Consider the following 72,089-nt stretch of genomic DNA (forward strand, 5'->3'; position numbering starts at 1 on the left):
GAATAAATAAATAGTTAAAGAGATTAGGTGCATTTCCCCAAGCACTTTTATTTTCCCTTAAAAACCTATTCTTTTTTAAAATTTATTTTATTTTATTATTAAACATAAAAACCTATTCTTTATCTACCATCCCATTATCAATAATTCAAAATTTAATTTCATTCCATTTAAATCCCACAGTATTTGTTGAACCTTTGCTATATTTTAGGCTTTTAATCAGATCTTTGGATACTGATCAATTCATTTATTCATTTAACAAATATTTACTAAGTAATATATCTGTGCTATGCACTGAGAATACAGCAGTAAACAAAATCAACAGAAGCCCTATTTTTATGAAGTTTACAGGCTGATGGGAGATAGGAATATTAATCAAATAATCACAAAAATATATAGTTATAAATACATAGTATAAGAAATTATAATAAGCCCTGGCTGGGTTGCTCAGTTGGTGGGAGCATTGTCCCATACACCAAAAGGCTGAGGGCTCAATCCTGAGTCAGGGCACATACCTAGGTTGCAGGTTCCATCCCCAGTCAGGGCACATACAGGAGGCAACTGATTAATGTTTCTCACATCTCTCTCTCTCTCTCTCTCTCCCCCTCCCACCTTCCCTCCCTTCCTTCTCTAAAATCAATAAACATATCCTCGGGTGAGAATTAGGGAAAAAAAGAAATTATGAGAAAAGTTCTTTAGATTGGTGAAGAGAAAAATCAATGGAAAATTTCCCTGAAGAAATTGCATTTACCCGGAGGTGAGTGAAACCCAATTTCCAATATATATAAACCCTTTAAGAAACTATCCTTCACTCTATACCAGCGATTTTCAACCTTTTTCATCTAGTGGCACACATAAACTAATTACTAAAATTCTGCAGCACACCAAAAAATATATATTTTTGCTGATCTGACAAAACCTAAGTATAATTTTGATTCATTCATACCGCACAGCTATTGTTGTGTTGATTGTTGTAATTTCTTTATTTGACAATCTAGGGAAAAGAGGTCAGTGCCCCTAACTAAATAGTCAGGTATTAATGTTTTTTTTAAATGAACATCCACTTTTTATTAGTAAGTATATATTTTAAACCTAAAATGCACATATATTTTCTTAAAATTTTTTGTTGTTCAAGTACAGTTGTCTACATTTTCATCCCACCATGGCCCCCACCCCACCCACTCCCACCTCCTACCCTTGAACCCACCCCACTTTGACTTTGTCCATGTGTCCTTCATACATGTTTCTTGATGCCCCCCCATTATCCCCTATTATGCCTCTCCCTCCTCCTCTCTTTGTCAGATTGTTGTGCATGTTTTAGAAATTCTTGTGGCACACTAGTATGACTGTTACAGCACACCAGTACACACTGGTTGAAAATTGCTGGCTTATACCATTGCAAAGACATGACTTCCTTTTTATTCATTTATTTGGGAATGAGCTGGGCATCTGACTGGTGTGGTAGTCTTTGTTTTATTTTTAATTACAGTTTACATTCAATATTATTTGTCCGGTATAGTAGTCTTCAAATAAATATAAACAATGAAACATAAGAGTGGCCAAAATCCCAAACACTGACAATTCCAAAAATTAGCAAGGATGTAGAGAAACAGAAACTCTCATTCATTGCTGGTGAGAATGCAAAATGGTATGGCCACTTTGGAAGACATTTTGGAACTTTCTTATAAAACTAAGTTTATTCTTACCATACGATCCAGCAATTGTACTCTCTGGTATTTATCCAAATGAGCTGAAAACTTGTGTTCACCCACACACAGAAAAACTGCACATGAATATTTAGAGCAGCTTTACTCAGAACTGTCAAAACTTTGAAACAACCAAGACGTCCTTCAGGAGGTGAATGAATACACTGTGATATATCCAAAAGCAAAAAGGAAAAAAGAAAAAAAAAAGAAAAGAAAATGAGATATAAAGCCACAAACAGCTATGGAGGAACCTTAACTGCATACTACTAAGTGAAAGGAGCCAATCTGAAAAGATTTCATACTGAGTGATTCTGACTATAGGACACTCTGGAAAAGGCAAAACCTAGTGACAGTAAAAGGATCAATAGATTCCAGTGATTAGGGGAGAGAGAAGTAGTAGGCAGAGCACAGAGGATTATCAGGACAGTGAAACTTCTGTACGATGCTATGATGGTAAATAACATGTCACTACACATTTCGCAAAACCCATGGAATGTGGAACACCAAGAGGGAACCCTAATGTAAATGATGGATTTGGGGTGAAAATGATGTGCCAATGTAGGTTGTAACAAAGGAATCATTCTGGTGATGAATATTGATGGGGGGAAGCTGGGCACATGTGTGAGGAGGGAGTATATGGTAACTCTCTGTACCTTCTGCACAATTTTGTTGTGAACCTAAAACATCTCTTAAAAAGGTCTATTAAAATTAATTTTCAAAAGGCAGTACTTTAGACTGACAGTTCAGAAGCCACCGTGGGGTGGCAGAATGAGACAAAGAAATCCGATAACTATGTTCTAGTCTCAAACCTGCCACAATGTGGCTATGTGACTTAGAACAAATTTTCTTAGTTTATCTGGACCCTATTTTGTCTACCTCTACATAAAGGGGAATAGATTTCAGTGTGCCCTAACCTTTTTAGGGTTGTTCTGTTCCAGATTACCCTCCACACTAGGGTTATCTTCCTAAAAAATGAAAGCTGGTTATATTATTTCCCTATTTTAAACTTCCTTTGTCCGCCCCATCTCTCAGGATAAAAGTCAAACTTTCTTCGGGCATACAGAGACTCTTCATAATTTGACCCTTTGGCCGCACTATTCTTATTCTTTCATTCTAGCTCATATTTCTTTACAAGTGCTTCTCAAAGTATAATCTAAGGTTCACCCGCATTGACTGCTTATAACAAAAGCAAAATGCCTTTGACCCGAGAAAGGTTAGGTTCTCAGATGATGGGACACAAGAACCTACATTTGCACAAGATTGCCAGGTGATTCTGCCCCACGTGGTATTTGAAAACCACTGCCCTACGTCTTCACCACTCAACTTTCCCCCATTCTCCGGTCTGGAATGTCATTTCCTGCATCACCCACATGGTAACTAACATCTGCTTTTTAGCACAAATGTCACCTCCCCTATGAAGCTTTTGCCCAAGCCCCTAGGTAACTGGCTGCTCCTTCCTCTGTGCTTCTGCAGAACTTTGCTTATCTTTCACATAGTACTTAGTATTTACTGTAATTATTGACTTAAATTGTTCCTCCTACTATGATGTGAGTTTGGAAACAGAGACTGTCTTAACTTATTTTTATATTCCCAGCATCTAGTACATAATACACACATAATTTTTTTGAACAAATAATGAATAGATAAAGATGAAGAAACTAAACTACTCATTCCACAAATATTTTGAGTGCCTACAATGTGCTATGCACTCTTCTTAGAAGCCTAGACACGGGATTCTGTTTTAAGCCTTTTTAAAGCATTTTATCTGAAGAAACTTCCAAATGAGCTACTTGGGGTTTTTTTTTAATTATTATTTATGCTTAGGAAAATACCATTTGCCTGATGTTTACACGTGAGTGGCATTATGACAATGAATGACAGTGGGAAAGAACAATACACTTAGTCACACTTAGTCTGTTCCCATAAATGTGCTCAGGTGTCCAGACTCAATTTCATAGTCACCTTCTCTTTACCGCTTTCTGGAAAATGTAACCTTCAAAGAGTTGGCAAATGAGAAAATACTAAATGAAGACAAAGCCAAAGTGATTCTTGCAATAAATACTTTAATGAGAACCGAGGTCTATAACATACATAGCAGGAACTGCCCTGGCCTACGCCTTCTGCTCTAGTCTGGGGCTAACCAACTACATATAACCCACATTTGAAAAGAAGGCCATTTTCAATGTCACCCATCAGTATCCATCTTCACAGAAGATACCAATCAGGGGCCAGAATCTTTATGTTAACACCTCCTCTCGGGGAAGTTAACATGGTAACACAAACAAATGAACAATTTTGAACCATCCTATTGTTCTTCCATCAGGAGGCTCTTGGGAGACCAACGGTTCAGTAAACACTTACAAGTTTGTCAAAATACATTTGAACAAGGAAACAGAGAAAAGAGTAGAAACGTTGGCAGGGCTTGGTTCACATATAATTCAGTCCTTAGATCTGAAGCCTCTTAAGCTGCTCGTATGTGATAAAAAACTGAAGATTAAGTCATGGAAGATCACTGAGATAACACTGAAAGCCAAATCAGTTCTAAAATTGTGCACTGTATTCTTAAATTAAGGTACTTAGACTGTGCTATTCTAAGTTGCACTTGCTTAAGTCTTTTTAAAAAACAATTCCTGACAAATCAAGCATGCACTGAGTGCCCACCATGTGCCCATTATCATCATTGGTATTTAGCAATATAAACAGCTTAAAATTCTAACATACTCATAGTCTTCAGGGGCACATAACACATAACCGAGAACATCAATGACAACATATAGTTCAGTGCTAGAATAATTGTTAGAAACATTAGGTGATCAGAGGAATCCCAAGGAGGGAGAAAGATATTATCTCTCTCAACCTATAGACTCCACAAGGGCAGGAAATTACTGTTCAACCCTGCAATGCTCACCACTACACACACGACACCACACACAGGGTCCCATTCATGGCTCTGCATCTAGAAGGTACTCAAATGCAGCTAAAGGAAGGAGATTCACCCCTGAGGAAATAGCCCTATTTGGCCCTGGATTCCTTCACCCTATCAATGTTTTCTGTCTTGCAATTTCCCTAGCTGCTTGGCTCCTATAGTTAGGGGATAGGAAATATGGACCTCCTCAGCATGGAGTTTTCTGTGGGCATCTCCCAGCAGGGTTTCCACAAACTTCATAGCACCTTCCAGATTTTGCTGTTATAGTTAGTGCTTTGTTGTTTTTTTAAAAGAGGAAACTTTGCCATCTCTTGTCTAGTCCTTTCAGCTTGCTTTAGAGTCCAACTGAGAGTCATTTCTCAATTCCATCCTCAATGGTCACCATTAGAATGCTTGAGTTTCTCATTTACCTACAGGCTTCAAGAATCAAATTTTCCTTCCTATAGCCTAGAATTACCTGGGAGCTTGAAGCATTTGCTTTCATTCTCATGCTCTAAAAGGATACAATGATGTTCCAGGGTCCAAGTCGAAGCCAGTTTGGCCAAAATCCTTTATAGAGTGCAAAGAAGCCCTCGTGTTTCCACATCTGAGAGAAAGATAATAAAAAAATAGAGTGAATTCCCTTTACTCTTTACATCTGACAATCACTTGTATTTCAGTGCTCATCTTCCGAGCCCCTCCCCAACAACTCATGGCTCCATGAACGGTCTCTTTTGTTTCTAAAGACACGCATTTGAATTCATTTGTAGTCTAACTCCACCCACCCATTCATTCAACAAATATTTATTAAGCACCTAGTATATGCAAGGTATTCTTGATCCTAAGATAACAGTAATACTAGTAAACAAGAGACAAAAAGTATCTGTGGTAGAGAGCTGCTTCCAAGATGGTCCTCAAAGAAAGCCACCTCCAGTTATTCATACCCTTGTGTAGGCCCTTCCACACATATCAGGATTGGTCTGTATCACCAATAGAATAAGGCAGTAGGGAACACATATCACTTCCAATGCTTTTTTATAAAAGATGTTTTATTTATATATATATATGGCTTCTGCCTCGTTCTCTCTTGGATCATTTACTCAGGGGGAAGCCAGCTTCCGTGTCATGAAGAGAGGCCCACATAGTGAGAAACTAAGGCCTCTTGCCAACAGCCAGAGAGGAAGAGAGGTGTCCTGCTAACAGCCACATGAATCATCTTTGAAGCAGATAACCCAGCCCCAATTAAGCCACCAGATGACTGAAGCCCTAGCTGACATTTGGACAACACCCTCATGAGAATCTAAGTTACAAATCCCTCAGCTAAACTGCTTCTGAATCCTTGACCCATAGAAAATGGGAGATAACAAATGTTTATTTGTTTAAGGCACTGAGTTTTCGAGTAATTTGTTACACAGCAAAAGATAACTTATACAGTCCCTGCCCTCATGAAGTGCATACTCCAGGGGAGCTGACAAATACATAAACTATGTATATTCAGAAATAAGCACTAATAAGAAAAGTAAAGCAACGTAGGTGAATAGGGAGTTGGGCAAGTCACTATCCTTGGAGTGTGGTTCATCATTGTAAGTTCTGCATAACGTCATGGCCTACCTCATATCAATGCTTTCAGGATCTGAGTTTGCATTTCCTGTTTTATACAAAGGGGTCTACACACACCAAGTGAATGGTTATTATGAATTAAATGACAAATCATGTATATCAAAGGTAACAAACAGGTGGTGCATGTTGAATTCAACTTACAGAAACAGTTCCTATTGCATTGACAAATATCTATTAAGCGATTCCTGTGATTTAGGCATTGTATTCGACATTGAAAAAATGTGATTTTGCCTTTCCACTGATGAAGTGAATCCCACTCTTATACTAAAAATGGATATACCTGGATTAGACAATATTATCAGAATCCAGATTTATAAATATCCCTTATTCCATCCTATCGATTAAGAACACTCAATTTCTTTGGACAAATATCCAAAAGCAGAATTGCTGCATTGTATAGTGGTGATCATATTGTAAGGTATAAAAATATTGAATCACTATATTGTACACCTGAAATTAATATATTATATACCAACTGTACTTAAATTTTAAAAAATGAACAGTCGAGATACTTATCCTTACCATTTTTTAGAGCACATAGCAATTTAATAAGGGCATTATTTATGAGAACATGATGGTTAATGTAGTTCTCCCAATGGATCACCAGCAAATGCCCTGGGTCTTAGATGAAAACAGACGTCAAAAAATTGTGAAAATCAGCAAAAATAAAGCCCAGATGCAGATAACCTACAATCTCAGATTGCTAAAATTACAAGGGATCTTAGAAATACAATCCAACCACATGACCTCTCACCTGAACTACCACAATAAGCCCCCTAACTACTCTACAATCTCCACCTAAACAATCTTTTAACAATCTTTTGAAATTTTAAACCAGATAGTATCACTTTCCTGTTTGAAGCTCTCCAATGACTTCCCAGTGGAATTCATTCTAATTGCAAGTTTTCTATGATGTCCTATAGGATCCTACATGATTTAGCCCCTGCCTCTCTCTCTGGTTTCATTTCCTACTACTGAGTTGGCAAAAAAATTCATTTATTTTTTCTCCACAAAAGACACACTTCTTCATTTTCACCAATAACTATATTGATTTGGATATTTTGAGTATGTCAGCTATTTCCCACATGGTATAATGTCGATTGTTCTCACTTAATGTCTTGATTTGATCACTATCAAGTTCAACTGATCTGCCTGACCACGGAGCATCATCCAGTGAGAAACCTCCAGCACAAAATTTCACAAACCACTTTTGACATGTTTGATCAGTCACAGTACTTTCTCCATACACTGCATAATTTTTTTTTTGCATTTCAATTGTGCTTTTTCTTTCTTGCAATAATAAAGCATAATGTGCCAAAAATGTTGCTTATTTTCTTCCATCTTCATTAAAATGGCTACACAAAAATTCACCAATTTTGATAAGTTTTTTTAAAATGAACACTGATATGAGCCCTGGCTGGTGTGGCTCAGTGGATTGAGTGTCGGCCTGCAAACCGAAGGGTTGCCAGTTTGATTCCCAGTCAGGGCACATGCCTGGGTTGCGGGCCTGATCCCCAGTAGGGAGCACAAGAGGTAACCACACATTGATGCTTCTCTCCTCTCTTTCTCCCTCCCTTCCCCTGTCTCTAAAAATAAATAAATAAAATCTTTTAAAAAATAAAAAATAAATAAATGCACACTGATATGACAGCTGTCACAACACACTCTAACACAATTATTTCAAATGAAATTAAAGACAACTAACCATTACTAGAGCCATCTTATGGGAAAAAAACAAACTTTTTGGCCAACCCAATACTTTCTCCTTCATTTATCACACTCAGCCACTTCAGCCTTCTTTTTAATGCTTGAACATGTCCAGCTCATTCCCAACTCAGGACCTTTGTGCCTGTTCCTTCTTTATGAAATACCTTTCTCTCAGATCTTCATGTGGCCATCTTCTTCTCATCATTCAGATTTCTGCTCCAATGTCGCCTCCTCACAGCCTTTTCCTGGCTCCCCTAGCTGAAGTAGTTTTCCACCATCATCATGGAGCCACTATCTCATTACGTTCTGTTTGTTTCTTCACAGAATTTACTTCTATTTGAAATTATACTGCTTATTATTTATCTGTTTATCATCTGTCTGCCTCAACTACAACATAATCTCCAGGAAAGTAGGGACTATATTTGTCTCATTCAACATTATATCCCTACCACCTAACATTGTCTGGCGTATAAAGTTTCCAATAAATATCTAAATAAATATTTATTGAGTAAATGAGCACACAAACACAGTAAGGGTCTCTAACACTCCCATGAGCCATCTGAATCCTTACAAAGCTCCAAAACATTGACTCATTTCTTTAGAACATTAGAACTAGGAAGCACACTTTTTGGCTTAGGCAGTTGTGTGGAAACAAACAAGAATTTATGTAAATAAACAGAGACAACAGGCTATTTCATGAACTTATACATTCATTCAACCAATAATTTGCTGTGAATAAAGTGATAAACAAGATGCACACTGCCTTGCCTTCAAGGAACTTACAATCCACTGGGTCAGGTAGATAGACATTAAAAGTAATTACAGAGAGGAGGGGTGTTGGGGGACTAGGTGGAAAAAAGTGAATGGATTAAGCAAAAATAAATATATATCTATGAATACACATTCATATATATACATATATATACATATTCATATATATATGTATATATATATATATGTAATACATAGACATGGACAACAGCATTGTGTTAACCAGAGGGAAAGGTGGTGGGGGGAGGTAGAAGAAGGCAAAGAGGGCATAAATGGGAAAGGAAAGGAATTTTACTTTGGGTGATGAGGACACAATGCAGTGTGCAGATGATGTTTTGTTGAGTTGTACACTTGAAGCCTATATGGTTTTGTTAACCAAATATCAGCCCAATAAATTCAATAAAAAAGAATAAAATAAAATAAAACATAAAAGCTATTACAATAAAATGAAAAAAATGTGAATGTGATTTGGTCATACGATGGAGTATTATCCAGTTATAAAAAGGAACAAAGTAGTGATACATGCTACAACATGAATAAACCTTGAAACATTACAGTAAATGAAAGAAGCCCGTCAAGCCCTGGCAAGGTTAGGCATCGTCCCGATATGCCAATGTTGCAGGTTTGATCCACAGTCAGGGTACATACAAGAAATCAACAGGTGAATGCATAGGTAACTAACAACAAACTGATGTTTCTCTGTCTCTCTCCCTCCCTCTGTTTCTCTAAAATCAGTATTTTTTTTTAAAGAAAGGTAGAGGGTTCCAGCCGAGATGGAGGCATAGGCAGAAATGCTTCACTTCCTAGCACAACCAAAAGAAGGATAACAACCACTTTAAAAATAATGAACAAGCAGAACTGCCAGAAAAAAATTTGCATGGAAGTCCAACAACCAAGGAGTTAAAGAAACATTCACGCAGACTGGTAGGAGGGGCAGAGACAGGCAGCCAGGATGGAGAGGACACGGAGCAAGGCAGCAGCTGGCAGACCGGGTGGGTGATCCCACATTCACATGTAAATAAGTCAGGAGGAACAATGGGGGAACGAGACAGACCCCAAAACCCAGGATTTCAGTGCAGGGAAACTAAAGACTCAAAACCCCTGGCTATAAAAAAATCTATGGGAGTTGCAGGAGAGGGGGAAACCCCCAGTCTCACATGAGAGTTTGTTGGAGAGATCCACAGGGTCCTAAAACAAATACAAACACACACACCTATGAATCAGTACCTGAAAGGGCACAATCCACTTATGGGAAGTGAGGGAAGGGATGGAAAGTCGGACAAGAGCTGAGCAAGTGGCATTGTTCCCTCTCGGATCCCTGCCCCACAGACAGCGTCCCAACACAGCAAAGAGGGTTGCCTCACCCTGGCAAATACCTAAGGCTCCACCCCTTACTACGTAACAGGTGCACTGAGACAAAGAAATATGAAAGAACAGATTAAAACTCCAGAAAAAGAACTAAGCGATGAGGAAATAGACAACCTATCTGATGCAGAGTACAAAACACTGGTAATCAGGATGCTCACAGAAATGAGCTCAGTCGCAAAATGAAGGAAGAAATGAAGACTACACAAAGTGAAATAAAAGAAAAAATACAAGGAACCAACAGTGAAGGGAAGGAAACTGGGACTGAAAATCAACGTTTTGGAACAAAAGCAAGAAATAAACATCCAACTGGAATAGAATGAAGAAACAAGAATTCAAAAAATAAGGAGAGGCTTATTAACCTCTGGGACAACTTCAAACACTCCAATATCCTAATCATAGGGGTGCCAGAAGAAGAGGAAAAGCAAGAGATTGAAAACTTATTTGAACAAATAATGAAGGAAAACTTCCCCAGTCTAGAGAAGGAAATAGACATGCAAATCCAGGAAGCTCAGAGAGTCCCAAAGAAGTTGGACCCAAGGAGGAGCACACCAAGACACATCATAATTAAGTTACCCAAGATTAAAGATAAGGAGAGAATCTTAAAAGCAGAAAGAGAAAAGGAGACAGTTACCTACAAAGGAGTTCCCATAAGACAGACTATCAGCTGATTTCTTAAAAGAAACCTTACAGGCAAGAAGGAGCTGGAAAAAAAAATATTTGAAGTCATGAAAGGCAAGGACTTACATCCAAGATTACTCTATCCAGCAGTGCTATCATTTAGAATGGAAGGGTAGGTAAGTGCTCCCCAGATACAGTCAAGTTGAAGGAGTTCATCATCACCCAGCCCTTATTAGATGAAACGTTAAATGGACTTATCTAAGAAAAAGAAGATCAAAACTATGAACAGTAAAATGACAACAAACTGACAACTATCAACAACTGAACCTAAATAACAAAAACTAAGCAAACAACTAGAACAAGAACAGAATCACAGAAATGAAGATCACATGCAGGGTTATCAGTGGGGGCAGGAAGGGGGAGAATGGGGGTCAAAAGTACAGGGAGTAAGAAGCATAATAGGTAGGAACAAAATAGACAGGGGAAGGTTAAGAATAGCATAGGAAATGGAGAAGCCAAAGAACTTATATGCACGATCCCTGGACATGAACTAAGGGGGTGAAAATGCTGTAGGGTGGAGGAGGATAAAGGGGAGAAGAAAACTCGGACAACTGTAACAGCATAATCAATAAAATATACTTAAAAAAGAGGAAGGTAATGAAAATGTTATAAAATTGTGGTGATGACGGTTGTACATATCTGTGAATATACCAAAAGCTACTTTGAATAGATTAATTTTATAATGTGCGAACTAGTCCTCAAGAAAGATGTTTTAAAATGCAGTGAAACCTCGGTTCTCGAACATCCCCCATCTCAAACAATTCAGTTCTTGACCAAGTTGTTCATGGAAGAAATTTCTTGGTTGTCAAACAAATCTTCAGTTCTTGGGTTCTCGGCCCAGCAACCCTTACATACTGATACCTGTATGGTCAAGCACGCATGTCTCAGGTGACAGACAAAGGAGATTCAGTTCTCAAAAAATGCTTCTCAAATAGCCTTGTGAAACGAATTACGTTCGAGAGCGGAGGTTCCACTGTATAATAAATGCTATGATAGAGCAAGTGCACAAAACTATGTACCCATAACCTAGTTCAATACTCTGAGAAGGCCTTTATGAATAAGTAATGAGATCTAAATAATGAGTAGAAGCTAGCCGAGTGACAGGAGTTAGGATGGAGTGGGGGGCATCTAACAAAGTACATGGCATGGGAGAAAACTTGGGAATGAGAAAAAGTCTAGTACTAGAAATTGTTCAGTGCAAATGCAGAATAAAGGTAGCAAAGATAAGGCTGTGGGAGGAAAAAGGGGTCAAGTCACATAGATCATTGGGCGTATGACAAGCCATTCAACGGTTTTAAGATGGAGGTAATAAAATGAGATTTGCAGTTGCTCATTTCTATGTCAGAGATGAATGCATAATTCCATTCACCAAAGTGTTTTGGGACTCTTAAGAGATGAAATAATAAAGTATGATGCTATTATATATCATGACAATGTAGAGTGAAATTGTTTTAAAGAACTTTAATAGCAAGTAAGTAAATAAGTGAGTAAAAGTTACTGCCAACGTGAAAATATGTTTTTGCCAATACAACACAGAATAGTGATTACAATACAAACTTTGGAATCAGACAGACCCTGGTTTAAATCCCAGAGCTGACATTTATTCGGTGTGTAATCTTGGATAAATACTTAGCTACTCTGAACCTAAAATCCATCATTTATAAAATGGGAAAGGTAATGCCTACCCCACAGGGTTGTTGTGAGTTAAAGGACACATTATAGTGTGTGGCACATAATAAGCGTTCAATAAGTGCTAGCTATAACTATATTATTTTCCCTTTAGCTCCTTTTAGCCAACCTTCCTGAAGTAATATTTTATACTTACCTACTTATCCTCACTTCCTAGGTATTTATCTGTCTCGTCCTATTAGAATCACAATGTCATGAAAGGCAGGACTTTTTTTGTTCACCAACCTAGAAAAGTGCCTGGCAATAAGACACTTAAACATTTTTATATTGAATGAATGAATGATTGAACGGAACCACTTCTCAATGCACAGCAGCTGGCTTTTGCAAACGCCAATCTGGCAAATCTCTTCTAGAAAATATTATATATCCAAGAGATACTTTGCAGTCCTTATACTGGATCTCTCTATTCCATTTCACAAATAATTACTCATCCCTTCTTGAAACTCTTTACACCCTTGGCTTCCATGACACTATTCTCTTCTAAGTTTCCTCATACCTTCTGACTATTATCTTTTGGTGTCTTTCCTGGGTTTCTCATCTGCCAAATCCTTAACAATCGGCATTTCCTCAGTTATTTCCTTGGCCCTACTCTTCTCTCTACATTAGTGATCGTCAAGTGGAAGGGTGAGCATGTGAAAAACAGTAAGGGGGGCTTTTGCCAAACTCTAATCTCCAGAGTCCAAGAATCACTGCCTCTGTGAATCACTATTAATACAACAAATCTTACAACACTCCAGTGATCTAGGAAGGCAAAAAAGCTGTGAATTCCTCTACCTGCTCTCCTTGGTCTCCCCCTCCACAGTTATGTAACATCTGTACACTACTGATTCCCAAGGCTCTCAGCTACACCCCTGAACCCTCCTCTGAGTGAAGACTAATATATACAAATATGTCCACTGTGTGTTCCTCGTGAGCCTCAAACTAAGTGTCCATAACTATAATGTCTCCCACAAAACCTGTTCCTCTTCCTGTGATGCCTCTGTCAATGAATGTCACCACATGGTCACCACTAAAATAATATGTAAGGTCTCATTAGGATAGTTCCCGGTACATAGTAAAGCACTCAACATATATGACTTATTATTATTCCAGATGCCACCATCTACAGGGAGCCTATCCCAAACTTCCAAATTGGACTAAGGCTTCCTCCCATAGATCCCTGAGGTTATCAGTTACCAACTGTGTTAATTATCTGTTTGTACACTGTAGTATGCTATAATTTCTCTGTGCCCACTAAAATGTGCCTGATATATAATAAACAGTTGTTACACTGAACTGAACCACAGAGAAACCATATGGCAATGTCATATTTTACCCTCAGATTTGTTTTTTGTAGATGTATTACCACTGGTGACTATGTAATACATAATTCATTTACAATATTCAGCTCTCTACAAGAATAACATCGCAGAAACTTTCAAAGCAAAAGTGGGAACAATAGCCCAATGCTGAACTCAAATTGAGTACCTGATTTTCTATCACAGGGACTCTGCCTGTTTTGAAGTGGGCAAATCTGGGATATGTTAAGTGCTTTATATCAATTCCACATGATGCTATTAATAAAAGTACCCTGCAGTCACAAGCGTTCAAATCAGAATAACAAGATTAAGGACCACTGTGCATCAGCAGATTGCCAAGAGCACAGCTTTTTTACCTGGGAATTACTCTGAGAGCCTATAAAAATGTATATGACGACTCTTCCATCTTCAGAATTATAAGTAGCAATTAAGAATAAGGTGTGAAACAAGGTCTGAGATGTCAAAGAAGATTGAGAATGTAACCTAACCATAGTGTGCATACCTTTAAAATACCATCCAAAGTACCCTTGTAGAGGTCCACGTGGCCCACGATTGCCCTCTGGTTCATCATACGAGTTCGAACCACATCAACTGGATTAGAAGCCAGAGCCCCAGCCAAGCCGCATGTAAAGCTGGAACTAAAAAGGAAAACTTTAAGAAGATAGATTGCCCCACTTCCATCCCTGCCCACTAAAGAGAAATGAGGCCAAACTTAAATGTACAATGAGTCAGATGCATCAGATAAAACCTGGCACTTGCCCTTTCATTATAATCTAAAGAAAAAGAAAATATCTTCTTTTTCTAAAGAGACATCATTTAAAAGTTGTCCCCTTCACTTTTCAATCTGAAACTTAGACAGCTTTTTTTTTTTTTCTTAAAAGGGGTAAGTTTATAAATCTAGCAAGATCCCTAAACAGGAAGTGTCACACATCATATATTAGTTATGTAAATTTTTCAAAACGGGATTACATGCCAAATGCATTTAAGGAGTAAAATATCAAACAAGTTGCAAGATGAAAATGTAGGATGACACTGGCAACAGTCTTCAGCCCAAAACTATGGTTTTGTTTCAGGGGCCCTATTAAATTATACTTTTTTCCTCAATCTCACTGACAAAAGTTTGCTTTCTGTTCCAAAATAAACCAAAGCAAATAATAGATATTTAGGCTGTGTATGAACAAATGCAAACCCTACAGATATCTGATAAGCTGCTATATTAGACACTGCCTCTAAGGACCTAAGTGGCCATAGTATCTGGGATATAAAATAAAGGTATCAGCCCTGGCTGGTGTAGCTCAGTGAATTGAGCGCAGGCCTGCGAACCAAAGGGTCACTGGTTCGATTCTCAGTCAGGGCACATGCCTGCGTTGCAGGCCAGGTCCCCAGTAGAGGACATGTAAGAGGCAACCACACACTGATTTTTTTTTCCCCTCTCTTTCTCCTTCCCTTCCCCTCTCTCTAAAAATAAATAAATAAAATCTTTAAAAAATAAAATAAAGGTATGTATTCTATAAGAGGATCTCACTGAAAGTTGCTTTTTGTCCTTAAAGTACTGGAAATATGGCATGAACACGATCTATCATACTTACACAAAGTGAGTTAAAATTGTGTCTCCCATCACCCCTGACAATATTAAGTGCTTCTTTGTAATATCATAGACGGGTAGCTCGACTCCCACAACGATAGCAGCCCGCTGAGCAGTTGGAACAACACCCTACAAAATACAAGTGATGTTAGACACCAAGAAAATACACAGGTAGCATGACGTAAGTCTAAAAGTGAGGAAAATGGGTTGTGAAGTAAAAAGTGACCAAAAAATCCAAGTCTGAAGTACAGAGGTCACTCTTTCAAATCAATACTGGAACAAGTCTGCGAATTACTAAAACCATTATGTACGCCTTAAGGTGGTGAATGTAATGGTATGTGAGTCATCTCAATAAAGCTGTTAGAAAAAGTAAATGAAGCACAAGTCAGGAGAAAAGAGCTTCCAAATTTAACTCACAGAATTTTAGCATACGCATAAAGAGCACACTAGGGTAATAGCAAAGGCATGACGCAGCTAGGGAAAAGCCCAAGGCAAACAGGGGTGTTAACTCACAAGTCCACATGGGGTAACACTATCAGCATTTCACTCACTCGCATAATACTCCTATTACAGCTCACATGAAAATTCAGGGCTTCTAGAGCATTAAAAGAAATGTTTTTGAAGAATACTGACACCAGAAAATACTTACGATATAACCTTAAAGAAGGCAAGACATAAAGTTATATATAGTATTCTAACTTAGGGAAAAAGGTGTACACACGCGCCAAATCTTTGTAAAGGGCTAGAGAGTACACCAAAATATTTTTCTTCATCTGGAATTAGTATAACAGACCAGTTAATTTCCATTTTTATGTCTTTGTATATTTAAAAATATCACAATGAATGTTTTCCTTTATAAATTTTGTTTAAATGTTTACAATTGAAAATAACATACTGTGGGGACAACTGCTTGCTGGGAGATTGATAATATTAAAGTATTCGATCACCTCTAATATGCCTAACTCAATGTATATAGTGGAAGTAATGTAGCTGTGCTGTCACCAGAAGTTTTATGCTGCTGATCGGGCTCACTAGCCCAACCGTGCCTTCCTCTCTGACCCCTCCATCTGCTCTAGTCTGTTAGAAGATAACATTTACAGAAGGCTACTTTGGTGAACAGAAAGGCCCCAAACTGGAGCTCACAGGCTGAATTCAGACCACAGACATGTTATTTATTTATATACACACAACATATGCATATACATACATATACACACATATATATACACATACACACATATACACATATATATGTGTGTGGGTATATGTGTGTGTGTGACATATACTCTGTCCAGAAGGTATCCAGCCATATAATATGAAAAAACAAAGACATTTATTGAAGAGGATACAAGATACAAGAAACAGTATACATACAACAATTAGGACAACGACACCTCAGTCCCCTTCAAAGTAGGCACCTTGGGACCTCACACAGTTCTCCCAATTGCCATCAGCTGCCCTATCATATGTTCCTAAATCTCATCTACTATATGAAGTCTCTGCCCTTTCAAAGGTGATTTTAGTTTTGGGAAAGGCCAGAAGTTGCAGGGCGCCAAATCTGGGCTGTGAAGGGACTGAGTCACCTGGGTGATTTGATGTTTTGTCAACAAACTGCATGAGACATGATGCATGAGTGGGTGCATGGTTGTGATGAAGCTGTCAGTCACCAGTCGCCCATAGCTGCAGCCTTCTGAATCATCTGAATAGTTTCCACAGAGCAATGCTCAAGCTTAATGCAAAATCTGATGCAGTTTCTTTGATGTACTTGCTCAGTCATTTTGAATGCAATGGCCACACAGTACACATGCTCACTCAATGGCAACTACCACCCCCACTGATTATTACAGTGAAGTCATCATTGTTCACACATGCTCATTCCAGTCCACTCTCCTTGTCTCCCAGGTTACATGGATGTCTCACAAAGCATTTTCATTATATTAACAATGGCTGGACTTTTTCCAGACAGACCTCATATATACACACAATAGAATATTATTCAGCCTTAAAAAGGAAAGAAATTCTGACACATGTGACAACATGAATGAACCTGGAGGGCATTATGCTAAGGAAAATAAGCCAGTCACAAAATGACAAATTATGATTCCACTTATATAAGCTACTCAGTATAGTCAAATTCATAGAAACAGAAAGCATAAGGTTGGGGGAATGGGGGAAATGGAGAGTTGTTTAATGCATACAGAATCCCAGGTTTGCAAGATGAAGAGAATTCTGGAGACTGGTTGTAGAGCAGTGTAAATGTACTTAACAAAACTGAACTTGAAATGGTTAAGATGGTAAATATTATATTATGCGTATTTTACCACAAATATCCATAATACCCAAAGCAATCTATAGATTCAATGCAATCCCTATCAAAATATCAATGATATATTTTACACGTGTAGAACAAATATTTCAAAAATGTATATGGAACCATAAGTGACCCTGAATAGCCTCAGCAATTTTGAGAAAGAAGAACAAAGTAGGAAGAATCACAATACCTGATATCAAACTATATTATAAGGCCACTGTATGCAAAACAGTCTGGTACTGGCATAAGAACAGACACATACATCAACGGAGCAGAATAGAGAGCCCAAAAATGAACTCATGTCAATACAGTCAGTTAATATTTTAAAAAGGGGGCAGGAACATAAAACGGAGTAAAAAGAGCCTTTTCAATATATGGTGTGGCAGATCTGGACAAGTACATGCAAAAAAAAAAAAAAAAAGAAAAGAAACTAGACCACCAACTTGCACCACACACCAAAATAAACTGAAAATGGATACAAAACTTAAATATAAGTTGTGACACCATAAAAGTCCTAGAGGAGAACATAGGCAGGAAAATCTCAGATATCCCATGCAGCAATATTTTCACCGATATGTCCCCTAGAGCAAGGGACATAAAGGAAAAAAAATAAACAAATGGCAATACATCAAATTAAAAAGCTTCTGCACAACCAAAGAAAACATCAACAAAATGGAAAGGGAACCAACCATATGGGAAAATTACTAGAGTAGTGTACATACCATTTGCCAATGATACCCTGGACATGGGTTTGATCTCCAAAATATATGAAAAAACTCACATGACTCCACTCCAGGAAGAATTACTTAATTCAATTAAAAAATGGGCAAATGACCTGAACAGACACTTCTACAAGGAGGACACACAGAGGGCCCAAAGTCACATGAAAAAATACTCAACGTCACTAGCCATCAGAGAGATGAAAATTAAAACCACAATGAGATACCACTTTACACTGGTGAGAATGGCCAACATAACCAAATCGACAAACAATAAGTTCTGGCAAGGTTGGTGAGAAAAGAGAACCCTAGTACACTGTTGGTGGGAATGCAGAAAGGTGCAGCTTCTATAGAAAACAGTATGGAATTTCCTCAGAAAACTAAAGATGGAACTGCCTTTCGATCCAGCGATCCCACTTCTGGGACTCTGCACTAAGAATCCTGAAACACCAATTCAAAAGATCCTATGTACCCCAATGTTCATACCAGTGTTATTTACAATAACCAAGTGCTGAAAACAGCCTAAGTGCCCACCAGTAAATGAGTGGATCAAAAAACTGTAGTACACTAAAACAATGGAATACTACACAGCAGAAAGAAAGGAAGAGCTCCTACCTTTCACAACAGCATGGATGGAACTGGAGAGCATTATGCTAAATAAGCCAGGTGGTGAAAGATAAATACCATATGATCTCACCTATTAGTGGAACCTAATCAACAAAACAAACAAGCAAGCAAAATACAACCAGAGACTTGGAAATAAAGAACAAACTGACAATCACTAGAGGGGCAGGGGCATGGGGGAGGGGTAATGGGGAAAGAAGAGGAAGGGGTAAGAAAAGGAACACAAATAGAGGACTCATGGGCACGGACAATGGAGGGATTGACTGTGGGAGTGGGTGGGGATGGGATAGGGGTGAGCAATGGGAAAAAGGCAGGACAACACTAACTGAACATCAACAAAAAATAAAAATAGAAAAGAATATATGCAAAAATAAAAATAAAGTACCTATGTTTCCCTGACAATATCTCCAATTCTGTTTATTGCTGTCTTTCCTTTAGACTTAGTTTGTAGAAAAAATTCTAGCGAGTTCCATTCTATGATTTTAGATTAAACTCATCAAGAAACTGCACCCTGCTATTACCAAAACACAAAACTCAAGGATCATTCATGGATGCCAAGACCTCTAGGTGAAAGGTTATTAGGTAATAGGATACACGCATGATGCTAGAATATAACCCTATGAACTACTTGCTAACTGGAAAGGGAGAAACCAACTTGTCTTTTACAATGGTGAGATGTACTGGATATCATCTCACCATGTAATCAAACTTGGCATCATTAACTGTGGGATAACCTACCATTATCTGCCTACTGGTGTGATGCAACATGAAGTTCTCTTACTAAAAATATTTACCATGAATATAATCAAGCCAATGGATATAATTTCTAGTTTACAGGAAATATAGGTGAAACATGATGAAACATTCTATAGGAAAGCTGGTCTGGTCTCATCAATAAAGGAAATTTGAATATGGGCTGGATGTTAGGTGTTAGGAACTGACTGTTAATTTCCTTATGTGTGATAATAGTATTGTTATTATGTAGGGGAATGTCCTCATTCATGGGAGATTCATAATGAAGTATTTAGGGGAATATCATGATGTCTGCAACTTCCTTTCAAATAGTTCAGCAAAAAAATGTGTGCGTGTGTATACACACATAAGTAGATAAAGCAAATATGGCCAAAATTTAATAGGCAGTTAATCCAAGTAGGTAGGTGTTCACTGTTCTATTCTTTCAACTTTTTTGCCGGTATGTTTGAAATTATTATAAGAAGTTGGGGAAAATTATAAAGGAAGATAAAAGCAAAGTTCTCTTTTTAAAGAGCCTATTAACAGACTGCCCATTCTACTCTCTCTGAATATTCTACTAGTAGTCTTATTTAATATCACAATCTTAAGTAATTAAAATAGGATAAAGCATTATAGGAAGAATAACAAAACAACGAAGTACAGATAGAAGACTGAAAGGTAATATGACAAAATGTTAAGTGATTATCTCTAGCTAGGGAGACTTAACGGATTTTTTCTCACTTATATATTTTCTCAGCATTTTATAGTGTATCTTTTACATTTAAAAAAAGCTTTAAAAAGTTATTTTAGGCAGCATCTTTAGAACATAAGCACTACAGAGACTATCATAAATAGACATTGCTGTGTTAGTACAAAACTGGCAAAAATACATATTGAAGAAATAAATTCACTGTGAATTTGAACAAACCAAAATGGTTATCTCAAATAATGTAATATCTTCTCTCATACATATAACCCCCAAACAGTAAGCAGAAATAAAGTCGACTGATAAGTTCTGGGCCTTTCATAGGTGACGAGGAGCTTCTTACCTTATTTTGTGGGTTACCAAGAATCTCACACAGTATAAGATGACAATTCACAATTTTATGGCTTTAAATAAAAAGTATTCTTTGCAAATTCTAGGAACTGAGTATAGAACAATAGGAAAGGAGTACTCACCCTCCACAGACCCTTGGTACCTTCTTGTTGGTATATATCAATGAAGCTGCCAATCATGCTGCCTTGGAACAAGCTTCCCTGAGCCTGCATTCGAATCTAAAATAAGAAGAGGTGAACAATCTGTTTTGACAGAGAAACCAAAATGACAAAGAAAAATCAGCCTGCTATTATTATGAACTTAATATCTTAAACTATATGCAGAAAGAATGTAATTTGTGTCAAAGTGTCTTGTAAAGATGATTTCTATCATGCTCCTCATACCTAAGTCTATCTTTTCTGGAGTTGAAAGAAAACTTGGGAAAAAGGAAGAATAAGTACTCAGTGAAGGTAGTAAACAATTCATCTAAAATATAATTAGTTTAGTGAAAAATTCAAACAGCCTACATATCCAAAAACCACAAGGGACTAGATGCATACATTTATGACATATCCAGTTAACGGAATACTATGCAGCCATAAAATTTTGCTGTAGAATAATATTTGACATTGAAAAATGCCAACAAGTAATTGCTGTATAGAAAAAAAAGCAGGCTGCAGGGCAGTAAGTATGGTATGTAATTTTTGTTAAAAACATGTAAACTTAAACCACATACACAACAAAGAGACTGGATGAATATATATACCCAAATGCTGACCGTGGTTTAAGTCTGAGCGATGAGGCTATCCATGAGCATTTTTCCCGTTTTTGTCTTTTTTCCTGCCTTCCACTTTTTTCCACATTGATCACGCATTGCTTATGTAATTATAAAAAGCAAAAATGCTTTAAAATATAATTTTATAGTGTAAGACATTAAACTGAGTTTTGTTTGGAAAAAAGCATAATACTGTGTTCTGCAAAGTGGCCTTTGAGAAGCACAAGAAAGGAGATATAGCACTTAAAAGCCATGTGAAATATTTGATACAATTTCCCACTGACTCTGCACATAGGGAATCACATTAGTCAATCACTAAATACTAGTGGCCCAAATGTAGCCCTGATTTTCATGAAGCAAAATTCTATGTTTCAATAAATGTCATGTAACAGCAACATGTTTTTATGTAGAATGTCAAATGCTACTACTAAGAGTTGAAATAAAAACCTAAACCAAATTAAATCAGAATAGAAACTATCACACAGACATACTGAGAACACAAATATCCTATGGTAAGTAGATTTCCTTTTTTTATTTAAATTATATTTTATTGTTTATACTATTATAGTTGTCCCAAGTTTTCCCTTTTGCCCCCTCTACCCTGGAACCGAATCATAGATTTCTTTAAGGAGATGATTCCTGAGCAGGGCTGGGACTCAGGTGAAGCAACAAGTGTGGCACTTCCCTCAGGCACAAAATGTAGGAGGAACATGCAAAATACCTCAGTAATCCAGATAAATAATACCTTAATGAAATATTTTTAAAAATCAAAATTAATGTACAAGAATACACAAAGAACCAAATATCAAATGATTGTAACTAAATACAGGATCCAACATGGTGGGATTAGGATGAGGCAAGTGAGATGAACTGTACAAAATACTGATATTTTGTTCATCAATTTTTTGCATTCATTTTAATTTTTGAAAACGATTACACAAAAATGTTATTTCTCTTGATTCCTGAGTTTTTTGGCATCTCCTTCCATTTTGTACCCAAGGAGAATACCTCGTCCTAGGCCTGGCCCCATTCCTGAGCAGTCTTGAAGGATGAATTCATGAGGAAAGGTGGGGAGGCACTGAGGCAGGAGGAGAACTACATGCACAAAGGCAAGGAAGCAACACGTAGTAAACCAGGCAAAGAGCTGTCCAAGGATAAGTAAAAGGACCAAAGAGCCCAACTGTGATTATAAATCCTATACTGGTATTGTCACAGTCTGATTGTGACTTGGGATCCTCTCACACATTTTATCATATATTTAGCGCCTATAATTAATCATATGTTTAAATAAGTTAATAAATAGAAAATGTTTGCCATTTAATAAGATAAAATAAGATGAAGATTGGTATTAAAATAAATGTTTCATTCTGTTTTGATAAAACCTGAAAGAAATCCAATTATATTTTAAAACCTCAGCACCACTAACCTATACTGTTCTGGTTCTGAATTCACAATATCCCAACAAAAGCCAAAATATAGCATTTTAAAGCGAAACCTCGCCCTTAATAGAAATATGGATAAGACAGGAAAAGACAAGAACAGTACAGATTTAAGGTACCTCAATTAGTTATTAAAAGAGGCTACTCCAAAAACTGCTTTTCGATTTATCCCTTTATTTGGTACCCCAGCTTACACCACAGGCCAACATACCATACTAAGCTGTGGAAGGCGTGGGGCATGTGCCTTGCTTTTGTAAAGTGGGGAAAGGACTATTATATATACAAGTTTACTCTCGGATCACTTTCAGAAAAGAATACAAATGGAAGTAGGGGATCTTGAAAATAATTTCCTTAAAATTGCATAGCCCTTGGAAAGGACTTATAAAGGCTTGCATATTCTAGTTGGAAGACCAATGGATTAGTGCAAATCTTAACAAATTGACTACTATTTACTGAGCACCTGCTACCTACCAAGTACAGCGATAGGCAATTTACATATATTATCTATAATCCTTGACAACCTTATGTGATAAATACTGAATTAATTTCATTTTACAAATGAGAAAACAGGCTTAAAGCAACTAAGCAATTTGCCCAAAGTTTTACAGCTGTCAAATGACAGGGTAGGGAATCTAAACCCAAATCCGACTCAAAACTCATGATCTTGTCACATCACACTGCATACATCCGACGCTACCAGACCTCCTTACCTTTAGTACATCGGTGGGATTGGCTATAGTGGAAGATATCACTCCTGACACTACCCCACAGATCATATTAATTAGAAGAGTTTCATCTGTAAAAAGGAGCGAAGAAAGAAAGAAAGAAATGTCTGCACATCTTAGGTACCAGTTTCTGAGAACAGAGCACTGACGTATCAGAGGAAGGGAACCCTAGTCAGAGACGTGACTGTAAAATGAAGCACAAAGCTTATGAAAAAACACAAATATTTCTAGACTCCAAATCAGTACGGCAACATATAAAAATTGTAATATATAAATCATTATTGTTTAAAAAAACTATTTCTAAAGGACACTGAAGCGTGTCCTCTTATTATCTGCTACCTGCTATTACTACACAAATTCAAACATGCTATTTACCCCTCAATCATTTCAAGTATCTAAAGAAAATTACTTTTTAAAGTCTTTTTCTGGAGAATCATCAAAAAAATCTCAGGACAGAATGTTAAAACATAAAATCTTTGTCTAATAGAAAAATTTCTAAGTATTAATTTTGACTGGCCTTAATATCTACTGGCCTCTAGTTATTTACAGGTTTCTGTAGTCAAATGTGAAAAACTAGTCATTTGGGACTACATCCCCTTGGCTGCCAAAAACAAAACAAAACAAAAAAAACCCAGAGCATATTGTTCTCAAGTTAAAATTCAATCTTTATTATGCCTCTTCACCGTGATGAGCCCACAAATAGAAACTACATAAATGCAAGCGAAGGATCTGTGAAAGGAAATTACTTCAGGATGCAAATCCTTCAGGATCCTCAAAAATGAAGCTCCAGAAAAAATTGATTTTGTAAAGTGATACAGAGAATACTGCTAACCAAAAGGTTCTCCAGCTGTTCCCAACCATGTTAACAGCCACAGGCCTGCGATAAAATAACCATTTAATACAGCATCAGGCTAGCACTGTTGCGGCAGCAAATAGAGGGACATATAGTACTAAATGTGGATGACGTGGCCCCAGGTACATCGGAATCTACAATATAATAGCATAAAATTACTCCACCTAACAAAAGCTTGTCAAAATCAGCAGCTAGAGCCCTGACTGGTGTGGCTCAGCGGGTTGGGCATTGTCCCGTAAATCAAAAGGTCACCAGTTTGATGCTGGGTCAGGGCACAGGTCAGGGCATGTGCCTTGGCTGCAGGCCAGGTCCCCAGTTGGGGGGGTGAGAGAGGCCACTGATCGATGATTCACACATCGATGTTTCTCTCCCTCCCTTCCCCTTTCTCTAAAAATAAATAAAACCTTTTTAAAAATATCAGCAGCTAGAAAAGTCCTTATCGTTAAAGTCCTCTTGTTGTTGAGGACACCATTAATTTTTTTGACAAGCTTATTCCATGTTCCCTCTCTCATGACCAGTAGCCATTTTTCTTGTTTGATAGGAAAAGGGGCAAACTTGAAGAGCAGATCCCTCTAACATATTATCACCTCTGCAAGGATTAAGCCCAAGTCAGTATAAGCTCACCTCACTTTATCATTGCAAAGACTGTCACCCATTCTCAGGCATCCCATAACGAGCACTGTTCACTAAGCATGATTTCAATAATTTCTTTGAATATTACCCCAAAAGAGAATAAGGAGTCCATACTGACCTTCTAAACGTTCTACAAATAATCTCTTCAAGCTTTGGTAAATGCCAATCTTAATGGTGCCATATGACGCCTGCCTTAGTAAAGCAGGAGCAATTCTGGGGAAAAAAAATTTAAAAAGAAAAAAAATCAATTATTCTCAACATGCACTTGTAAATTATATAGCTCTAGACAGCCTGCTCATTTCCATTACCTACCTCATTCCACCCGACAACACCGAAATACACATTTTTTTCAAGCACCCATGAAACATTCACCAGAAGAGCGTATCTGGGTCATGAAACAAACCAAATTTTTAACAACAAATTTTTAAAAACTGAAATCATATAGAGTATGTTCTCTAACCATAATGTAATTAAACTAAAAATCAAGAAGGAAAATCCTTAAACATTTTGAAATTAAACAACACACGTCTAAACAATCCATGGATCATAGGAAGTCTCAAAAGAAATGTCAAAAATACATAGAACTGAATGAAAATGAAACATTCAACCTATTAAAATATGTGGGATGCAGCCAAAGCAGTGCTGTGAGAGAAATTTATAACACAAAATGCTTACATTAGAAAAGAGGAAAAGTCTCAAATCAATAATCTAATTTCCTACCTCAAGAAATTATAAAAAGAGCAAAATAAACACAAACCAAGCAGAAGGGAAGAAATAATAAAAAGTACAAATTAATAAGATTAAAACAGGAAAATAGAGGGAAAAATAAATGAATCAAAATGTCAGCTCTTTTTGGAAAAAAGTCAATAAACTTGGTAAACCTCTAATGAAGAGAAGACATAAGTCATCGATATCAGGAGTGAGACGGGGAATAAACAGCACTACCAACCCTGCAGCCATTAAAAGGGTAGCAAGGGAACGCTAGAAAAAAGCGCATGCTCTTAAATTCAACAACTTAGACAAAATGGGCTGAATCCTTAAAAACCACAAACTACCAAAACTGAATCAAGATGAAACAGACAGTCTGAATAGTCTCATAATCATTAAACATGTTTCATTCATAATTTAAGGTTCCAAAAAGGAAATCTCCAGGCCCAGATAATTTCACTGAGGAATTCTACCTGACATGTAAAGAACTAACACCAATTTTATACAATCTCTTCCAGAAAACAGAAGACGGAATGCTTCCCAACTCATTTCGTGAGGCTAGTATGACTCTGATACCAAAACCAGATCCAAACAGTACTAAAAAAGGAGAAGTATAGGCCAGTATCTCTCATAAACTTAGATGCAAAATTCCTTGACAAAATAGTAGCAAATTGAATCCGGCAATATAAAAAAAGAAGTATACACCCATTACGCACCTCATTCATAGGTGTTTTTTTTTTTTAAATCAACCTTACTTCCTATCACTTGCAGATACATCTTCCATCCTTTCAAGAAAGTACCAGAGCCAAGATTTTACACTATTTAGTTCTGCTTATAAACTGGAGACATTCTCACTCGTACATACTTTGAGATTCTTCAGTTACAGGACTATAGTTACAGGACTATATTTTGGTAGTTATGGGAATTATAAACATAACCTTGTGATTATCCATGCTGATAAAAGAATATGGATGTATTATTTGATTTTTTTCCCCAAGAAAATTGTCTTTGAAATTCAGCCTAACATAGATTAGTAATAAAATTGACGTCCACTCTCTGAGGGACAAACTGGTACCATAGATGCAGGAGTGGCCTGGGAAACTGGCAGCAGATAAACAACAAACTAGACAACAAACCACAAACTTATGGCTAATCAAAAGTTGACCAAAAACACAAAAGATGAGTCTCCCTCTCTCTCATTCTGTATTTTTGTTTAAACTGCCAGAGTATTATTTCTTTAAAAATGAAAAATTTTAAAGAAGTCAGTATCTGGCAACTCAAGAAAAATACCACAGAAAAATACACAGTTAAATGTTGTTGCTATTCAGTGTCTATCAGTGACTCTTGAGAAAACAGGAGAAAGCCAATACTGCAATGGACTATCCATTTTATTTATTTTTTTAAAGATTTTATTTATTTATTTTTGGAGAGAGGTGAAGGAAAGGAGAAAGAGAGGGAGAGAAACGTCAGTGTGTGGTTGCCTCTTGCATGCCCTCTCCTGGGGACCAGGCCTGCAACCCAGGCATGTGCTCTGACTGGGAATACAACCAGCAACCCTTTGGTTTGTAGGCCTGTGCTCTATCCACTGAGCCACACCAGCCAGGGCTGGGCTATCCATTTTAAAATGCATCACTAATGGCCTTGGCTGGTGTGGCTCAGTGGATTGAGTGCTGGCCTGTGAACCAAAGGATCGCCAGTTCGATTCCCAGTCTATAGCACATGCCTAAGGTTGCAAGCCAGGTCCCCAGTAGGGGGCATGCAAGAGGCAACCACACATTGATGTTTCTCTCCCTCTTTCTCCCTTCCTTCCCCTGTGTCTAAAAAATAAATAAATATTTTTTTATTAATGCCCACAAACCAGGCATATGCCCTGGACTGGGAATTGAACCAGCAATCCTTTGGTTCACAGGCTGGCGTTCAGTCCACTGAGCCACACCAGCCGGGGCTAAAATCTTTTTTAAAAAATAAAGTAAAATAAAATGCATCACTAGTGGCTGCACACACTTATAAATGGACTCAAAATCTAAAAGCTCAAGGCTTTAAAATAAGCAAGTGAAATACAAACTGGCACATCAATATTAAATTACAAGTTGAAATGGTGAATATGAATGGCACAAACTATCAGACAGCTGAAATACATGGCTTCTTTTAGAAATATTTCTATTCATGACGTAAGGAAAGAATTCAATCTTACCCTGAATACAGAGCCAATACACCTTCTTCTTTATAGATGCGGAACAAGGCATGAAACATTCCTCGGTATTTTATCTCTTTGAAGCGGGCATCGATGCTTTGGCCTTGAACTTGTAGTCGTGTTTTAGTTAGGTCCACAGGAAAAGTTCCTATGAAGGAACACACTCATTTATAAGTTTTTCCAAGGAGCCACAGTTAAAAGTTGGTCAAATGTATGTCAAGGACAATTTTTGAAACATAAGACAAAGTCCTTTTTATAACACATAGAAGAACACTAGAATACCACTGTCAGAAGACAAAGAGCTGTATACAGTAAAGCAAAATATACTACTGTATTCTATCTGGTCAGCAGGATTTGACCCACAGTATAATTGAAACTATGATATAATAAAGTACTTTAAGATGGTCCTTATATACTGTAAATGAAAAATAATTTAAATGTTGTTTTAAAGTAAAAAAAAAAAAAAGATTAGTGGACTGGAATCACTTATTTAGTTTAGGAAGAAAAAATTTGGAAGATGAAAAAACACAATCTAAAAATATTCCAAAATTCCAATCAAATAAAGAAAAATCTGTTTTGATTGTGATAGTCAATTTGCTTGTAATATGAGCAGAAGTTTGAGAAGAAGTTTGGATACTTATACTAAAAATGTTACAAACAATTTATCATAAAGGAAAGGCCATTAGTACAGGGATAGAGCAGAAACCCCTATCGTAATTAACTCCCTCTGTATTTCCATGTACATTACTTAAGCCTAGCAAATTAACAAATCATTAAACTATCAAAAATCTTCCTAAGTTTGACTTTTCTTAACTTCACTTTGCATACCATTAGTGTACTTTCTCAAAAAATGTCCTTTGATGGCTTTGAGACAATAGTTTTTAAAACAAATAAGGCCTTTCTTTGTACTTTTTCTCTAGCGGTCACCAAAAATAACTGTCACCATCAGCTTCCACCTACACCATAAGAAGCAGATTTGTCAGTTTTCCCATTCTTACCAAACTCAGCAACAATAGAGGCAAGGCCGCCATATACAAAGGGTTTCCAATTCAGACCAGACATCTCATGGCTTACAGTGGCACTTTTCTGGGGCTAAAAACAAACACCAATCAGAACAAGGCGCAAGAATGAGGAGCATTTGTTAGTGTCTGATCACAACACATATCAACAAATTTGGCAAATAAAACAGACATACCAAGTGGAATGACACAAAATGGGGGGTCCTGTATTATGTGATAGATGATCACGAATGTGTTTTCTACTGCCACTCAGTAGGGGCATACATGTGAATCACTCAAAGATCAACCTGTACCCTTCATTCTCGTCAGTTTCTTTAATGTGATCCCCGTCCCCACCCAAAGAAGAGGTTTCAGGCCATCCAGCCACCCAACTTAGACATTCAACAAGACAATTCCTAGTGAAGGAACCTGGAGTTCAAATTATAGAGGCTGAGGCATCTCATAAAAGCAGTTCATGGTATTCAGTCACATTGATTCAGGTGCAGAGCACAAGCTGACACCACTACCCTCTCATATACTCAGCCCTCTCATCTCCCCACTAAACTTTAGGGTTTTAGTTCATCTAGCTAGTTCTAACTATCCACAACTCCCCCTGACAAGGCCCAGGCTGAGTTAAGCACCTTCTCACATTCCTTCTGGTTCCCAGAGGAATGACAGCAATATGGTATCTCTATTCTGTGTGACATTTAACATCCACAATCCAGTTAATCTCCTTTTCCCTGGCCTTTTAAAGCACATACAAATGTTTTTCTTTGAAGTTCAGGTTCTTTAACAACGTATTCTACTCTTCATCTCCCTTTCCTCTCTCATCCCACACCAAGTAGACCCGTTACCATCAGTCTTTTGAGCTTTTTTCCCTGCTTCTCTCAGCTATCTCTCTTAGATTTTTTTCCCACAGCTCTGCCCTCCAGATCAGTGGTGTCCACATTTTAATGTGCACCAGAATCACCTAGAACATGGATTAAAACATAGATTGGTGGACCTTGCCCTCAGACTTTCTGATTTGGGGTCTGGATCTGGCCTAAGAATTTGCAAGTTTCCAAATACTGCTGATGCTTCCACATGTTGAGAAGTACTGCTCCAGGCGCCACCTCCTAAATCCTGGTCAAGCTCTAAGTAATCTCTTTGCTTCAGTTGGACTCTCAGATTTCTTTTAAATATCCCATTTTCAGAACTTCACAGAATTTATTATTGAATTTCAAAAGCAACTTCAAGTAGCTTATGGTCAGGAATGAAGACTCCGAAGTCAGACTGCCTAAGTTCAAACCCTGACAACACCACTTACTAGTCCTGTGATCTTGGGCAAGTTACTTAATCCTTCTATCCCTCGGTTTTCTGAACTATAAAATGGGGATAACAATAAAAACTGTATTATAGGCTTGTTGTAAAAATTAAATATAATATAAAACACCTAGAAAAGTACTTCGCACCGACTTGAACACCTATTGGCTATTATACATGTTGAAAAGTTAAGTACTCCAACATACCTTCTCACAAATATTACTTGCTGTCCACTTCCCCCATTGCCCAATCTGGGGTTAGCACCACTGAGTCACAGTCTCTTTTTTGGGGGGACATGTTTTTGCTTTGTTTCATGTTATGCTATCAATATTACAATTGGTAGCATGTTATGATAGCATGTATATGATAGCATGTATATGATAGCATGTTATGCAATCAATTGATAGCATGTTATGATAGCATGTATATGATAGCATGTTATGCAATCAATTGATAGCATGTTATGATAGCAAATATGAATAGCATGTTATGCTATCAATACAACATGCTATCAATATAACAACTGATAGCATAACATGACACACATAGTGAGAGGGCAGCATCAAAAAGCAAGGACCATGGCACATTCCCTCTCTGAGTTTGTGGGGGATATGCCCTCTCCATTGACCAACTGATAGATTCCCTACAATAGTCAAGCTTTCAAACAACTGCTATGCCTCTCTCCAAAGCCTTCTCTTTACAACTACTGTAACTCTTCTCATTACAAGAGAAAGCCTCCATCAGAATTTTACTACCTACTATCCAGCCTTTTATTAAGGAAGATATGTTCAGGGTTCAGGAAGCAATAATAGATCAGTTAAAGGAAAGGGAGCAGAAAGACCAGCCACTGAATCTTAGGTCAGCTGCCTAGTAATTCCTTAATGAAGTTTTCAGAATTCTGAGGTGAAATGAACAAAATAAGCATACCTGATACCTTTTTTCAGCCAAATATTGGGTTGGCCAAAAAGTTTGTTTAGTTTTTTTCTATACCATGGTTCTAGTAGTGCTTAGTTATCTTTAACTTCATTTGAAACAATTGCTAGATTGTATTGTGATAGCTGTCATATCAGCATGCATTTAAAAAAACTTATCAAAATTGGTGAATTTTTGTGCAGCCATTTTAATATTGAACATGGAAGAAGATATACAACATTTTTGGCATATTATGCTTTATTATTTCAAGAAAGGTGAAAACGCACCCTGGCTGGTGTAACTCAGTGAATTGGGCATGGGTCTGTGAACCAAAGGGTCGCTGGTTCAATTCCCAGTCAGGGCGCATGCCTGGGTTGCAGGCTGGGTCCCCAGTGAGGGGCGTGCAGGAGGCAGCTGCACATTGATGTTTCTCTCCCTCTCTTTCTCCTTCCCTTTCCCCTTTCTCTAAAAATAAATGAATAAAATCTTTAAAATGAAATAAAATATTTAAAAAAGAAAGGTGAGAACATAACTGAAATGCAAAAAAAAAGATTTGTGCAGTATATGGAGAAGGTGCTGTGACTGATCAAACGTGTCAAAAGTAGTTTGCAAAGTTTCTCAGTATTATTAATATTTTGGCCAAATAATTCTTTGCTGTGGGGCTGTGTTATGCAGTGGATGATGTCTAGTGGGCCTCTACCCACTAGAAGCCAATAGCAGCAGACAGCTGGAATACTCAAAATATCCAAATTAATAAAGTAATTGGTGACAATGAAAAATGTGTCTTTTATTTTACAGAAAAAACTAAACAGACTTTTTGGCCAACCCAATATATTTAATTTAAAGGATTATTAGGAAATCATGTTCTTCCAACTCCTGGAACATTTTTTTTAAATCACCTTTCTTATATAAAATGACAATAGTAGTTGGTAGTTGATTTTTGCTTAGTGTCTTAACAAAATAACACTGGCAACCCTAATTTGTACCTCCTCCCAAAACTTTCATTTAAATTTTATTGGTCCATGAAACCCAAAAGTCTGGGGACCACTGGCCAAATTAACACTGCTACCACTGCTACCACTGCTACCTCCCCACTCCTATCTGAGAGCAAAATCCCTTTCCTTTCAATGTTAGGAAAGAATCTTGCTATGAGGAAGTCCTGTATTATCTTTCATCAGGTCTTATTTTAGACATTCCTTCCTCCTACTGAGCCAAAAGTCTGCCTTCCTATAGTTTTCACCCATTTTTTGGAGGTAATATTGAATAAATGTACTCTTTTTCCCTAGGAAAGTCCTCCTAATATTTAAATACAGATATCATGTTCTTATCTCTCTCTCTTATCTAACCACAATCATTTTCATCATTATTATACTTCAATTACTACAGCTGAAAATTGCAGTTGCTTTTGTGAGGGCCACATCACACCACTGTGTCATTAAAATGTCAGCTAAAACCTCCAAAGCTTTTACTTAAGGCTATTCACAAGCATGCATGTTATGTCATACCTATTCTACAGCTATGCAATGTTTTCTGAACCTTCACTTATCCCTTCTACATCTTAATCTCAAGCATATAAATAATGACTAGGATGCAGTTTATCTTCTAGTTGCCCATGTTATTTTCTCTCTTAACTAGGTACGATCCCTGAAGGCAGAAACCACATCTCACAGCAGGTTTTATAACCCCTACAATAGCTTGCACAGAATTTGGAACACATCCATTAAATACATGGCTGGTTCCAGTGTGATGTCCTTTATCTGTGAATGCAGCCTATATGTAAAATATTACAGAGAAATCACAAAAACTAAGTTGCTGGGCCTGACCAATACTACACATTCAGTACACAACACTTGGCTGATCTCAGAGATTCTCTGCCTATTAATTCTGTTCCCTTGCTTCTTTTGCAAAGAATTATTTGTGTAAAATACCCGAAGCATTTAACAATGATTTTGACTTGTGGGGGCTATCCCCAGATATGGGTAATAGGAGAGAAGTCATACCTAAGTTAAAATAGAGTATCTTAAATATTTTTAGTGTATAAAGAAGCCAATGAAAAACGTCTCCAAAATGCAGATATGTATTCTGAAGTCTAAGAAAAATTTGATAGCCTAAAGAGTGAGAAGAATGCCCTAAAATACAAGTTACCTAGCCCTACACTACTACAAAGATCTGATCGGAAAAATATGGGTGCCTTTCTTGCTTTCCTCTTTAAGAAAGAGTAGGTATTAGAGATTCTCAGATTCAGGAGGTAATAATGGAGTCAAGCAAATATTTATAAAAGGAATATTATATGCCCAAACCTGCAATGTACTATGGTCTAAATATCATGTTAAAAAAAAAGAAGAAGAAATGTTCTAACACCATGACAATATTCATCATTCAATCTATATTTCCTGGATAATCAAGGAGACCGAGGTGGGGATACAAGTTCTATAAAATATCGTGCTTGCCTTTCAAGAATTTATACTCTGGTAGAAGAAATCATAGTATGTCATCAGAGAAAAATTAAGGGCTAAACTATATAATTTACAAACTATAAGAGCAAGATAAGTATGGCAAAGGCGACAATCAGCATGGGCTTGAATAATTTGGAAAGGTTCGTGGAAGTGAGAGAACTTAAAAATGGGCTTTGACACAGGGCAGGTAGAAATCTGGATAGGTGTGGATAAGGGAGAAGACAGGGGGAGAAGAACAGGATGAACAAAGGCACAAATGTGGGGGGAAGCACAGCACGTGGAGACAGGCATCAGTATGGTTTGTTCTGAGAAGGAAGAGTGCAACCTAACTGGAACAAAACATTCCCTTCTCTCATTGAAACAATACCAGTCAGGAAGTGTAAGGAACAGATCATGTTGAAAGGCCTGAAACCAAAGTGTGTGTGGTGGGGTGTGATGTATACTGTAAGATTTTGAACTGGGAAGTGATTTGAAGAAATCCATATTTTAGTTTGCCTATCAGGGCTTCAGCAAGCAATGATTACAAATGGGAGAGGAAGGGAGACTAGCTTAGGATGGTGTGAAGTAAAGCAGACAAGGTGTTTGTTGGCAGTGAGATTAGAGATAAACTCCAAAAATAGAGACACAGAGAAACTTGATGATATAGGAAATGAAGGCGAGGGAGGGAGGGAGTTCATGATGACTCTAAGCATACCTAGCCTGAAAAAAACAAGGAAACACTGACAGAAAACTACAAATATCCCTGCTGTTACCTTGTCTGAGAAACTAATTTGTGTTGAGAAAGGCTGTCATCACAATTAGTTATCTGAACTGCATTTTAATAGATGCCTTCAATGCCTTTACCTCGGGGAGTGAAAGGGGGTAGAAACTGAACGGGAGCATCTTTCAACAGCACCCTTCACACTAATACAATGGAGGTGTTTGCTTACTCCGCTTACAATCACGGCCGCCGTTGCAAACTTCACCCTTAGAAAAATTAGGATTATTCCAGGAAAGATACCCATTCACCCTCTGGGTAGCAGGATCTTGCCAGTTCCTCAGCTGTCAGAGCGAGTTCGTGAAGAGAAGGGAGGCGCCTGAAGCAGGCGGCCTCCCAGGGGGGTCGAGGAAGCAGGGTTCAATCGAAGAAGTAAAACCAACGATGCCAGAAGAGTGAAAGACAGGGAAGGGACTCAGCTGAGGGGAGAGAGAGACCAAAGGACCGTTAAGCCCCTCCCAGGCCGGAACCGGGCGAACCGGGCCAGCCCGGCCCCGCGCGGCCTGGCGCGGCCCAGCCCCGCTCCCCAGCCTAGTAATCCAGGAGCTCCCCCTCACCTGCTCCGGCTCATCAGACGACTGGGAAGCCGAGGCTCCCACAGTCGGAAACGCCACTGCAACGCCAACCCGGAAGTATTGAAACCAACGGAAGTAACCAAGCTGTTGCCGTGGCAACGGTGGTGCAGGCATTCCAACTTCGCCTCCTCCGATCCTTAAAAAGAAGGCGCGAAATGAGAAGCGAAAACAACAGGGGTCTTAACGGGAAAATCGGGCAGGCTGCCCAAAGGGGCACCCTGATTTTCGGGAGGTGTAGGGAGAGGAAGGTAAGGCGTCTTCTGCAGTTAACATGCTTGTCAGTGAGAGCAGAGCTATCACTGTGTTACTACCCACCCAGCACCAGTTAGGCCCCGGAGAGAAGGGGCGGAGTAAAAGCCTGGGGTCTGCGAGGGGTGGGACAAATGGAGAGGCCAGGGCGGAGGAGTGAAAGGGTGGGGCAGCCCCCCCCCCCCCACAGAACACTAAAAAGGAGGGAAAGTGAAGGGGCAGGGCAAAAGGCTTAAAACAAAAATGGAAAAATGGGGGAAAGGGGATGAGTGGTATTTAGTAAAGTGCCTAAGCTCGGAAACAAAGGTTAAATAAACAAAATAAATCTCACCACCTACTAGGATCCAGGCATTAGGGACTCAAGAGTAAGGTTTGGGCCATGTACTCAAAGCACATGGTTGACAAAGAGCAAGTTGTAAACAAAAGAGAGGACCACAAAAAAATTAAAGAATCTGAAGAATAGAAATGAAAACGGAGAGTTTCAGTTAACCTGTAACTCACAATCAGCCAGAAAACAATGAGGGCTAGCTGACCGGCTTTCAGCTCTAGACTACCTTGGTGGCAGGAATAGATGCAAAGCACCCTGGGTGATTCCGTTTACCCAATGGGCTTCATTCGACTTTTAAACCTCTCCTGTGAAAGTTCTGTGATCCTGCGAGATTACGCAATAATAGGGTTTATGTGTTGTATACAATATAACAGTTTAGCCAGTGCGAGGCATGTGCCTAAATGATTATTTGTTGAATGAATGCATGTTCAGAATACCTTTGTTCCCCCATTAAATAAGTTCTTAAGGCAGCACACATGTTAGCCGACATTAGGGAATACTTACTAAGTATGATGCCAAGAGCTTCATGTGTACACAACGACCTTATGAGACAGGTTCTATTATTTTCCCTTTTTGACAGATGAGAAAACTGATATAGTAAGAAGTCGAGAAAGTAACTTGGTAAGTGGTAGAGCTGAGATTCAAATTCCAGTCTGACTTCAGAGCCCAGGCTCTTAACCACTCTACTATTCTGTTCTCAATTTTAATACCTTTGTTACCTTCAGAAATTTACTTGTTAAAAATAGAGATAATTGCCCTGGTTGGTGTGGCTCAGTGGTTGAGTGCTAGCCTGGGAACCAAAGGGTCACTGGTTCCATTCCCAGTCTAGATCACATGCCTGGGTCATGGGCCAGGTCCCCAGTAGGGGGCACACCAGAAGCAACCACACATTGATGTTGCTCTCCCTCTCTTCTCCCTCCCTCCCCCTGGCTAAAAAATAAATAAATAAAATCTTTTTTAAAACTAGAGATAATATAAGAAACATGTGCATACATTCCGAAATATGAGTCCCCTTCAATTTACATCTCAGCAAAGCACTCCCTTCCAGCCAGCAAAAGAATGTTATAGCTGAGAGTCAGTCCTCATTCAGAAGGACTACACTCTCTCCAGTGACATGAACTGTATGTCCAGCTGTGGCCTGGGCTGTCCCTCACATCCAGGTCTCTGAGCCTTTTAGAATTACTCATATAGCCCTCTCTGTGAGCAAATCACTACCCGCTTTTCTACAAAATTGCATTTTTGCCTCTTCAGCCACTGCCACCACCAATTACTCTCACCGACCACCTAAATAAACTTTGTTAAAAGGAGCTTTGTTTTCAAATTGCTTATTTTAAAACTTCTAGAATAGATAAATTTTAAAATAGCATTTGTACAAACATAAACATATACACCCTTATTTAATGCATTTTCAGTTTGGTTTGTTCTCAACATTTTTCTAAAACTACAACATTAAAAATCTAGTCCTCATTATCAAAGTTGGCCATTTTCCTTTTAAATCACCTTCTTTTTGTCGTCTTTGCCATTTAGACCAGTATTTGATTATATTCTGTCTTGTGTTATGCTTGAATTCTGATCTCTCCAAGAGATAAGCTATTGAAGAGGATAGAATCCTGGAATCTTCAAGTTGGAAAGATATTTAGAGATCCCTTCTAAATATTTATTATAGACAATTGTCCGGTCTCTGCTAGAATACTTCCAGTGTAATTATATATCACAAGTCAGCTCATTTCACTATTGGGTAACTTTGTTAGAAAGTTCTCATTTATGGCGATCCAAAATGTACCTTCCTTTTTCTACTCTCCCAAGAGAAATACCTGGTCTCTCTTTTTTTTAATTCTTCTTAAAGACTTTATTTATCTATTTTTAGAGAGAAGGGAAGGAGAAAGAGAGGGAAAGAAACATCATGTGTGGTTGCCTCTCACGCACCCCTACTGGGGACCTGGCCTGTAACCCAGGCATGTGCCATAGCCTGGGAATTGAACTGGCGACCCTTAGGTTCACAGGCCAGCACTCAATCCACTGAGCCACACCAGCCAGGGCACCTGGTCTTATAATGTGAAAAGAGCCCTGTATTTTGAGCCAGATGATCTTTTTTATTAATTGAGGTGAAGCTCACCTCACTAATTCAATATTACATGTCAATTATATCTCAATAAAACTGGAGGGGGGACAACAAACAAAAAATAATATAAAATTGAGAACATTTTTATTTTCATTAAAAGACACTGGTAAAAGAATAAAAAAAGCAAGATCCCGACAGGGAGAAGAGATTTTTAATCCTTGTATCCTACAAAATCACATATCCAGTATAAACTTCTAAACTCAGCAATAAAAAGACAGACAACTTAATTTTTAATGGGAAAAATACTTGAAAGGTGTTTCATAAAAGAGTAAATCAAAATTATCAATAAGTATATGAAAAATGCATAGTATTATTAATCATCTAGAAAATTCAAGTTCAAACACACCCACAAGCTAGGCCAAAGTTAAAAGGACTGACAATACAAGGGGTTTGGTAGAAAGCACCTCAAATTCTTATCCACTGCTAGTAGGAGGATGTATTAGTTTTCTATTGCTATGTAAAAAAACATTCCCACAAATTTATCAGCTTAAAACACCACACATTTACTGCCTTCCAGCTTCTGCTGGTCAGGAGTCCAGACATGATTTATTGGGCCCTTGGTGTCAGAAGTCTGCAATCAAGGATCAGCCAGCATTTATTTTTATCTTGAAACTTGACTGGGGAAGAATTCACTTCCAAACCCACTCAGGTTGTTGCAGAATTCACTTCCTTACAGCTGTAGCATCAAGGACTTCAATTTCTTGCTGGCTGTTAGACAAAAGCCACTCTCAGCTCCTAGGACTGTCCCCAGTTTCTTGTGACATGGCGCTCTCTATTGGAAGTTCATACTATAGCCACTTGATGCTTCCAGGCCAGCAGGAGAGAGAGAGCCTCAGATGTGGTTTTATCAGCACAGAATATGTGGGACTATTATTTTCTCTGATAAAGACTATATCTATATTTTAAAACTACAAATAGCTTCTTTTTTCTGATTATAATAAAGTACATAGTCATTATAAAATATTTTAAACTATACACAAAAAACTATACACAAAAATTTTTAAGTAAAAATTAACGGAAATCCAAATATTCAAAGAGGACTATTCTTAACAGTGTTGAGGGGCTCCTTCTAGTCCTCTCTCAATGCATACACACATACTTACACCATCGCTCTTGTGATGTGCGTGTTGCAGTCACATGCTCCTGCTGGGTGGCCTCATGTGCTGAAGTCAGCATCCTCAGTATATCTAACTTACATTTCTCCTGAAATTCCGGGGGGGGGGGGGGTTGTTGTTGTTGTTAAACTGTATTTTATTGATTATGCTATCAGAGTTGTCCCATTTTTTTCTCTCCTTTATTCCCCTCCACCCTGCACCCCCCTCCCACCAGCATCCCCCCCCCCCCTCCTTAGTTCATGTCCTTGGGTTGTACATAAAAGTTATTTGGCTTCTCCATTTCCTATGCTATTCTTAACCACCCCCTGTCTATTTTCTACCTACCGTTTATGCTTTGTATTCCCTGTAACTTTCCCTCCATTCTCCCCTCCCTTCCCAACTGATAACCCTCCATGTGATCTCCATTTCTGTGATTCTGTTCCAGTTCTAGTTGTTTGCTTGGTTTGTTTTTGTTTTTGGTTCAGTTGTTGATAGTTCTCAGTTTGTTGTCATTTTACTGTTCATAGTTTTGATCTTCTTTTTCTCAGATAAGTCCCTTTAACATTTCATATAAGAAGGACTGGGTGATGATGAACTCCTTTAACTTGACTTTATCTGGGAAGCACTTTATTTGCCCTTCCATTCTAAATGGTAGCTTTGCTTGGATGTAGGTCCTTGCCTTTCATGACTTTGAGTACTTCTTTCCAGCCCCTTCTTGCCTGCAAGGTTTCTTTGGAGAAATCAGCTGATAGACTTATGGGAACTCCTTTGTAGGTGACTGTTTCTTTTTCTCTTTCTGCTTTTAAGATTCTCTCCTTATCATCTTAGGTAATATAATTACAATGTTTCTTGGTGAGTGCTTCCTTGGGTCCAACTTCTTTGGGACTCACTGAGCTTCCTAGACTTTCTGGAAACCTATTTCCTTTGCCAGATTGGGGAGGTTCTCCTTCATTATTTTTTCAAATAAGTTTTCATTTCTTGCTCTTCCTCTTCTCCTTCTGGCAAGCCTATGATTCAGATGTTGGAACATTTAAAATTGTCCCAGAGGTTCTGAAGCCTCTCCTCATTTTTTTTTGAATTCTTGTTTTTTCATGCTGTTATGGTTGAATGTTTATTTCTTCCTTCTGCTCCAAATTGTTGATTTGAGTCCCAGTTTCCTTCCCTTCACTTTTGGTTCCCTGAATGTTTTTCTTTATTTCACTTTGCATAGCCTCCACTTTCTCCTCTATTTTGCAACCATACTCCACCATTTCTGTGAGCATCCTGACTACCAGTGTTTTGAACTGTGCATCTCATAGGTTGGCTATCTCTTTATCACTTAGTTTCTATTTTTGGAGTTTTGATCTGTTCTTTCATTTGAGACATATTTCTTTGTCTCAGTGTACCTGTTTCATTGTAAGGGGCAGAGCCTTAGGTATTTGCCAGGGTGGGGCAACCAACTTCACTGCCTTGTGGCACTCCATGTGGGAGAGGGGATCAGAGAGGGAACAATGCTGCTTGCTTGGCTTTCAGCTGGATTTCATTCAGTTTTCCCACTACCTACAAGCAAATTAGGCCCTTCTGGTGCTGAATCCCGGGTGAGTGGGCCTGTGTACCTTCTAGGACTCTGTGTGTCTCTGCAATGAACTCTCCTGTGAGGCTGGGAGTTTCTCCCACTGCTGCAACCCCCACAGGTTTTTATAGCCAGAGGTTTTGAAGCTTTCTTCTCCTATGCTGGAAACCTGGGATGCACAGTCTGTCTTGCTCCCCAGTTGTTCCTCCCCATTTATCCACACAGAAATGTGGAGCTTCCAGCCACTGCCTTACCTGCCTGGTCCTCCAGCCACCACCTTGCCTCCCTGGCCCTGGCTGCCAGTCTCCACCCCTCCTACCAGCCTAAATAAATCTTTCTTCTTTAACTCCTTGGTTGTCAGCTTTCCATACAGTTCAATTTTCTGGCAATTCTGGTTTTTTTTGTTTTTAAATTTGTTGTTGTCCTTCTTTTGGTTGTGCAAGGTATATCTACTTACACCTCCATCTTAGCCAAAAGTCCTGAATTTCCACATTTTAAAAGTTATGCATCTTGATGAAAGTAAAAGGAAAACAGAAAAACATACACAAGAAGATAAAAATACAAAAGAAGTAAAAATGTAACCATCATTCCCATTAGCTAGTACCATCATTCATATATCTATGTGTGTCCTTCCAGTCTTTCTGTCTCTTTGATAAATATAAATAGTTTTGTCAATTTTGGCTTCCAAAAGGTTTGTCAATATTGTTTATCTTTGCAAAGAACCAGCACTTGGATTCATTGATCTGTTGTATCATTTTTTAGATTCTTGTTTATATCTGCTCTGATCTTTATTATTTCCTACCTTCTACTCATTTTGGGCTTTGTTGTTCATTTTCAAGTTCCTCTAAGTATGAAGTTAGATTGTCTATTTAAACTTTTTTTTTAAGGTTTTATTTCTTTCTTGTTAGACAGAGGGAAAGGGTGGGAGAAAGAGAGGGACAGAAACATTAATGTGTAGTTGCCTCTCACATGCCGCCCCCACTGGGGACCTGGCCTACAACCCAGGCATGTGCCCTAAGAATTGAACCAGTGATCCTATGGTTCGCAGGCTGGCACTCAATCCACTGAGCCACACCAACCAGGGCTTTTTTGTTGTTGTTGTTGTTTGAGATAGGCCTGTAATGCTATGAATTTCTCTCATAGGATTGCTTTCCCAGCGTCCCACAGATTTTGGATTGTTGTGTCCTCATTTTCATCTTTCAAGGTATCTTTTGATTTCTTCCTTGATCTCATTCTTAACCCATTTGTTGTTTAATAACATGTTATTTAGCATCCATGTATTTGTGTTTTTTTCCATGTGATGTATTTCTAGTTTCATAGCATTGCAGTAGTCAGAGAAATAGTTTATGTGATTTCAGTCTTCTTAAATTTATTGAGACTTGTTTTGTGTCCTAGCATATGGTCTATCCTAGAAAATGTTCCATGTGCTCTTGAAAAATTAGTATAATCTGCTGCTTTGGGGTGAAATGCTCTGAAGTTATCACTTAAATCCATTTGATCTACTGTGTTATTTAAAGCCACTGTCTCCTTGTTGATTTTTTTTGCCTGGAAGATCTATTCATTGAAGTCAATAGGCTGTTAAAATCCCCAACTATGACTGTATTTTATGTCCATCAAGATTTGCTTCTCATATTTAGGTGCTCCTATGTTGGATGTGTAAATGTTTATTAGGGTTATATCCTCTTGTTGAATTGTTCCCTTCATCACTATTTAGTGTCCTTCTTTGTCTCTTACTATAGCCTTGGTGTTAAAGTCTATTTTGTCCAATATAAGTACTACTATCCCAGCTTTTTTTCTTTTCCATTTGCGTGAAATATCTTTCTCCATCCCTTTATTTTTAGTCTGTGTGTATCTTTCAATCTGAGATGGGTCTCTTGGAGGCAGCATATTTATGGGTCTTGTTTTCTTATCCATTCAGCTACCCTCGTCTTTTGGTTGGAGCATTTAAGCCATTTACATTTAAGGTGATTGGTTTTTTTTTTTTTTTATATAGTTTACCTTTCTTTTTCTTTTTTTTAAATTTTTATTGTTATTCAATTACAGTTGTATGCCTTTTCTCCCCATCCCTCCACCCCACCCCAGCTGAACCCACCTCCCTCCCCCACCTCTGCCCTCCCCCTTGATTTTGTCCATGTTTCCTTTATAGTCGTTGCTGTAATCCCCTCTTCCCACTGTCCCCCCCCCCACTATTGTTAGATTGTTCTTAACTTCAATGTCTCTGGTTATATTTTGTTTGCTTTTTTCTTCTATTGAAGTGTAGACTTCTTTAGGTCCAATTTGTTTGGGACTCTCTGAGCTTCCTGGGTTTGTGTGACTTTTTCCTTCACCAGATTAGGGAAGTTTTGGTCATTATTCATCCAAATAGATCTCAATCCCTTGTTCACTCTTTTCTCTTTTTGTTATTCCCATGATGTGGATATTGTTACACCTCATGTTGTCCAAAATGTTTCTTAAGCCCTCCTCATTTTTTAAAATTCTTTTTTTTTCCTTTTGCTGCTCTGCCTGCATGTTTTTTCTACCTTGTCTTCCAAATCACTTATGTGACCCTCTGTTTCAGCTAACCTACTGTTTATTCCTTCCAGTGTATTATTTATCTCAGATATTGCACTCCTTATTTCTGACTGGCCCTTTATTATGTTTTCTATGTCTTTTTTCATGCTGTTGAATATCCTTCTAACCATTACTCTAAACCTTCTCTTTGATAAATTGCTTGCCTCTATTTCATCTAGTTCTTCTGGAAAATTCATTTGTTCTTTCCTTTGGGGTCTGTTTTTGTCTTCCCATTTTGGCTGCTTCTATGTATTTTCAGCCTTATTTGTTAAGCTAATCAGTCATTAAATTGATGAGCTCTTAATCTAATCAAGCTGTAATCAGCAGCCTAGTTTAAGCACCACAGGGTGGGGCATAGTAATTCCTGCAGATGGGGCTCTTGCTTCCCCTCAGGCTGATGCCACTCAGAGGGGACTGCTCTGCCTGTGCAAGATTGCTCCTGCAAATGGGGAATGACTCAGCACAGGGATCCTGGCAGCTGTTCCTTCAGTTTTCTCCCAGAGTCACCAACCCCAGACTCTCCTCAAACATCTCTAGTCCACTCTGCCCTCCCTTTGCCACCACCTAGGGTAAGTGACTGCAAATGAAATTGTGTGCATTGCTCTTGTAAGAGGCTCTCTGTGTCTCCAGCTGCCTTTCCCTGGCAGACAGAAGCACTGCTGCTTTTCACAGCTGGATGTTATCTGGGTTCCTTTCTGGCTCTGGTGCTGTAGGCTGGGGAGACCAGCTTGGGGTTTAGACCCCACACTTCTCAGGAGGAACCCCTCAACTGCTGAAATACCCCTCTGGCACTTCAGCTTCCACCCTTGGGAGCCCAGCCAGCCCTCTCACATCTCCTCTGCACTCCGTCTGTACCAGTCAAGTTGTGGTAAAGTGGTTTCTTCTGTTTGTCCAAGTTTCTAAGGCACAGGTGGCAAACACAAGGCCCACAGGCTGAATCTGACCCTCCACTTTGTTCTATCCAGCCTGGCACCTTGTTTCCACCCAGCAACAGAGCCAAGCTCTTGCTTAACTGTTAAGGAGTAGTTACATTTATGCAGTCCTAAAATTACACTCGGCCCTTTGAAAACAACCACAAGGCTGATAATGGCCCCTGGTGAAAATGAGTTTGACACCCCTGCTCTAAGTCTTCTCTCCAGCTAGTGTTCAATAGGTTATTCTGGATGGTTTCATTACAATTTAGTTGTAATTCTGGCCTGCTCCTGGGAGGAAGTTAATGTAGCTTCCACTTACTCCTCTGCCATCTTGGATCCCCCTACATTTTATTTTTATACTAAGCTTTTAAGTGTTTTTTTACACTCACAGCCCATCTCAATTCAGAGTAGCCACATTTCAAGTGCTCAATAGCCACATTGGCAAGTTGGACACCATACTGGATAACAGAGATCTAACTCACTGTGCCATCTGATGGTTTATCACATACCTTCTCCAGCATACCCCCCACCCCCCAAGTATCATCTAGCTCCCTGCTTCTCAAATGTGGTCAGTGATAACGTCAGAATCACTTGGGGTTTGTTAGAAATGCAGATTCTCAGGCCCCACACAGAACTTATTGAAGTTGAAATCTGCATTTTTAGCACTATCCCCAGGTGATTCATTTACATATGTAATTTAAGAAGTCTGTTTTGCCTCCTATTAAACACTTCCAGTAGCAAGAATCTCACTATCCTCTCCCCAAGGAAGCCCATTCCATCTTTAAATGGTCCTAATTATAAGAAAAAACATTTATCCTTTATTGAGGATTCCCCATAATCCCCTATAATATTGTGCTAATCACTTCACATGAATTATCTCATTTAAGCCCAGCAGTGTATAAGATAAAGGCTAATTTTTCCTCCTTTTGTTGCTGTTTTTGTTTATTGTGTCAAAATATAAAGAACATAAAAATTTACCATTTTAAGTATGTAATTCAGTGGCATCAAGTACATTTATAGTGTTGTATAATCATCACCACTATTTCCAGAAGTTTTCACTATCCCAAACAAAAAACTATTAAACAACCACTTCCTCTTCCCTCATCTCTTCAGCCCTGATAACCACTATTTTTTCTGTCTCAATAAATTTGAATATTCTAGATACCTCATACAAGTGAAATCATACTATATTTGTCTTTTTGTGTCTGGTTTATTTCACCTAGTACAATGTTTTCAAAGTTCATCCACATCGTAGCCTGGATCAGAATTTCCTTCCTTTTTACAGTAGTGTGTGTATACACAATTTGTGTTTATCCATTCTTCTGCTGATGGACATTTGGGTTGTTTCCACCTTTTGGCTATTGTGGATAATGCTGCTATGAACATTGGTGTGCAAAAATATGAGCCCTTGCTTTTAATTCTTTTGGCTATACACCTCAGAGTGGAATTGTTAAATCATATGGTAATTCTATATTTAACTTTTTAAGGAACCACCAAACTGTTTTCCACAGCAGCTGCACCATTTTATCTTGGCCTTTTAAAAGAATATGTCCGTTATTTTTCTAATCAGAAAACTTTAAAACCATGCTCTTTTAAGAAAACTGGAACATAGAGACAAAGAAAACTGTAGTCTGCCCTGGCTGGTGTGGCTCAGTGGATTGAGTGCCGGCCTGTGAACCAAAGGGTCACTGGTTTAATTCCCAGTTGTGGTCCAGGTTCCAAGTAGGGGGCACTTTTCTAGATTTTATTTATTTATTTTTAGAGAGAGGGGAAGGGAGGAAGAAAGAGAGGGACAGAACCATCAATGTGTGGTTGCCTCTCATGTGCCCCCTACTGGGGACCTGACCCGCAACACAGGCATGTGCCCTGACTGGGAATTGAACCAGCGACCCTTTGACTTGCAGGCCATCACTCAATCCACTGAGCCACACCAGCTAGGGCAATTCTAAATATTTATACACCTAATAACAGAGCTTCAAAATACATGAAACAAAAACTAATAGAATTGAAAAATTAACAAATACACACTTAAAGATTTCAACACACTTCCCAATAATTAATAGTAAAAGAATATAGAAAATCAATAAGGATATAGAAGACAACACTATCAACTTGACCTAAGTGGCAAGTATAAAATACTCCAAAAAAACAACAGAATATACGTTCCTTTTGCATGGCCATTGAACAATGAACAAATTAGACCATATTCTCAGCCATAAGACAATTCGTAACAAAACTCCTTTTCCTGGTGGGGGTTGGGCATGTGGTCCTGGTCCCTGTAATGTACAGAAGCAGAAGGAAAGGGCTCTGGACCTCTCAGTGTCATGTCTTCGGTGCCCGATAGTTTCCAGTCCAGAGGTTCTATCCTCAAGCACTGGGATACAGTTAAAGCCAACAAACAAATAAACAATTCACAACACATTTAAAAGTATTGAAATTATACAAAGGATGTTCTCACCCTGGCCAGTGTGGCCCACTTGGTTGGAGTGTTATCAGTTAGACCAAAGGTCGAGGGTTTGATTCCCTTTCAGGGCATGTACTGGGGCTTTGGGTTCTATTCCCAGTTGGGATATGTGAGAGAAGGCAGCCTTACGATGATGTTTCTCTCTCACATTGACATTTCTCCCTCTCTCGTCAATGTTTCTCTCTCTCCCTCCCTCTCTCACACACTCCCTCTTTCTCTAAAAGTAATGAAAAATGGTGTCTTTGAGTGAGGATAAAAAAAGCTATGCTCTCTGCACAAAATAAAATTAAATTGATTTTATTATATTAAATTAGATCAAAAGAAGAAAGTTTCCTAGAAAATTCACAAATATTTGGAATCTGTTAACACACTGCTAAATAATTCATGGGTCAAGGAAGAAATCAAACGGAAAATTATAAAGTGTTTTGAACTAAATTAAAGTGAAAACATAGAAAAATTATGGGATACAGCTAAAGATATGGTTAGAAGATTTATAGCACTAAATGTCTATATTAGAAAACATTAAAAATCTCAAAATACTGACCTTATGAAACTAGAAGACAAATTGCAAATTAAACCTAAAGTAAGCAAACTTAAACCTAAAGTATAGATGGCACAAATCAAATACGCTGAAAACAGAAAAACAAAGAAATGCTCGTTCTTTGAGAATGTCAATAAAATAGACAAACCTCTAGCCAGACTGATCAGGACAAAAAGGATATAATTAAATAATATTAGGATTAAGAGAGGGAATATAAATTATAGATCCTACATATATTGTGGCAGGTAGACTCTAAAATGGTCCCCATTGAGTCTTGCTTCCAGGTATTCTTGCCTCTATGTAATTCTCCCCTTGAGAGTGAACTGACCTAGTAACTTGTTTCTAACCAACAACAATGGCAAAGGTAATGGGATTTCACTTTCTGACTATGCTATGACTACCAACTTGCTACATCCTGTTTATTGATGGCTTTACTAAAGCAAACTTCCATGTTGGAGAGGCAACATGGTGAGAAACTGAGGGCAGCCTCTCGCCAACAATCAACAGGAAACTTAGGCCCTCAGTCCAACAACCCACAGGGAATGGAATCCTGCCAACAATGTGAGCTTAGAAGTGGATCCTTCCTCAGTCAAGTGTTTAGAGGAGCCCTGGCTGGTGTGGCTCAGTGGTTGAGCGCCATCCTGTGAATCAAAGGGTCACTGGTTTGAATACCAGTCAGGGCATATGCCTGGATTGCAGGCCAGGTCCCCAGTAGAAGGCACACGAGGGGCAACCACACATTGATGTTTCTCTCCCTCTCTTTCTCCCTCCTTCCCCCTCTCTAAAAATATAAATAAAATCTTTTTTAAAAGTGTTTAGATGATTGAATAACAATAAAAAATTAAAATTAAAAAAAAAAAGTGTTTAGATGAGACCCTGGTCCTGTCTGACAGTGACAGTTGATTATAGCCTGTGAAAAGTCCCTGAACAGAGGACCCAGCAAAGATGTGACCAGATTCCTGAACTAGAGAAGCTGTGAAATAATAAATGTGTGTTACTTTAAGCTGATAAGTTTGTGGCAATTTGTTGTGCAGAAATAGATAACTGTACAAATGTTAAAATGATAAGAAAATCTTATCAACAATTTTATGCGAATAAACTTGACAACTGATAAGAAGGACAAATGGAAAAATTTCTTAAAATATACAAACTATCAAGGCGCATTCGAGAAGAAATCAGTAATCTGAATAGCCCAATAGCTATTACAAAAATTAATCTGTAGTTTAAAAACTTTCCCACAAAGAAACCTTTGGGCCCAGATGACTTCACTGGTGAATTCTCCCAAGCATTTAAGTAAGAAATAATTATAGTTCTATATAAACTCTTCCAGAAAATATAAGATAATAGAATATTTCCCAACTCATTCTATGAGTGAGACCAGCATTACTGGTCTCACAGATATTATAGGACATTATAGGAAAGAAAACAAATATCTTTATAAGACATTATAGGAAAGCAAACAAAGGCCAACACCCCTCAAGAACTTAGGTGCACAAACTCTTAGCAAAAATTTAGCAAATCAAATCTAAAAATATGCAACAAGGGTACTCCATCATGACTATATGGGGTTTATTTGAGGAATGCAAAGTAGGTTTAGCAACCACAAATCGATCACTGTGATTCGCCACATTAGCAAACAAATAAAGAAAAACACATAATTACCTCATTAGACACAAAGAAAGCATTTGACAAAATGCAACATCTTAGCATAAAATCTCAGATAAAATCTCTTAGCAAGCTAGGAATAGAAGGAACCTTCCTCACTCTGGAGAAAAGTATCTATGAAAGACCTACAGCTCACATCACATTTAATGATGAGAGACTAAATGCTTTCCTTCTAATATCAGAAACAAGGCAAGGCTATCCACTTTTACCATTTCCATTCAATATGATACTGGAATATAGCATTTAGTCAATGCTATAAGGGAATATAAAAATGCATCTAAACTGGAAAGGTTAAATTTTCATAATATATGGATGATAAGTTTTCCAAACAGAAAATCTTCCAGAATATACAAAAAAAACAAAAACAAAAACAAAAGCTGTAACAACTAATATGTGAGTTTAGCAAGGTTTCATGATATAAAGTCAATATATAAGAATTTATTGTATTTTTATATATTAGCAATAAATAACCAGCCATCCAAATTTTTACATTCAAAATGGCATCAAAAATATGAAATGCTTAGGGATAAATTGGATGAAAAAAGTGCAAGACTTGTACATTGAAAACTACCAAAGATTACTATGAGAAACTAAAAGACTTAGAAAGATATATTATATTGGAAGACACAATATTAATAAGATATCATTGTTTCACTCCATTAAGGTTATTATTCTCATTGACATACAAGTTTCTCCCTCTTTGAAAAGCAAGATCTTCAAGTTGACTTCTGAATTCTTTTTAGCATGACCCAGGGTCCTTTGATACCTAACTTTCAATGTGACAAGATGTTCTAGGACCATCTTGTAATTTCCTCCTCCAGTCATGGAGTTGGCTTTATCTCCAAGGAGATCTGGAAAATATTATTTTAAATGGCTACATCATATGCATGTCTATTATTTATTTAACCAGTCCACTATTTGGAAAGAAACAGATTAGATAGTTTCTAACTATTCTGTATTATAAATTAAGTAGAGTTATTATAGAAGTAGTATATATAAGTGATTGATGGTGTGCTTATTAATGTTTTCTGTATTATCTAATATTTAACAAAAACCTAGTCAATTGAACTATTTATGGCCTGACCAATAAACTAGTGTGCATGAGTCATCTATTAGAGACATCTCCCTTTTGCAAACAATGAATTAAAATGTGGGAGCGTGAGACATAGAGAAGTCAGTCCTGAGAGGGAAGTTCATAGTGATACAGCCCTACCTAAAGAAGATAGAAACATCTCAAATAAACAACCTAACACTACATCTAAAAGAACTAGAGGAACAAAAACAATGCCCAGAGCAAGTAGAAGAAAGGAAATAATCAAGAGCAGAACAGAATTAAATGACATGGAGACTGAAAAAAAACAATCCAAAGAATCAATGAATCCAGGAGCTGGTTCTTTGAAAAGATACACAAAATTGGCAAACCTTTAACCAAACTAATCAAGAGAAAAGGCAGAGAACCCAAATAAATAAAATCCAAAACAAAAGAGGAGAATTAACAACCAATACCACAGAAATACAAAGAATTGTAAGAAATTACTATGAACAACTATATGCCAAGAAACTGGACAACCTAGGTGAAATGGGCAAATTTCTGGAAACATAGAATCTCCCAAAACTGAATCATGAAGAAACACAAAACCTGAACAGACTGATAACAACCAGCGAAATTGAAGCAGTAATCAACCAAACTCCCCACACAATAGCCATGGACCAGATGGCTTCACGGGTGAATTTTACCAAACATTCAAAGAAGAATTAACACCTATCCTTCTCAAACTATCCCAAAAAATTCAAGAGGGAAGACTCCCAAACTTTTTTTATGAGGCCAGTATTATCCCAATTCCAAAGCCAGTTAAAGACAAAACAAAGAAAGAAAATTGCAGGCCAATATCTCTAATGAATACAGATGCTAAAATCCCCAATAAAATACTGGCAGTCCTGATCCAGCAATATATTAAACAGATCATACACCACAATCAAGTGGGATTTATCCCAGGGATGCAAGGATGGTATAACATTTGCAAATCAATAAATGTAATACATCACATAAACAAAATGAAAGACAAAAATCACATGATTGTATCAATAGATGCTGAAAAACATTTGACAAGATCCAGCCCCGATTTAGGATTAAAAAAAAAAAAAAAACACTCAGCAAAGTGGGACTAGAGGGAGCATACCTCAAAATAACAAAGGCCATATACAAGAAACCTTCTGCCAACATCGTACTCAACAGGCAAAAAATAAAAACATCTCCCTTAGAATCAGGAACAACACAAGGGTGTCCACTTTCACCACTCTTATTCAACATAGTACTGGAAGTTCTAGCCACAGCAATTACACAAGAAAAAGAAATATAAGGTATCCAGATTGGAAAGGAAGAAGTAAGTAAAACTCATTATCTGCAGATGACATTATAGTGTATGTAGAAAACCCTATAGTCTCCACCAAAAAACTGCTCAACCTAATAAGCGAATTCAGCAAAGTAGCAGGATACAAAGTCAATATTCAGAAATCGATGGCATTCTTGTACACCAACAATGAGGTATCAGAAAGAGAAACTAGGGGGAAAATTCCATTTTCTACAGCAACAAGAAAAATAAAGTACCTAGGAATAAATTTAACCAAGGATATAAAAGACCGGTACTCAGAAAACTATAGAACACTGAAGAAAGAAATTGTGGAGATACAAATAAATGGAAGCATATGTTGTGTTCATGAATTGGAAGAATTAACCATTAAAATGGCCATACTACCCAAAACAATCTATAGATTCAACACGATCCCTACGAAAATACCAATGACATATCTCACAAATCTAGAACACATATTTCAAAAATGTATATGAAACCAGAAAAGACCTTGAATAGACTCAGCAATTTTGAGAAAGAAGAACAAAGTAGAAGGGATCACAATACCTGATATCAAACTGTACTACAAGTCCACTGTAACCAAGACAGCCTGGTACTGGCATAAAAACTGACACATAGATCAATGGAACAGAATAGAGAGCCCAGAAATAAACCCATGTCTCTACAGTCAATACTTGAAAAAGGGGACATAGGCATACAATGTAGTGAAAATCGTCTCTGTTCACCCTTGGCTGGTGTGGCTCTGTGGATTGAGTGCCGGCCTGTGAATCAATAGGTCACTGGTTCAATTCTTGATCAGGGTTGCCTGGGCTGCAGACTGGGTCCCCACTTGGTGGTGTGCAGAAGGCAGCTGATCAATGTATCTCTTGCATATTGATGTTTTTCTCCATCTCTTTCTCCCTCCTTTCCCCCTCTTTCTAAAAATAAATAAATAAATAAAATCTTTAAAAAAATAGTGTCTTCAATAAATGGTGTTCAGAGAACTGGACTGGTACATGCAAAAACATGAAACTAGACCACCAACTTATATCCTACACTGTATAAACTGAAAATGGATAAAGGACTTAAATGTAAGTCATGATACCATAACAGGCTTAGCAGAAAATATAAGCAGTAAAATTTCAGACATCCCATGTAGCAATATTTTTGCTGATGTGTCTCCTAGGGGAAGGGAAATAAAGGAAAAAACAAACAAATGCAACTATATCAAATGAAAAAGCATGGCTGAAGAAACCATCATCAACATGAAGAGAACCAACTATATGGGAGAACATTTTTGACAATGATACATCAGACAAAGGTTTGATCTCCAAAATATATAAAGAACTTATATGATTCAATACTAGGAAGACAAACAATGCAATTAAAATATGAGAAAAGGACAGGAACAGACAATTCTCCAAAGATGACATACAGATGGACCATAGACATATGAAAAAATGCTCAACATCACTAGCTATCAGAGAGATACAAATTAAAACCACAATAAGATATCACCTCACACCTCTCAAAACAGCCATCATTAATAAATCAACAAACAACAAGTGCTGGTGAGTATGTGGAGGAAAGGGAACCCTAGTACACTGTTGGTGGGAATGCAGACTGGTGCAGCCACTGTGGAAAACAGTATGGAATTTCCTCAAAAACATTAAAAATTGAACTGCCTCATGACCCATAAATTCCACTGCAGGAAATATACCCTAAGAATCATGAAACACCAATTCAAAGAACTTATGCACCCCTATGTTCATAAAGACAGCTCAAGTGCCCATCAGTAGTTGAGTGGATTAAAAAACTGGGTATACTGGCTGATGTGGCTCAGTGGATTGAGTGCAGGCCTGCAAACCAAAGGGTCACCAGTCAGAGCGCATGCCTAGGTTGCAGTGGCACTTGAGAGGCAACCACACATTGATGTTTCTGTCCCTCTCTTCCTCTCTCCCTTTCCCTGTCTCTACAAAATAAATAATGAAGGATAACTTTCCTAATCTAGCAAAGGATATAGAGTTCCAGGAAGTCCAGGAAGCTCAGAGAGTCCCAAAGAAGTTGGACCAAAGGAAGCACACACCAAAGCACATCATAATTACATTAGCCAAGATTAAAGATAAGGAGAGAATCTTGAAAGCAGCAAGAGAAAAGGAGACAGTTACCTACAAAGGAGTTCCCATAAGTCTATCAGCTGATTTCTCAAAAGAAACCTTACAGCAGGGTGTCAAACTCATTTTCACTGGGGGCCACATCAACCTCCCAGTTGCCTTCAAAGAGCCAAAATAATTTTAGGACTGTATAAATGTAAGTACTCCTTAACCGTTAAGGAGTTGAAATTACATTCAGCCCTTTGAAGGCAACAGCGAGACTGATGTGGCCCTCTGTGAAAATGAGTTTGACATCCCTGCCTTACAGGCAAGAAGGTGCTCAAAAGAAGTATTCAAAGTCATGAAAGGCAAGGAACTACATCCAAGATTACTCTATCCAGGAAAGCTATCATTTAAAATGGAAGGGAAGATAAAGTGCTTCTCAGATAAGGTCAAGTTAAACAAGTTCATCATCACCAAACCATTATTATATGAAATGTTAAAGGGACATATCTGACAAAAAGAAGATCAAATACTAGGAAGAGTAAAATGACAACAAACTCACAATTATCAACAACCAAACCTAAAAAAAGAAAGACAAAAACAAACTAAGCAAACAACTAGAACAGGAACAGAATCACAGAAATGGAGATCACAAGGAGGGTTATCAGCAGGGAGGGGGAGGAGAGAGAATGGGGGAAAAGGTACAGGGAATAAGAAGCATAAATAGTGGGTTAAAATAGACACGGGGAGGTTAAGAAAAGTATGGGAAATGTAGAAGCCAAAGAACTTATATGTATGACCCATGGACATGGACTAAGGGTGGGGAATGCTGGTGGGAGGGGTGGTGCAAGGTGCAGGGGAATAAAAGGGAGGCAGTGGGACAATTATAATAGCATAATCAATAAAATATATTTTTTAAAATCAAAATAAATAAATAAAATCTTTTTTTAAAAACTGGGTACATTTATACAATGGGATACTACACAGCAGAAAGAAAGAAGGGACTCCTACCCTTCATGACAACGTGGATAGAACTAGACAGCATTACGCTAAGTGAAATAAGCCAGGTGGTGAAGGACAAATACCATCTGACCTCACTTATAACTGGAATCTAATGAACAAAATAAACTAATGATAAAAATAGAATCAGAGACATAGAAACATGGAACAGACTGATGGCTGTAGGAGGGGAGGAGGGAGTAGGGGAATGGTGAAAGGAAGGGGAAGGGATTAGTCAAAGAATGTGTATGAATGATTCATGGACATGGACAATGGAGAGGGGATTGACTGTGGACAAAAGAGGTGGGCTGGGTGGAGGGGGACAAAAAAGAAAACAAGAAATTGTGACAACTGTAATAGAATAAAAACTAAAATTTTGATTTAAAAAGGTGGGAGCAAAATAAATAATTAAAAAATTAAAGGTAGAGTGGTGAACACACAATACAGTGTACAGATGACATGTTGTGCAATTGTGCACCTGAAACCTGTATAATTTTGTTAGCCAGCATCACCCCAATAAATTCAATAAAAAGAAAAATAAATAAATAAATAGTCACAGCAAACATGAAATAAAATCTCTGGAGAGAAAAAAACAGGTATACTTAGTCCCTATTCAGATATTATGCTTCCTGAAACTGTAATTCCTCTGACAGTTCTTAGATATTTCATCACCAGCTAAGAGGATAAGACTTGGTAGGAAAGGTTTTTGTCATTAAGCTTCATTGGAGGTGGCTCACTTCTTGTTCACCCATGCAAGAAACTTTTATCTAGAAACTTACTCCCTTACTCCTAAAAATTATAAACAGAAAGTCACTCCCAACCATCCAAAATTTCTTATTTCTTTCCCGACCAATATTTGTATTGGCTGAAATGTTAGAATGAATTAAGCCGTCTTATACTTGGTATATGTACTAAAAGTATTTTTATGTAGTAAAAGTATTTGGAGTGTATATGTACTAAAAGTATTTTTTGACCATGATGCTTTTAATTCCAATTGATACATCATACAATCTGCCTTTTTCTCAGACAATTTGAAAGCTATTTTTTAAGATTTTATTTATTTATTTTTAAAGAGAGGGGAATGGAGGGAGAAAGAGGGAGAGAAACATCAATGTGCGACAAGTACATTGATCAGTTGTCTCTGCACGCCCGCAATCAGGGACCTGGCCCACAACACAGGCATGTGCGCTCACTGGGAATCAAACCAGAGACCTTCTGGTTCACAGGCCAGCACTCAATCCACTGAGCCACACCAGCCAAGGCTGAAAACTATTTTTTAAGGACTGTTGGACATGGCAAAAGCTCTTTTCTTTAGGAATAAAATGAAGCATTCTCCAGAGGAAAGCCAGTGTGTATTTTCACGTTTTCTTTTTTTACCACATACCCTCTTTATTTACTTTAAGACTTATTTCATACATATTTTGAAAGGAATGTAAGTTGGGTTGTATGGGATGAAGGTGCTGTTGGTCAAAAATCATTAAGCAAAAATGAGGCAGGAGATAGAATAGGAAACCCTGAGGCACTGCAACTGTCACCAGTCAGCATCCTGATTTTTGAGAATCGCTTTGTGACACGTGATAATATTTAGCATTGTGGTTTACTCCCTGAGTGGGCAATCGAGGAGGATTGTGGGAAATCACATGAGTAGAAGCTTAAGTAAAAACCCTATAAAGCCTGGAACCCTTCAATAGAAGAAAGCAATTCCCTGGCAAGAGATGTCAGCTCCCATTTCTTGGAAAAGGTTGTTTCCTTAATAAAATTCCTGCTTGCTTTGCTTTACAATATCCGTGTGGTCAGTCCAACTCTTTGTTCACGACCACCAAGAGCCTGGACCCTGACTCCATCTACAACAAAAGTAGTTACAATTCATAGGTGTATTTGGAAAAAAAGAATTTATTCTATGGAACAGTTTATAGAAGGCACTTACCCTTCAAAACCATAGAGACCTCAGGCATGGGATGCTCATGCAGAACTCAATGTGCTTGAAACAGTGCAGGGTTTACATGTTCTGCTTACAATCTACCTGTTCCTAATCAACCATGCCAAAATAGGAAACTAGTGTACATGCATTCCTATAGTATGTTATATTAATTTTTCTTGTTCATTTTGTCATTTGTGAGGAGAGGCACACATAGATGAGTAGAGTTGCCAGATAAAATACAGAACACTCTTATACTAAAAAATTATTAATCATTTATCTTGAAATTCAAATTTAACTGGGATTTTTGTATTTTTATTTGCTGAACCTGACAACCCCATGGATGAGTAGAGAGTAATAGTCACTGATCTTTGGAAATTAAAACGGACTGCACACTTTATAATGTAGAGCAGCACTTCTGGTGTACATACAAATTAATCTGGGGCGCTTGTTTCAAAAAGTGGATTCTGATTCTGAGGATTTGGAGCAGGACCAGAGGATTTAACAGTTGATGCCAATAAAGCTGGTTTGAGTACCACAGTTTGAGCAAAGCCAGTGGAAATTTGAGAGAGAGAGAGAGAGAGAGTGTGTGTTTTGGCTGACTAGCATCTGAATTCACTTTGTGTATGTAGGAAATTCACCAACATATGAATCCTGGAGGAAAGTAGAGCCTGGTTACCATTATGGAAGCTTATAGAAGGTGTTAAATGTTTATAGTACGAGCCTGCCTTGCAATTTAATTACATGAACTACCTGAACCAATCAGAAGCTCCTGCATAGAAGTTTGAGTCAAGAGGAGGTAACACTTAAAAAGTATGATAGAAGTGAGTTTTCTCTCTTGCAACAGCCACAGTTGTGACCAAATTGAGTTCCCAGAGTGGCAGTAGTGGTGCTGGAGGAAGGGACAGCGTCCAGTAAGCACAGGAACATCAGTAACAGCAGTCTTCTCACTGGGCTGAATCTGTAGCATGATTTTAGGCATTGTTCCTGGCTGCACAGCTTTGAGCTTGATTCTTAACCCTAATAATGATTCTGTGTGCTGCCCAATTCCTTTCCTACCCCAATCACTCAGAATTGATATTTGTGGCTTGAAACTAAGAAGTCTGATCAAGCCAAAGCTCTGCTAGAGGCTAGCTAGCTCGCACAGCCCTGTCAATTGGCAGTAGGTGTGTGAAATGCCATGTAGATCACCCCTCAGAGTGATCTTTGCTTCACAGGGTGAGGACCATTCTCAGAGAGAGGCAACATTCACTTGTAGGAACAATATCCATTTCCTGGCATATATTTCTATGTCACTTCTCCTTATGTCTGGTGATGACTGGTCCTGGCTAAATCGGATTAGATTCATATGCTAACCTTATCACTAATTAGTTATGTGATTTGGGGCAAATCACTTAGTCTCCCTTTGCTTGTTAAAGGGGAGCAAGACTACATGATTCTACTATTACATTTATTCACATTATCTCACAATTATTTGTTTCTTACAGGCTTATTAAGGTACAAACTGCGTATCATAAAAATCACCCATTTCAAGTGCACAATATAATTAATACCTTTTAGTCAATTTGCTGAGTTGTGCAATCATCACCGTAATCCAGTTTTAGACCATTTCATCACTCCGGTAAGATCCCTCAGGCCCATTCACATTTAGTTAATCCCGACATCCTGTGTCAGACCTGTGCAAAGTAGCTTTCTGTGTCTATAGATTTGGTTTTTCTGACCATTTCAAATGAATAGGATCATACAACCATAAATATTTGTTACATAAGTTTTTCCTGCTTTGTAGTGAGTTTTCAAAAGGCCTATGCCTAGCAGCAGAAATCAACAAAATTAGAAACAGAAAAGCAATAAAGAAAATCAATGAAACAAAGACCTGGATATTTAAAAAGATCAATTAAATTGAAAAATCTCTAGCAAGGCTGGCCAAAAAAAAAAAAAATACCAATTACCAATATCAGGAATGGAACAGGGAATACAACCATAGATCCTGCAGACATTAAAAGGATAGAAAGGGAATAAATATTACAGACAATTCTACACATGTGTATTTTAGAATTTAGATGAAGCACACCAATTGCTTAAAAAATCACAAATTAACAAAACTCACTAAAGATAAAATAGATACTCTAAAAACTCCTATCACTATTAAAGAATGTTAATTCATAATTTAAAACCTCAAAAGAAAATCTCCAGGTTCAGATGGTTTCACCGAATAATTATACCAAACAGTTAAATGGAAATAACAATTCTACCCAACCTCTTCCAGAAAATAGGGTAGGAGGTTACACGTCCCAATTTAACTTATAAGACCAGGCTTGCCCTGATACCACAATCAGACAAAGACAGTACCAAAGAACTACAGACCGATTATCTCCCATGAACTTAGATAGAAAAAGCCTCAACAAAAACTAGCAAACCGCCTCTACCAATAATGAGCATGTGGGATTTATCCCATGTATGAAAGACTGGCTCAACATTTAAAAATCATTCAGGGTAACCAACACATATCAACAGGTTAAAGAAGAAAAATCTTACAGTCACATCGATTGACACTGAAAAGTATTTGGCAAAATCCAATCCCCATTCATGATAAAAGCTCTCAGTAAGCTAGGAATAGAGGAGAACTTCCTCAACTTGATAAAAGAATATCTACAAAATCCTACAGCTAACTTTATACTGTAATAAATCATCATACTTAACGGTACAAGATGGAATGCTTTTTCCAGGTAAGTGCAGTTCAGCCTGAGAAGAGCTCCCATCCAGGCCACTCGCTTTCCTCCATCCCAGTCTCTGGGCGGTGAAGCAGCCTCCAATAAGGGACTGTTTGTCCTTGTGCTTGGTCCAGCGCAGTGGGAGTTTAGAGGCTCTGGTAGCCCAGGGCCTTTGTCTGCCAGGATGAGTGGCAGGAGATTAGCCCAAATCCAGAATCGCCTCATAGAAGCAGTCTTAACCCCCACACATGCTTCCCTTCCCACCCGGCTTTTTTCCTTCTGCAGCATTTCTCCTTTGAACCTTCTCCAGTTCTGGATGCTGTCTTCTGAACACCTCTGTATTTCTTTATAAAGTGAAAATGAGTGAGGAAAAAGCCTGAGTGTTTATTAGAATGTTAATTTGCATTTCTGTCAAGGTTTATACTAAATGTTCCACCATCGTCCAGGCTTTCTTAATAAAGTGCACGTAGAGAGCAATGACATGGAACCTTCTGGGTGAGGAGGCAGAAAAGACACACCCCTCCTGATCCTGTAGGTACTGGGTAGCAAACTCTTCTAAGGAGATCTTTAAAGAGTTCTCCATTAAGAGGATCTTAAACTGGTGAATTTCTCACTTTGTTTCCAGCTGTGTTTCATTCAGAACAGTTGATATATCTTTTTCTTTTATATCAAGAAGAAAAAAAAAACTGCACCACTCCTTTCTGCACACATTTTTAGGCTTATGATGTGCCTACTGATATACACATTTGAAGAAGTAATATACTATATTGTGCCTTGCTTTTAAAAAAAATACTTTTATTATATCTTCCTGAGACTGCGGCTGACTGGTAGGCCCTTGGTGTTCCAGAATATGATTGGCATGGGTAATTAGCAGACCAGCAAGGGAGAACTAAGAAAGTGCTATCCAAATAAGTATTCACAGGAACATCAGAACAATGGCTTGAGAACCTGAGTGAGGGCTTAATAGGTCACCCAAGCTCTGCCACAAACACCCTCTGCAACCTTGGCCAAGTTAGAGCAACTATGTCTTCACTTCTTCCTGGTAAATTAAACTATTTTTACCATCCCCTATCTCACAAGTGTGTCATAAAAATAAACTTAGATAATTGAGATGAAAATATTGACGGTTTTGTTGCGGAAGGGAAGGGACTGGTGGATGAAAGTCACTCTCTGAATGGAAGATTCAGTAAAAGAAAACCATTTAACCTTCAGTTTAGAAACCAATTGTTTCAATTAAGTTCAGTACACATCTGTTGAGCACTAAGTCCATACTCAGCATTCTAGGCTGTGTGCTATGTGGCCTTTATAGGAGTTATAATCTTGTGAAGCCATGCTATAACTCCGGCATAGTGTGACCTTCTCCCATGCCAGTGCCAGTTCCCAACCCTGAGTGTGGGCCATTTTCATTCTTTCTCTATTCATGCTCAGAGGGAACAGAGCATTCCAGATACAGCCACGAAATGATGCAGAAATTGAAGCGCCCCACTTGATCCAAGCTGCGGCTTGGGGTTTAGACATGTATGATAATTTAGTGACTGAGGAGCATTCTGGGACCGAAGATGTCCTTAAGGAAGAAAGAAGCAAACATAATAATCTTGAGCCAAAAACAAAGACTAGGTCATCAGAAGGGAAGGATTCTCTGAGTCTACCGCTATGTCTCCTGGCCCTTGTCTGAGTCCAGTGTATGTAAGGCGGGGTAGGGATGGAGTGAGGGGAAAGAGGAAGAAGAGGGCTATAGGTGAAACCTGAAATATCTCTTTCAAATTTTTCAAATCCCACACTTTCTATTTACCATTCACGCTCTCATTTCTTACTTCACTAGAAAGGATCAAGGCATCAACCCAATAGAATCCCTGACTGGAGGTGACTTTTTAAAAATAAGAAACTCATCCTGCCTGGTGTGGCTCAGTGGATTGAGAGCCGTCCTGAGCACCAAAGGGCCGGTTCGTTCCATTCCCAGTCAGGGCACATTCCTGGGTTGCAGGCCAGGTCCCCTATCCCCAGTAGGGGGGCGCAAGAGACACAACCACACATTGATGTTTCTCTCCCTCTCTTTCTCCCTCCTTTCCCCTCTGTCTAAAATTAAATAATTAAAATATTTTCAAAAATAAAAGTAAGAAACTTATTATAAAATAAGTCTAGGGAAGATGGTTCTAAGATGAGTTAATCGAGTATGTCAAGTATGTCATCGAAGGCCTAAGTGGATTTCTTCTCTCTGCCCTACCGTCCTCAGCATAATGGTAATATCTCCTGTCATCACCCCTTAGGGCTGCATCATGGCTTCAGCATTCTTCGCATCAGATGCAAATAGGGGCATCTCACAAAGAACAGGGATATTGCCTCCCATGCCTGTGATATTGTGATATTCTCTCTCTCCCCTCCCCACCACCCCAAGGGGGAAAATACACTTTGAGGAGGCCTATAGCATAATTTCCTTGGGTCCCATTGGCCAAAATTGTGTCACACACCCATTCAAAACTCATTCCTTCTAAAGGGAATGAGACAAATCAAAATACACGCCTTGGTCTATGGAAGGAAATTGTCTTCCAAGGGCATGTGGCAGAATAGACTCCAAACAACATCAGATTTTGCCAGAAAGAAATAAGGAGTCCACATTTTTTTTCTGTTTATAAAATTCATATCACAATTTTCACTGAGGCAATTGTTTCAGATAATTATAGTTCCCAACAAGATAAACACAGGATAGGGCAATGTACTTGTGGTACAACGTGTTTTGTTAACAACATACCTTGTCAACTGAGTGGGCTAGGCCATGGATGAAGCCTGTATCTGATCCAATCTTATATATATCGTCAGAGTGTTTACCCTTTCTCTGCTCATAGCCCGGAATGTACCAGATTATCCAGCAGAATAGTTTGTAGCTGCATTGTCTGAAGATAAAATGTTTACTGTTATCTGTCCTTCTTTTGTTATACTTGCTGGAAGATATATAATAAAGTAGAATTTTCTTTTCTTTTGTTTTTTACATTTCAAAATTGGCCCCGCTTTATTTTCCCATTTTTACTCCTAGTAAAAAAACAACAAACAAACAAAAAACCTACTACACTATATGGAAATACAAAACCGCTTTTTAGTATTTTCTGCTTCAGATGATATCATGAACCCTAGATGTCTGATTTATCCTGACAGTGTCTGAAGTAAAAATAAGCAATTCAGAAATATGAATCTGGCGATCAATGGGGTGACAGATGTTGCAGCCAGATGTTGTACACCTGAAACTTATATAATGTTATAAATATATATTACCTCAATAAAAAAGAAATATCAGTGTAAGAAGGTAGATGTAGCAGAAATGAAATGAGAGCATTTAAATGAAATATGAACCCCAGTCACTGAATTAATTCCTCTAGCACCTTTATTCAGGAAAGAGCCTATAAGGGTCTTAATCTTTCCCTCCACTCACAACGAAGTGCATGCCCCTAAGTGAATCACTTAATCTCTGTCTTGGTGTCCCTGCTTTTACAACAGAGTTAATAGGGCCCGTACTGCACCTCCACTTATAGGAGAAAAGACAATTACACCCTTTCTGAGAGGTACCTGATAATTGTCAATCAATTATCAAGAGGAATTTACTGAGCCTTGCATGTACCCATCATTACATGTCCAAGGCCTAGTTCAGTACCTTAAACATAAATGCTCTAGAAACCTTAGGATGCATGAGAAAATGAATGAATGAGCTATCTACTGTGTGCCAGGTCTTGTGCTATAAAAAGATCTGAGATGCTTTCCTTCCTTCAAAAAAATTAATCATGTATTAAAGTAAGATGTACATAGATAAGTTATTTAGCAATATGTAGTAAGTGCCAAATGAATGTTATAAAATCCATCATTTTCAAACTACAATCCCAAGATTCTGCCATGGCCCATGTGGCTTAGCTGGTTGGAGCATTGTCCTGTGCCTGAAATGTTTCCGTTGTCCCCCCATCAGGGCACATACCTAGGTCGCAGGTTCCATCCCCAGGCCAGGTGCATACAATCCCTGGTCTGGGTGCTCATGGGAGGCAACCAATCAATGTTTCTCTCTCACAATGATGTTTCTCTCTCCTTTCCCTTCTCTCTAAAAGCAACTTTTAAAATGTCCTAAGGTGAGGATTTTTTTAAAGAAATAGAATTCCAAGACTCTATACTTCATTATGAATTCTTTACAAAAATTTATTTGCTTGAGAATGTCTATGATTTTATTGCATAGAAGTATTTGAGGATGTTTTGAATTATATTTCACTAGAATAAAATTCTGTAGAGGAACAGAATGAAAAATAAGTTCAAGGGAAAATATATAAATCATTTCCATGACTTAACAAGCAAAATATCCTTGCAGACACTCATAGAGAGCAGGCTGACAGCTGGGCATGGGGGAGGCTGGGTGAGGAGATACTGAGCAAAAAAAAATGAGAGGGAAAGAAAGAACTCACAGACACTGACAACAATGCAACAGTGTGGTGATAGGGGAGTGGACGTGGAGGCGGGTGTAGGGGAGATAAATAGTAACAGAGAAAAGTAAATAAATAGATTTTTTAAGAAAAAAATTAAAAGTTTCCGTCACTCCCAAAAGTTTTCTCATGCTTCAGCCTTGTGTATCTCTCCCTCCACACCCAACCCCGTAGACTAGTTTGCACTTCTAGGATTTTATATAAATGGAACCACACACTATGTACTTTTTTCTGGCTTCTTTTACTCAGCATAGTGAGTTTAAGATGCATCTATGTTGTTCCATGTGTGAATAATTTGTTCCTTCTTATTTCTGTATTCCATCTTATGGATATACCCCCAATTTCTATTGTATACCAAAATTTGTTTATCCACTCATCTCCTGATATACATTTGGATTGTTCCTAGTTTTGGCTATTACAAATAAAATTGCTATGAACATTTGTGTACGAGTTTTAATGTAGACATATATTTTCATTCCTCATGAGTGAATACCTAGAAATGGAATGGCTGAGTCATACAGTAGGTTTGTGTTGAAAATCTTAAACTCAGTGTTCCAAAGTGATTGTACCATATTACATTCCCACCAGCAGAATACGAGATTGCCAGTTGCCCCACATCTTTTCTAACACTTGGTATAATCAGTTTTTAAATTTTTATCTGTTCTGTATGGGTATGTGGTGATACCTCATTGTGCTTTTTAATTTGCATTTCTCTGATGACTAATGATGTTACATATTTTTTCATGACACTATTGTTAATTGATATATCTTCCTTTATCAAGTGTATGTTCATATCTTGTGCCGATTAATGTTTTGTCTGCATATTATTGAGTGTGTGTATGAATATATTTTTTTCTGGATGTAAGTCCTTTCTTTGTTTGCTATGTGTTGCAAATATTTTCTCGCAGTATCTGGCCTGCCCTTTCAATAATATATTTTAAGGATAAAAAACATGCTGGAGTTGTGCTTGTGTTTGTGTTATACATCATTTAGGGATAATTATCACATAAACAATATTGATTCATGAACATGATACATCTCCGTATTTAGGTATTCTTTACCTTCTCTCGGCTTTGTTTTGTAGTTTCCATATAGAATAATTTAATTAAATTTATTTGTAATCTTTTAAAAGCTGATTTTCAATCTTTCTTTTTCTTAACACAATTTATTTATTTATTTTTAGAAAGGGGAAGGGAGGGAGAAAGAGGGAGAGAAACATCAATGTGTGGTTGCCTCTCGCAAGCCCCCTACTGGGGACCTGGCTTGCAACCCAGGCATGTGACCTAGATTGGGAATCAAACCGGCAACCCTTTGGTTTGCAGGCTTGCGCTCAATCCACTGAGCCACACCAGCCAGGGCTTTTGTAAATATTTTAAATTTTAATGCTATTGTAAGTAGAATTATTTTTTGAGTTTCATTTTCCAACTGTTTGTTCTTAGTATATAAGGATACAGTTGATTTTGTACATTAAGCCTGCATCCTGTAACCTTGCTAAATTCACTTAATGGTTCTAATATTTGTTTTCTTGGTTCTCCGGGATTTTCTACCTTAATACTTATATCATTACATATAGGGATAGTTTTACCTCTTTTATCTTAATGCCTACAGTTTCTGGGGGTTTTTTTCTTTCCTTTTTGCAATAAGTTGAACCTTCAGTACCATGTTGAATAGAAGTGGTAATAGTGGCAACCTTGCCTTGCTCCTACCTTAGGAAATATCAATTCAATCTTTCTCCATTAATTATGATACTAGCTCTATGTGTTTATAGACGACCTTTATTCACTTCCAGAAGTTTTTTTTTTATTATTTCTAATTTTCTGAATTTTTTTTATCAGGAATGGATATTGAATTTTGTCACATGCTTTTTCTGTATCTCTCAGAATGATTGTATGGGCTCTCTCCTTTATTTTGTTAATATGGTGAATTACATTGATTTTTTTGGGATGTTAAATTAACCTTACATTTTTAAATATATATTTTATTGATTATGCTATTACAGTTGTCCCATTTTTCCCCCTGTATTCCCCTCCACCCTGCATAGCCCTCCCACCTGCATCCCCCCCCCTTACTTAGTTCATGTCCATGGGTTGTACATATAAGGTCTTTGGCTTCTCCATTTCCCATACTATTCTTAACCTCCCCCTGTCTGTTTTCTACCTACCATTTATGCTACTTATTCCCTGTACCTTTTCCCCCATTCTCCCACTTCCCCACTGATAACCCTCCATGTGATCTCCATTTCTGTGATTCTGTCCCTGTTCTAGTTGTTTGCTTGGTTTGTTTCTGTTTTTGTTTTATGTTCAGTTGTCAGTTTGTTGTCATTTTACTGTTCATAGTTTTAATCTTCTTTTTCTTACATTAGTTCCTTTAACATTTCATATAATAATGGTTTGGTGATGATGAACTCGTTTAACTTGACCTTATCTGGGAAGTACTTTATCTGCCCTTCCATTCTGAATGATAGCTTTGCTGGATAGAGTAGTCTTGGTTGTAGGTCCTTGCTTTTCATCACTTTGAATACTTGTTTCTAGCCCCTTCCTGCCTGCAAGGTTTCTTTTGAGAAATCAGCTGATAGACTTATGGGAACTCCTTTGTAGGTAACTGTCTCCTTTTCTCTTTCTGCTTTTAAGATTCTCTCCTTATCTTTAATCATGGGTAATGTAATTATGATGTCCTTGGTGTGTGCTTCCTTGGGTCCAACTTCTTTGGGAGTCTCTGGGCTTCCTGGACTTCCTGGAAGTCTATTTCCTTGGCCAGATTGGGGAAGTTCTCCTTCATTATTTTTTCAAATAAGTTTTCAATTTCTCGTTCTTCCTCTTCTTCTTCTGGCATGCCTATGATTTGGATGTTGGAATGTATAAAGCTGTCCCAGAGGTTCCTAAACCTCTCATATTTTTTGAATTCTTGTTTCTTCATTCTCTTCAGGTTTAATGTTTATTTCTTCCTTCTGTTCCAAATCATTGATCTGAGTCCTGATTTCTTTCCTTTCATTACTGATTCCCTGTACATTTCTCTTCAGTTCATTTCTCTTCATTGCATCAACTTCACTTTTTCCTCTATTTTGTGACCATACTCAACCAATTCTGTGAGCATCCTGATTGCCAGTGTTTTGAACTTTGCATCAGAGAGGTTGTCTATCTCCTTGTCATTTATTTCTTTTTCTGGAATTTTGATCTGTTCTTTCATTTGGGCCATATTTCTTTGTCTCAGCACACCTGTTACATTGTAGGGGGTGGAGCCTTAGGTATTCACGAGGGCAGGGCAACCCACTTCACTATGTTGTAGTACTGTTTTGTATGTGGGGGGTGGTTCAGAGAAGGAACCATGCCACTTGATTGGCTCTCGCCCTGCTTTCAGTCACTTCCCTTACTACCCACAAGCAAATTGTGCCCTTCTGGTGCTGATTCCCAGATGGGTGGGTTTGTGTATGTTCTAGGACCCCATGGGCCCCTCCAATAGTATCTCCTGTGAGACTGGCAGTTTCTCCTGCTACCGCAACCCCACAAGTTTTTAAAGCCATAGGTTTTGAGGCTTCCTTTTTCCATGCTGGGACTCTGGGTTGTATGGTCTGTCTCACTCCCCAGTTGTTTCTCCCAGTTTATCCACACGTGAACGTTGGACCACCAGATCCACCAGCCACCTCCTCGCCCACCTGCTCTGCCGGCCTCCACCTTGCTATGTGTCAGAGAGTTTACTGCCTATGTTTTCTTCTAGGAATTTTATGATTTCAGGTATTACATTTAAATATTTATTTATTTTTAGAAGAGGGGAAGGGAGGGTGAAAGAGAGGGAGAGAAACATTGATGTGTGAGAGAAACATTAATCAGTTGCCCCTTGCATGCTCCCCAACCAGGGACCATGTCACAACCCAAGTATTTGCCCTGACCAAGAAATGAACCAGTGACCTTTTGCTTTGCAGGACAATGCTCAGCCAACTGAGACACACTGGTCAGGAGATTTAAGTCTTTATTCCATCTTGAGTTTATTCTTGTATTGTGTACAAGGTGATCTAGTTTTATTTGTTTGCATGTATCTGTCCAATTTTCCCAACACCATTTATTGAATAGATCGTCTTACTGCATTGTATGTTCTCCCTTTCTTTGTCATAGATTAACTGACTATATATTATTTTATTTCTGGGCTCTCTATTCAGTTCCACTAATCTATGTGTCTGTTTTTATGTAAGTACCATGCTTTTTTTTATTTCTATAACCTTGTACTATAGGTTGATATCAGGTAGTGTGATACCTCCCATTTCATTCATGTTTTTCAAGGTTGCGGTCTATTTGGGGTCTTTTGTGATTTTATACAAATTTTTGGATTATTTGTTCTAGTTCTGTGACAAATGCCATTGGTATTTTGATAGGAATTGCATTGAATCTATAATTGCTTTGGGTCTCAGTAATTTTTAAAAATACGAAAATGTTCTGAGAACCATAGCTATGTATGTACCATTATTTATCCATTCTACTGCCAACAGACAATTTGTTTTTCTCTAGGTTTTCCTTATTATGAATAAAATACTGTGAATATTCTTGTACATATTACATGGTGGATGTATATACTCATTGCTCTGGGATGTCTAGAAATGGAATGGCTGGGTCTCCTGGTATTTTTTAATGAATAAAGGTAAATGTCAAACCTCAAATGAATTCAAATTCCATTGATATATTTTAAGGAGTATTGTATAACATATTTTTATACACGATGCTGTCACTTCTATATCCATCTTCAGCTTATTCCTCTTCTCACTTAACACATTACTTCAGGTGAGTTTACACACATACACTAACCTACTCGAAAATTTTTATCTTCAACTCAGAATTAGCCCTTTAGCCATAGACTTCCATATATGACAACACACTACATGTCTCAATGTCTCATAGATGACCCATAGGACAAACAACTTAAACATGTTCAAAATATAACTAAAAACTAACTATTCTTCCCATATTCTCTACCCAGAAACCCAGGCTAAAGAACTGACCCTTATCCTTCACACTTAATCACCACGGCAAGGTAATCACCAATCCCCCCCCCCAATTTTATGTCTAAATATTCATTAAATCCATCTTCTACTCTCCCTTCCTATTGTCACTGTCTGTTATTCCTTTCAAAACTACCACCAAAGCATCCTAATTGGTCTCCCTGCATCTAGTCTTAACTCTTAAGTCTTTCTTCGATTTTGAGTTCAGACAGATTAAACTAAATCACAAATATGCACTTCATTCTTCCATCAAAATATTCAATGGCTCCTGTGTCCACAGGTTTTAAGTCCAAGTTCCTGGCAAAGTCATTCAGTGTCTTCAGTCCACCTCCATCTACCTCTCTATTTTATTTCCTTCCACTAGTCCTTACTCAGAAGTAATCTTGCACAGTCTCTTGCTTTCGTGCATATATTTTGCTGCTTTGTTTCAGTAGAGTTCCTTGGAGAAACAGATGTTAAGATGGAATTAGGCATGCCAAATATTTAATGGGAGAATCACCTATAGAAGGTAAAGGGGGAAGACGCAGAAATAGGTGGGAGTAACTTTGAAACCATGGTCTGACACTTGTGAAAGAAAGATTGAGTAGGAAGAGCCTCTTACTGCAATGCAGTCCTAAGAAAGTCTTGGACAAGGGTGATTGGGGGTACCCAAGCAAAGATTGTCCATTAGAAGAATCCCACAACAGGCAATAATAGTCTCGTACTAGTCATTCTGCCATGCCTAGTCATTGTCTGAGAGTTCTCCAGGGGGAAGCATGACCCGGTGGGAACACTGCAATAGATTCAAAGGTTATATAGCTAGAGTCTGTCAGTCATCAATTATCTCTGCAGCAGGTTCTCTCATAGGAAGGTCTGAATAGGGTATTGCCATGGCTGCTACATGCTTTTACCCCTATAGTTTTTCCCCATGCTTTTCTATCTGCCAGTCCTTCTATCCACCCCACTTTTGATTGTTTGACTGCCACTAGTAATTTAAACTCAGCTATCACTTCCTTCATGAAGCCTCTTTTGGCACACCCAAGCTGAGTAAGGAGCCCACTTGAAGCATACCTCTATCACAGTTCTTATATATTTAGGAACCTGTTCCCATCATTTGGATGAAAGCAGCTTGAAGGCAAGGATTGTGTCCCATTTATCTCAATATTCTCAACACCTGACATTGTAGTCAATAAGCATATGCTGCATGAATGAATGAGTAAATGAATAAATAAATGAATGAATATCCAAACTCAATGTCCCTAATTTACAACATCTGCTCTAACCAAACTGATCCCTTTATTGTTTCAGAAAAGCGTTTTTCTCATTTTTGCCTCCCTACTTTCTTCCCTTCGTGTTTCCAATCTTATGTAAAATATCTCTTTTTTGTCTTATCAAGTTGTATTCATTCTTCAAGACCCTGCTTAGTCTAACCTCACCTTAAGACCAGGGCTCCCATATCTGCTTCCATCTACTCTAATTTCCTGTTTCTCTGAACTGTCACTGCACTTGAAAGTCTGAACCACACAAAGCTAATGTACTTGATTATACATGTTCTTGAATTGCTCACTAATCGTTTCTGGGGTGATGAGCCTAGCTTGCCAATTAGATGTTAATGCAATAAGAGAAGGATTTATATCATATACTTCTTTGTGCCCCCCCCTAAAATATAGCATAATGCAAAGTACTGACTACAAACATTTAAACCTTTCAATTCTGAAGGGCTGTCAATCTCTGCATGCAGTTACCAGAAGAATATGAAAACTCTCTTTTCCTAGAAAGTATACATGGGGGTGAATTATCCTTGAGATTTAGTCAAGATCCCTCTACTGCTAAAGTGGTTTAATCAGAAATGTGAGAAACATAGAAAGGTCCTAACTGGAATTTTAGAGACGTAGGTGACTAAACATGTTACTTCCACAAAAATGTATGACAGGAGTGACTTTGTCTTAACGGGAGATTCGTTCTACTATTTACTCTATTGTACTTATTCTACATGAAGGCAGCATTGTTTGATACCCCTTGTTGTTTAATATGTCCCAAAGGATCTTCGATCCAAATTTCTCATACTATCTATACATTTATTCATTCATTTAACATATATTTACTGAAGGCAGTCTCGGCTGTGCAGCTCCGAGTGCACCTGCCACCGCCACCACCATGCTTAACTTCACTGTCACCTGGAAGATGCGCAGCAATGAGAACTTTGAAGAGCTCCTCAAGGCCCTGGTTGTGAACACCATGCTGTGGAAGGTGGCTGTGGAGGCGGCGTCCAAGCCGCACATGGAGATCCTCTAAGACTGCCTTGATCCGTCTACATCAAGACATCCACCATGGTGCACACCATCGAGATCAACTTCAGGGTCAGAGAAGGCTTTGTGGAGGAGACTGTGGACGGATGCAAGTGCAGGAGTTTGGCCACTTGGGAAAATGAAAACAAGACCCACTGCACACAAACTCTCCTCAAGGGGGACGGCCCCAAAACCTACTGGACCCGCGAGCTGCCAACGATGAGCTGATACTGTTGTTCGGCGCCGATGATGTGGTCTGCACGAGAATTTATGTTCAGGAGTGAAGGTGGCCATCTTGTTCCTGCTTTGAGGGTGCGATGCATGCGCCCCCCAGGAATGTCTTAGGTCTGAGGTGCCAGTGGGTGTCCCCTCCCTCACTGTTGGTATTAGGCGACCCGTTTCCCCATGCCCATGTGGTAGAGCTTCTGCGAGGCCTCCAGGCCATGTCCCTGGCTCCTTAGTTTGGCATCTGCACAGTTTCATCATTAAACTCATTGGACACATAAAAAAAAAAAAACCCACTTCCGGCCAAGATGGAGGCGTAGGAAGACACACTGGGCCTCCTCGCACAACCAAAAGAAGGGCAACAACAATTTAAAAACAAAAAACAACCAGAACTGACAGAAAATTGAACTGTATGAAAGTCCAACAACCAAGGAGTTAAAGAAGAAACATTCATCCAGACCGGCAGGAGGGGCAGAGATGGGCAGCCTGAGGGAGAGGACCTGAAGCAAGGCGGCGGGCGGCTGGTGGACCCAGCAAGGTGGCGGATTATGGAGCAGGTGAGCAAAGCTACCCGGTGACAGACAATGCAACCCAGGGCTCCAGCGTGGGGAAATAAAGCCTCAAACCAGTGACTGAAAACACCTGTGGGGGTTGAGGCAGAAGCAGGAGAAACTCCCAGCTTCACAAGACAGTTCCTTGGAGAGACAAACAGGGGCCTAGAGCATGCCCAAGCCCACGCACTCGGGAATCAGCACCAGAGGGGCCCAATTTGACTGTGGATAGCGAAGGGAGTGACTGAAAACCGGCAGAGAGCAGAGCAAGCACCATTGCTCCCTCTCGGACCCCTCCCCCCACATACAGCCTCACAGTGCAGTGACAAGCATTACCCCGCCCAGGTGAAAACCTAAGGCTCCACCCCTTTACATAACAGGTGTGCCAAGACAAAAAAAAAAAAGGCCCAAATGAAAGAGCAGATCAAAGCTCCAGAAAAAATACAACTAAGCAACGAAGAGATAGCCAACCTATCAGATGCACAGTTCAAAACACTGGTAATCAGGAAGCTCACAGAATTGGTGAAATTTGGTCACAAATTAGATGAAAAAATGAAGGCTATGCTAAGAGAAACAAAGGAAAATGTACAGGGAACCAATAGTGATGGGAAGGAAACTGCAACTCAAATCAACAGTGTGGACCAGAAGGAAGAAAGAAACATCCAACCAGAAAAGAATGAAGAAACAAGAATAAAAAAAATGAGGAGAGGCTTAGGAACCTCCAGGACATCTTTAAACATTCCAACATCTGAATTATAGGGGTGCCAGAAGGAGAAGAGGAAGAACAAAACATTGAAAACTTATTTGAACAAATAATGAAGGAGAACTTTCCTAATTTGGCAAAGAAAGTAGACTTCCAGCAAGTCCAGGAAGCTCAGAGAGTCCCAATGAAGCTGGCCCCAAGGAGGATCACACCAAGGCACATCATAATTACATTACCCAAGATGAAAGATATGTAGAGAATCTTACAAGCAGCAAGAG

The 72,089-nt window shown here is 38.4% G+C and overlaps 1 protein-coding gene, 1 non-coding gene and 1 pseudogene across 4 annotated transcripts; 2 read left to right on the forward strand and 1 right to left on the reverse strand.

Annotated features, from left to right (window-relative positions):
- Nucleotides 1-3,746: 3,746 nt before the first annotated feature.
- Nucleotides 3,747-58,765, reverse strand: SLC25A14 (solute carrier family 25 member 14). 3 transcript variants are annotated; one of them, XM_053917589.2, is made up of 11 exons: nt 58,612-58,765; nt 35,056-35,209; nt 29,072-29,165; nt 28,074-28,221; nt 25,290-25,384; nt 23,671-23,756; nt 20,890-20,985; nt 15,329-15,453; nt 14,242-14,377; nt 5,135-5,215; nt 3,747-4,190 (listed from the first exon to the last, which is right to left on the reverse strand). In XM_053917589.2, exons 2-11 carry the CDS (start codon nt 35,185-35,187, stop codon nt 4,149-4,151), a joined length of 1,035 nt encoding a protein of 344 aa, XP_053773564.1. In that variant the 5' UTR covers nt 35,188-35,209; nt 58,612-58,765; the 3' UTR covers nt 3,747-4,148. The 3 variants fall into 3 exon arrangements, with proteins under 3 accessions (XP_053773564.1, XP_045056977.1, XP_053773566.1); XM_045201042.3 differs by lacking the exon at nt 58,612-58,765 and adding an exon at nt 34,680-34,917 and having other exon boundaries at nt 35,056-35,121; XM_053917591.1 differs by lacking the exon at nt 58,612-58,765 and adding an exon at nt 34,671-34,917 and having other exon boundaries at nt 35,056-35,121.
- On the forward strand, nt 46,119-46,267 carry LOC112310942 (small nucleolar RNA SNORA57). The gene has a single exon (XR_002975441.1). It is a non-coding gene; the product is annotated as a small nucleolar RNA SNORA57 (small nucleolar RNA).
- An 11,436-nt stretch (nt 58,766-70,201) lies between the features above and the next one.
- Nucleotides 70,202-70,616, forward strand: LOC112310894 (cellular retinoic acid-binding protein 1 pseudogene; annotated as a pseudogene).
- The last annotated feature ends 1,473 nt before the right edge of the window (nt 70,617-72,089 follow it).

The sequence above is a fragment of the Desmodus rotundus genome, chromosome X, assembly GCF_022682495.2.
Source record: "Desmodus rotundus isolate HL8 chromosome X, HLdesRot8A.1, whole genome shotgun sequence".
NCBI lineage: Eukaryota > Metazoa > Chordata > Mammalia > Chiroptera > Phyllostomidae > Desmodus > Desmodus rotundus.

Excerpts from the sequence above, each read along its gene's own strand:
- SLC25A14 (XM_053917589.2), bottom strand. The coding sequence starts at position 35,187 with ATGCCTGCACCACCGTTGCCACGGCAACAGCTTGGTTACTTCCGTTGG. Across the intron at positions 29,166-35,055 it reads CGTCTGATGAGCCGGAGCAG|CCCCAGAAAAGTGCCACTGT; the intron begins GTGAGGGGGAGC and ends GTTTGTTTTTAG. Across the intron at positions 14,378-15,328 it reads ACAATTTTAACTCACTTTGT|TTCCAGCTTTACATGCGGCT; the intron begins GTAAGTATGATA and ends TTTCCTTTTTAG.